General features: G+C 33.3%; 5 protein-coding genes and 2 long non-coding RNA genes across 15 annotated transcripts; 2 read left to right on the top strand and 5 right to left on the bottom strand.

Annotated features, from left to right (window-relative positions):
• The first annotated feature begins 31,069 nt into the window (after positions 1-31,069).
• LOC115705507 (uncharacterized) lies at positions 31,070-35,744 on the top strand. 2 transcript variants are annotated; one of them, XM_030632851.2, is made up of 7 exons: positions 31,072-32,833; positions 33,651-34,084; positions 34,184-34,345; positions 34,755-34,830; positions 35,063-35,215; positions 35,348-35,500; positions 35,604-35,744. In XM_030632851.2, exons 1-6 carry the CDS (start codon positions 31,229-31,231, stop codon positions 35,492-35,494), a joined length of 2,577 nt encoding a protein of 858 aa, XP_030488711.2. In that variant the 5' UTR covers positions 31,072-31,228; the 3' UTR covers positions 35,495-35,500; positions 35,604-35,744. The 2 variants fall into 2 exon arrangements, with proteins under 2 accessions (XP_030488710.2, XP_030488711.2); XM_030632850.2 differs by having other exon boundaries at positions 31,070-32,833; positions 35,348-35,744.
• Positions 35,745-41,569: 5,825 nt separating this feature from the next.
• On the top strand, positions 41,570-42,304 carry LOC133031790 (uncharacterized). Its single transcript, XR_009684869.1, has 2 exons — positions 41,570-41,642; positions 41,738-42,304. It is a non-coding gene; the product is annotated as an uncharacterized LOC133031790 (long non-coding RNA).
• Positions 42,305-42,415: 111 nt separating this feature from the next.
• Positions 42,416-43,048, bottom strand: LOC133031789 (uncharacterized). Its single transcript, XR_009684859.1, has 2 exons — positions 43,000-43,048; positions 42,416-42,920 (listed from the first exon to the last, which is right to left on the bottom strand). It is a non-coding gene; the product is annotated as an uncharacterized LOC133031789 (long non-coding RNA).
• Positions 43,049-47,420, bottom strand: LOC133031049 (uncharacterized). Its single transcript, XM_061104283.1, has 7 exons — positions 46,812-47,420; positions 45,255-46,121; positions 44,812-45,132; positions 44,335-44,715; positions 43,886-44,229; positions 43,658-43,784; positions 43,049-43,513 (listed from the first exon to the last, which is right to left on the bottom strand). Exons 1-7 carry the CDS (start codon positions 47,073-47,075, stop codon positions 43,049-43,051), a joined length of 2,769 nt encoding a protein of 922 aa, XP_060960266.1. The 5' UTR covers positions 47,076-47,420.
• An 868-nt stretch (positions 47,421-48,288) lies between these two features.
• Positions 48,289-51,956, bottom strand: LOC115706642 (GCN5-related N-acetyltransferase 6, chloroplastic). Of its 5 annotated transcripts, XM_030634354.2 has the most exons (11): positions 51,576-51,914; positions 50,500-50,569; positions 50,356-50,467; positions 50,018-50,234; positions 49,852-49,904; positions 49,518-49,554; positions 49,357-49,428; positions 49,118-49,222; positions 48,881-49,034; positions 48,722-48,798; positions 48,289-48,610 (listed from the first exon to the last, which is right to left on the bottom strand). In XM_030634354.2, the coding sequence occupies exons 3-11, from the start codon at positions 50,451-50,453 to the stop codon at positions 48,545-48,547; spliced, it is 879 nt and encodes a 292-aa protein (XP_030490214.1). In that variant the 5' UTR covers positions 50,454-50,467; positions 50,500-50,569; positions 51,576-51,914; the 3' UTR covers positions 48,289-48,544. The 5 variants fall into 5 exon arrangements, with proteins under 5 accessions (XP_030490214.1, XP_030490213.1, XP_060961435.1 ...); XM_030634353.2 differs by having other exon boundaries at positions 50,356-50,569; positions 51,576-51,956; XM_061105452.1 differs by lacking the exon at positions 50,500-50,569 and having other exon boundaries at positions 50,356-50,498.
• A 2,452-nt stretch (positions 51,957-54,408) lies between these two features.
• Positions 54,409-55,818, bottom strand: LOC115703651 (uncharacterized). Its single transcript, XM_030630891.2, has one exon. It carries the CDS (start codon positions 55,249-55,251, stop codon positions 54,616-54,618), a length of 636 nt encoding a protein of 211 aa, XP_030486751.1. The 5' UTR covers positions 55,252-55,818; the 3' UTR covers positions 54,409-54,615.
• A 240-nt stretch (positions 55,819-56,058) lies between these two features.
• LOC115708310 (uncharacterized) lies at positions 56,059-59,073 on the bottom strand. Of its 4 annotated transcripts, none has more exons than XM_030636542.2 (6): positions 58,918-59,073; positions 58,450-58,584; positions 57,482-57,634; positions 56,842-57,017; positions 56,576-56,728; positions 56,059-56,459 (listed from the first exon to the last, which is right to left on the bottom strand). In XM_030636542.2, the coding sequence occupies exons 2-6, from the start codon at positions 58,579-58,581 to the stop codon at positions 56,456-56,458; spliced, it is 618 nt and encodes a 205-aa protein (XP_030492402.2). In that variant the 5' UTR covers positions 58,582-58,584; positions 58,918-59,073; the 3' UTR covers positions 56,059-56,455. The 4 variants fall into 4 exon arrangements, with proteins under 4 accessions (XP_030492402.2, XP_060961412.1, XP_060961416.1 ...); XM_061105429.1 differs by lacking the exon at positions 58,918-59,073 and adding an exon at positions 58,702-58,875; XM_061105433.1 differs by lacking the exon at positions 58,918-59,073 and adding an exon at positions 58,675-58,854.
• Between the last annotated feature and the right edge of the window lie 13,016 nt (positions 59,074-72,089).

Below are 72,089 nucleotides of genomic sequence, written 5' to 3'. Positions count from 1 at the left end.
TTTTTTTTTAAATTTAAGGTCAGATTTTATAAGATATTTATAAAATCTTTTAAGATATTTTTTAAAAATATCTTATCTTTTAAGATATTTTTAATTATATCTTATCTTTTAAGATTTTTTTTTAAATCTTTTTAGATATTTTGACCTTATTTAAAATAAGATATTTATAATCATGTAATTTTAAATAGATGTAAGATATTTTGCTAACTTTTAAATTTTGTTATTTTATTTATTTAAATTAAATTTAAAATCTGAAAAGATATTTCATTTATCTTTTCTAATTTTTATTTTTAAAATAACATTTAATTTTTAAAAGTAGTTAGCAAATTTTTGAAATGATATTTAGGTTGGTTGAAACCTAATTTTTCAAAATTGTAGGTTTAATTTTAAATTTAATTTTTTTAATTTTCGAATTTTTTCAAATTTTTTTAAAATTTTTCGATTTTTTTTTTATTATTTAATTAATTATTTTCGAAATTAAATATTTAATTTAAAATTAAATAAATCCTACATCCAACTATCCAGCTAACCTTGTTGCAGGAGTATGTGTTTTAGCTTATGTGTAAGTTTTCAAAACCTATTATTACTTGATTGCAAATAGCCATGGTTACTTTTTGCCGCATCTAATGATCCGATGGCTCCTTCGGGTCAAGATAATAATTTGTAACAGGTATAATTTACAATCTTCTTTCATCTGTGTATGACCTAGCAACATGATAGGACCCATCCAAAGTGTACTTGTGTGAGCCTATGTGTTTAATTTGATTATACATACATATAGGTTGTTGTTGCTAAAATAAATTATCATAATTCTTGATAGAATTTATTTAGGCCCATTTAGTTATTGGGCCTATTCAATTAATAACAGTTGTTCTTATTAAGGTTAAATTCCTCTCTTTTGGGCCTTGTGTGAGAGTTGGGAGCCATAGAAGTGGGTACGACATACTGAACTCAAAGACCCTCACACAAACTACCCCAATTGTGAAGGCCCATTTGCCTGATTTGAATGACTGTACTAGGTTAATTACACTAGTTTAACGTAATTAAAATTGATTAGCAACATAATTAATTTCATTTATTTTGAAATTAATTTAGAAAATCATAGTTTAAAGAATTTTATATTCTAAGCTAAACTATATGTATTTTCTTGTATTTAATTAAATATAGAATTATAACTATCTAGATTCTTTCTGGAACTTAATTTAAATTTTTCATTAAATATTCCTATTTAAGTTGATATTTAGTTATCTTCAACTAACCAACTTAAATCTGAATATCTTTTGAATTCAAAATTTCAAAATTAAGTTGAGGAATTTTAGGCATTGGTTATTAAGATTCTTTAGATATTTTTTAAGTTAATATCTTTTCGAATATTAACTTAAAATGGAATATTTTCAAATTAAGTGGTTACAACTTAATTTTTGATATTTAATTAAATTTAAATTTGAAAAATATTTAAGTTCTAGATTTTTTCTAATACAACTTAAATTAGATATTTTTTCAAATTTTGTGGAAAAGATACTTAGTCAAATAAGATATTTTCTAGATAGTTATTTCTAGACTACTTATTATTTCTAATATTAAATAGAAAAATATTATAAATTGTGAAATTAATTATTTAATTAATTTTGGTACAATTTATTTTAAGTATATTTTTCCTAGTATTAAACTAGAAATTAATAATAAAGCCTTCTCTACACTTAATTATTTATTTCTTGAATTTAATACATTTAATTAATTTGAAAATTAAATATCTAAGTTGATTTTCATCATCATACTTAAATATTTCCTTTTCATGACATTTAATTAAATAGAAAATTATTTTTAGTTGAAATTTATTTTTTCAACTAAATTTAAATAATTTTCAAAATATATTTTTTCTTTATTTTATTAATCAATTTTCGAAATTGTATTTCTTAAATGCTAGAATTTCGAATTTTATCTTGAAAAATAGATTAAGTTGTAAATTAATTATTTATTTTAATTAATTATTGGATCAACTTAAATCAATGATTTTTTCATTTATTGATTAATTTAAAATAAATTGAATTAAAGTATATTATTAGAAATTGAATTAATTAGTCAAAGGAAAATCTAGATAGGTGATATTTTTGCTTGAAGTATTTTTCTAGTGTATTTAATTAAATAGAAAATTAATATTTAAGTTGATTTTCATCATCATACTTAAATATTTGAAATTTTTCTTATATATTTAATTAAATAGGAAAATTATATTTTTTGTTGTAAATTAATTTTATTAATTAATTTTGGGCCAACATTAAATTAGAATAATTTTTCCAGGATTAATTTTTTATTTTAATATGCATTTTTCGAAAATTGTATTCTTATATACTTTAATTTTTCGAAATGCAATATATATTTATAGAAAATTAAATTTGAGTTGTAAATTAATTTAAATTAATTTTGTAACAACTTAAATTGAATATTTTTCTAAATATTTATTGGAAATTATTACTAAGATGGAAATAATTCATGTTATTTTCATATCCATCTAAGTAAAATTTATAAATATTAAATTAAAATTTATATTTAGAATTTTTCATTCTAAATTGGAAATTTTAAATAAATATATATTTAAAATAAATAAATTAAATAAAGAGAATCAAAGAAAATACAACTCACTTTAAATAATGAGCTTGATTATTATTAAGACATTCGATCTCCATTGTGGGTTTTACACCGCGTTTGTTTTAGTGAGTAATCCTCCCTAATGGAGGAACGTTCATTAGCAATTTCGCACCGTTTAACCTCGCATGATAAGTAGTTTGTAAGTGTTTTGTATGGTATGGATCACCCTAATGGTGGCGACCATACTTGACTTGCAAATTATGAAACAATGGTGGAAGCTCATAAGATAGAATTGCCTTGACTCTCGCCTAAACGGGACAACGCTGAATTCCAATCTTGATCGAATAAAAGGTTGCTAGAATGGTTATCATTTTAGATGAGCTGACAACTCTATTCAATGGATGATGCTTTGACTCTCGCCTAAACGGGACACTGTATCAGTTTGTTGAAAAACCTTGGAAATTATTTAGGATTGTATGTTTTAGTATTTTCACTTGTCATTCCTAATTGCTATATGCTTATAATTTCTGAATTGTGTATGAATTTATATTGAACCATGTTATTTGCTGTTATTAAGTTGTAGTTTAATTTCGAATCTTCATTGTTGGTTTAACATGTTTGTTTTTCTAATGAGATAAATCCCTAATGGATTTTCACCATTAGACATACATAATAGTGTAAGATCTCGAAAGATAAGTATTGTATATGCGACATCTAACTGTTCATCAATTGATGACACCTTAGACTAGTATTTTTACAATATGAAACAAGAAGATTTCATAAATAAGATTACTTTGTCTTTCGCTAATCGAAGCATCGTTGGATTCTTATTTTAAACGAAATTATCCTAATTCCTCTTAGCTTATTCATTTCGAATTAGCTTTATAACATATCATTGGATGAATGGTCTATAAATCATTTCATGTCATTCTATATTTTCTCTTAAGAAATTAAATGACGCATATGATTATAATCCCGAAATTCTATTCCCAATTGATATAAATCATCAATCTTAGAAATCTCCTACTTGTATGGGCAAATCTGACTTAGAGTTTGTAAATAGTAGTGGTGGTCCAAGAAAGAATTACTCATTATATTTGGTATAAATTTAAGTCTTTGACTTTAATTTTAGATTCCAAATAGAAATTTTCTTATATTTCTAATTCCAGAATACAATACAGTTACACTTTCTCAAGTGTTTAATATCCATCTTCTATTAATGGATTAAAACTGTATGGAATATGAGTTAGGTATTCTGTGACCAGGATCCACTTGCACTATTCTAAAAATTCTTTTATAAACCTATGTCATCAAAAGACACTACCACATTTTTTTTAATCTATGGCATTTGTATCTTGTTCATAGTGGATTTGAAAAGATCAATCTCTGCAAAGAGTTAATATGCCTATATCCACTGAAAGTAGTTCATCTCATTCGCAGATGGATGTACATTCAGGGGTGGATATGAGTTTTTCGTTGTATTCTTAAAACGATCACTCTAGATTATACCTTATGCAAAGAAATTTGAAATGTTTGAAAAATTTCATTAATTTCTAGCAATGGTTAAAACCATTAAGGTAAGTGGTTAAAGATCTTGCGAACTGATAGGGGTGGAGAAATAGTTAGTAGATATGCAGTTCAAAGATCATTAAATTGATTTTTGAATTATATCCAAACTTACCTCCCCAGAAATTTCGATTTGCATGTTGATGATTAGTTACTAGTCGTTGCCTAATTCCTTCTATGGTAATACAATTTCAGAATGATGTAATGGTTGTATACTTAATGTAAATCATTACTAGATTCATGGATGACCTAATCAAAATCATAAGAAAAGCTAGAACTGTTAACCATGGTTTGTTAGCTATTCTAAATGATTAGGGGTGGAGCATCCCATAGTCAATAGATAAGAAAGTGTTTGTTCAAACAAATACTACTTTTCTAAGATAATGACTAAGTCTGAAAACAAGTAGCAAATAAAGGAGATATTTTTTTCTTGATTCCAAAAGTGTTCTATCATCTTATATAACATATGATGATCCCACTGCCTCTGTTGTCTTGTCACAACCGAAGAGATCAATACCATTTAGTTTTCTTCGACATAATTCACGGTACCTTGTCGTAGTGGGAGAGTTTCTAGGAACTCACCTTCTTATGACTTGGGAGACACTAGTGATTAAAATTCATTGTGAGTTTAAACAAGTAATGGATTGTCAAGATAAGAAATTAAGAAGAAAGCCAATAGAAATATGGTTTAATCCATTCACATGGAGTAACCTAAAGTTTTCTATTACAAGGACATAAAAGGAAATTTTCGTTTATAAGTCCATTCAATGGACTTAACAAAACTTCCTGTTCCTAGTATTATAGGTTTGAGTTTATCTAAACCTATGGCTTGTGGTATACCTGGTCATTACTTACTCTAATGCAAGCAACTTACTTTAGTAAGATGCTGAAGCATTTTCTTTCTAATGGCAATCTATAGAAGCTTCACAACTTCTTAGGCATAGATTTTATTTATCTAAGGAAAAGTCTCAACTATTCCAGAAAAGATAAAGCCATGAAAGAATTTCTTATATCAACAGTGAGAGGTCTTAGATATGCTTTTGCATGCCTTAGACCAGACACCTGCTGTTGAGTGGGAGTAATGAGTAGGTATCAGATTAATCCAGGAGAAGAACATTGGAAGACAATCAAGTAAATCTTAAGATAAAGAAGATGAACTATATGTTAGTTTATAAGGGTGTGTTTAAAACTCTTAGACTACACCATATCAGATTTCGAAATTTGCCTTTGTGCTAGTAAATCTTTCTGATAAGATGGTTATTACTCTGGGGGTGGAATAGTGATTTTGGAGAAGTGTAAAAACCTATCTGAAGTCTCTAGGTCTACCAGAAAGGGACTGAATGTTAAAGCTGCAGGAAAGGTACTTATTCAGTCTAAGAAAAGTTCTATAAATCTTTGGCACCATTCCAAATTGCCTAAACTACTAGTGTTAATTTCCTGATTAACCAAAAGTAGTTGCCAAAAGTATAGAATCCAGTATCCCAAGAGAGTAGACATATAGAGAGGAATTTCACATTATCAATAATTTTGTGATTAAGGAAGAGTAATGGTGGAGAAAAGGTTGTGTTTAATTCAACCTTTCAGATCCTATTACGAGGAGTTTACTACTACTACACTTGATTTGTATATCAAGGTGTTGAGATTATTTGAAACGCACTTTTTGTTTTATATTAGTGCAAGTGGGAGTTTGTTGGGTTTTATGCCCTAAATAAAACTCATTTCAATATAATCAGATTTACTTATTAATATAGATCAGAAATAACATTTAATGTTGCATGGTTCACATGATTTATTTCATGATTATATGTACATAATGTATAAATTCATCTGAAACCCTTTTCACATATTTGATCCTGTTTATTGTGCCGTCAACACATTGGAAAGTAAACATGACTATGTGAATAAAGTTTCCTAGATTTATCAGACATAGGGTTTTACTGATATGATAATCTACAACAGAGTTTACTTGCATTTGGAGAAATGCTATGTTCTTTCCAGAGCATTGGTTAAAGTAAAGCTCAGGTTGGATGCATGGAGTATGCATCGGAAGGGACCGATATTGAACTTTGACTTAGATTTATTAAACTTACCGTAATATCTATTCAAGTCAATATCGCCTAGTTGATCCTAGATCAAATGTTCTTAATCCTGTTATGATTAGGCTCAATCTTGAAAGGCTATTCGTGTTCTTTGATTTGTTAGTTAAGCCTACTTTTAGGTCGTGGTGATACGTACATTTTGGGAACACTGTGAAAGGCACCGAGTGGGAGCGCTAACATAAACATGGAATCTATAGCTTCTATCTGGCGAATAGTAAGCAAAGGATGATCTCCTTCGAGCTTGACCAAACGAACATAAATGGTGGAGTACTCATTTCACATAAGCTGAAATATCATTTATACGGGTCAAGTGTTTTAAGGATAAAATACATTGTAGGGTGTAACAGTAATCTAATCCCTTTACAAAGGTAGATCATTCATATAGAGGATCAGTGATCACATTAGGATTATAACAATGGATAACTAATGATGTGTCTATATGGTGGAACATATAGAGCATTCTATATACTGAGAGTGCAATTCTAAGTTATATGCGTGGATTCAACGAAGAATTAATAAGTTAGTGAATTTTAGTGCTAAATTCTTGATCTACTTATTGGAAGCTCGGTTATATAGACCCATGGTCCCCCCACTAGTTGAGATAATATTGCTTGTAAGACTCATGTAATTGGTTTTGATTAATCAGTTATAATTCTCAAATTAGACTATGTCTATTTGTGAAATTTTCACTAAGTAAGGGCGAAATTGTAAAGAAAGAGTTTATAGGGGCATATTTGTTAATTATGATACTTTGTATGGTTCAATTAATAAATATGATAAATGACAATATTATTTAATAATTATTTATAGTTATTAAATAGTTAGAATTGGCATTTAAATGGTTGAATTAGAAAATTGGCATTTTTGAGAAAATCAGATGCAGAAAAGATAAAACTGCAAAATTGCAAAAAGTGAGGCCCAAATCCACTAAGCATGGCCAACCACTTTTATAGGCAATTTAAACTGATATTTTCATTATTTTAATGCCAAATAATTCAAACCTAACCCTAGTGGAATGCTATAAATAGATAGTGAAGGCTTCAAAAAAATTACACTTAAATTTTCTACTTTTTCATTCAGAAAAAACTAAGCCTTCTCTCTCCCTATCTTTGGCTGAACCCACTCTCTCTCTCTTCCTCATTGAGATTTCGAAATCCTTAGTGATTAGAGTAGTGCCCACACACATCAAGTGATACCTCAATCATAGTGAGGAAGATCGTGAAGAAAGATCATCGGCAAAGGAGATTCAGCATCAAAGATTCACAGAAAGAGATCCAGGTTCAGATATTGATAATGCTCTGCTACAGAAAGGAATCAAGGGCTAGATATCTGAACGGAAGGAGTCATTATATTCCGCTGCACCCAATGGAAGATTTCCTAAACTTTATATGTGTTTATTTCATCGTTTTAGAAAGTTCATGTAATTGGTTTTGATTAATCAATTATAATTCTCAAATTAGACTATGTCTATTTGTGAAATTTTCACTAAGTAAGGGCGAAATTGTAAAGAAAGAGTTTATAGGGGCATATTTGTTAATTATGATACTTTGTATGGTTCAATTAATAAATATGATAAATGACAATATTATTTAATAATTATTTATAGTTATTAAATAGTTAGAATTGGCATTTAAATGTTTGAATTAGGAAATTGGCATTTTTGAGAAAATCAGATACAAAAGGTGTTAAAATTGCAAAATTGCAAAGCCCAAGGCCCAATCCACTTATGCTATGGCCGGCCACCTTTGTAGCTATTTTAAATTGATTTTTTCATTATTTTAATGTCATATAATTCAAATCTAACCCTAGTGGAATGCTATAAATAGATAGTGAAGGCTTCAGGAAAATTACACTTTTTCACACTTTTTCTGATTCAGAAAAACTGAGCCTCTCTCTCTCCCTATCTTTAGCTACCACTTCTTCTTTCTTATTCCTTTGAATTTCGAAATCCTTAGTGATCAGAGTAGTGCCCACACACATCAAGCAATACCTCAATCATAGTGAGGAAGATCGTGAAGAAAGATCATCAGCAAAGGAGATTCAGCATCAAAGATTCAGAGAAAGAGATCCAGGTTCAGATATTGATAATGCTCTGCTACAGAAAGGAATCAAGGGCTAGATATCTGAACGGAAGGAGTCATTATATTCCGCTGCACCCAATGTAAGGTTTCTTTAACTTTATATGTGTTTAATTTATCGTTTTAGAAAGTTCATATTTAGGGTGTTAATAAACATACTTGTGAGTAGATCTAAGATCCTGGTAAAATAATTCCAACACTTAACACCTAAAATGGACGGAAGTGTTAAATTGCTAACAGAATACGAGTATTGGGGGTTTCACCGCCCAAATTTGGGTTTTGGGGGTTAAGTGAAACCAAAATGAAAGTTTTGGGAGTTTTGCCGCCATTTACCCTAACCATTAAACCTTTTTCTCTCCATCACTAAAGAAATAGTTCTTGCTCATGTGTTGAAATTTAATCGAGAACTTTATATACACTATTATCCTACTAGCCCGCACTAGTCCTTGTGTGTGGTGGAAGGTCTGGAAGATTAAGATGTATGTTTTGTCACCACCGTTCTGAAGATAGAACATATAAAAAGAATTAAGGATACGCTGATAGGCTTTAAGATGTAAATGTTCTTTTTCATATTTTTACTTTTAGTTTAATGTATATACATATCATGATCTTGGGCATATGGTACAATAAAAATCAGTATCAACTCTTCCGCTGCATACCTAATTTAGTACCATAAAACCAACACAGGTACCAGGTGTGGTAGTAGTGTTTCGTGTAGTAAGGGTTTTTCCTTGGCACTTGTTCTCACGTGGCCATCTGGCCGACGGGGAATCTCTTCAACCAACTCAAAAAGACCCCTAAAGGAGGTAGTCCTGCGACCAGAGTGACAAGATTCTCTATCTATTGAGACAAGTTAGCTATCTGTTGTTCATGCTCAACTCGTTGACTCTCGATGTTCTGCCAGTTCTCCACAAACCAGTTTTGGAACTGCTCATGTTGCTTGTCGAGGGAGTCTCGGAGTTGTTGTTGTAAGTCAACCACAGTTTGGCTAAGTAGTTCAACCAGAAGATCGACCTCCTCGGGGTCTTCTAGTTCCACATGTGGTTCCCTAAGTGGAACATGCTTGATGGTTTCAGTACTAGAACCAGTTGTCAGCCTTGGGGACGAGTTGTGGAGCTGGTTTTGAGGCCCCCACCTGGCATGTGAGATGTTGGTGTAGTCCCATCACCAGCTTTAGTGACTGGCGTGCCCTCGATCTGCTAGCCAGTTATTCGAGATCCTCTTTCAACACTCGAGAATTGTGTTGCAACCATCTTGTAAGTGATTCGTTTGAGTTGTGACACTCAAAGAAAGTACCACAATGTTGACACAAAAATCTGGACACAGATATCTGTTGGATATATTTTACCAGGATCTAGATTTACTAACAAGTATGTTTCATTAACATCCTAATATGAATTCTAAAACAATGAAATAAACACATATAAAGTTTAGTAAACCTTACATTGGTTGCAGCGGAATATAATGACTATTTCCGTTCAGATCTCTAGCCCTTGATTCCTTTCTATAGCAGAGCATCACCAAGATCTGAACCTGGATCTCTTTCTCTCATTCCTTTGATGCTGATTCTCCTTCTTGTTGTTTGGAATCTCCTACAATATTACACACTATGATTGAGATACCAATTGATGTGTGTGGGAACTCACTCATCCACTCAAGGTTCGAAAATTGAAGAGGAAAAAGAGAAGAAGAAGTGGCGGCTAGGGTAAATAGAAAGAGGCTCAGTTTTCATCTGACAAAGTTCACAAAAGTTAAGTGTGAAATAAAAACATATAAAGTTTAGTAAACCTTACATTGGTTGCAGCGGAATATAATGACTATTTCCGTTCAGATCTCTAGCCCTTGATTCCTTTCTATAGCAGAGCATCACCAAGATCTGAACCTGGATCTCTTTCTCTCATTCCTTTGATGCTGATTCTCCTTCTTGTTGTTTGGAATCTCCTACAGTATTACACACTATGATTGAGATACCAATTGATGTGTGTGGGAACTCACTCATCCACTCAAGGTTCGAAAATTGAAGAGGAAAAAGAGAAGAAGAAGTGGCGGCTAGGGTAAATAGAAAGAGGCTCAGTTTTCATCTGACAAAGTTCACAAAAGTTAAGTGTGAATGAGAGCCATCACTATCTATTTATAGGTAACCACCTAGGTTTAAGTTAGAATTATTTAGCATTAAAATATGAAAAAATAAATGGTAAAATACACTAAGTGTGGCCGGCCATGGATTGTGGACTGGGCCCACTTTGTAATTTTTCTATTTTGTCATTTTTCCATCCCATATTCTCAAAAATGCCAATTTTCCAATTTAACCACTTAAATGCCAATTCTAATTATTTAATAACTAAAAATTAATTATTAAATAATATTGTCATTTAATATATTTATTAATTAGACATATAAAGTCTCTTAATTAATAAATAAACCTAGAATCTCTTTTCTTTACAATTTTGCCCTTGCTTAGTGAAAATTCATAAACTAGACATAGTCTAACTTTAGAATTATAATTGATTAATCAAAATCAATTAACTGAGTCTTACAAGCATTATGGTCTCAACTAGTATGGGACCATGGGTCTATATATCCGAGCTTCCAATAAGCAGATCAAGAATTTATATCTTAAATTCACTGACTTATTAATTCTTCGTTGAATCCACGCATAGAACTTAGAATTGCACTCTCAGTATATAGAACGCTCTATATGTTCCACCATAAAGACACGTCATTAGTTATCCATTGTTATAATCCTAATTTGATTAATGATCCTCTATATAGATGATCTACACTGTAAAGGGATTAGATTACCGTAACACCCTACAATGTATTTTATCCTTAAAACACTTAACCCCGTATAAATGATATTTCAGCTAAGTGAAATGAGTACTCCATCATTTATTTTCGTTTGGTCAAGCTCGAAGGAAATCATCCTTTACTTTCTATTTGTTAGATAGAAGCTATAGATTCCATATTTATGTTAGCGCTCCCACTCAATTGCACTATCATGTTCCCAAAATGTACGTATAACCCTGACCCAAAAGTAGGCTTAACTAACAAATCAAAGAACATGTATAATACTCTTGAGATCGAACCTAAACATATCAGGATTAAAATCATTTGATCTAGGATCAACTGGTGACATTGAATTGAATAGATATTACGGTAAATTTAATATATCTAATCAAAGTTCAATATCGGCCCCTTCCGATGTATACTCCATACATCCGATGCTGATAAACTTTGCCAATACCCTGGAAAGGACATAACACTTATCCAAGGTGTAAGAATACCTATCGCTGATTATCATGTCAGTCTAAATCCAGTGATCTAACAAATCAGGGAATAAACTTTCGAACATATAATCAAGATTTTATTCCACTGTGTTGACAACACTATAATTGTAAAGACCGCTTAGTTTAATTTGGAAATTAGCTGTTAATCACGTTTAATTATGAAAATTATTTATAGCTATTTAAGTAATTATTATATTGTTATTATTGAATTCAGAGATGCATTTTTATGTCATGTAGTAGTTTTCATAATTTTGCATTCCGGTGCCCGGTATCATGGAACTCGGTGTTTGGCTCAGTAAAATCACAACTTAGTATGTTAGTAGTTTGGGACGGTTTATTAGACATTGGGAATGTCGGGAATGGCCGGGAATTTAGAATTTCCCAAAAATACCCCTTTAGTGTTATTTATGTGGTTTTAGTGTGGAGGGGCAAAATGGTCTTTTTGCCCCATTATTATTTTGTCTTCTAGTGATTTTAATAGTGGAAATATATGTTTACCTGGTATTATATGTTGGCTGAAATGATTAAGTAAAACCCCTTATTTTATTTTACAAAATTTCAATATTTCAAAGTTAGAAAAATTTGGAAAAACTCTCTCTCTTTTCCTCTTCTCTTTTCGGCCCTCTTGGAGCAGCAAGAAGCTGGCCATTTTCTTGGGATTTTCTTGTGATTTCATCTCTCATTAAGGTTCAATTCAAGCTAGGTTAGCTCCTCTTCTTTTCTCCTTAAAGATTGTTGAATTTTGATGAAAATAGTGTAATGCATGCATGATAAATTGAGGTTGTTGCTGCTGTGATTTTGTTGTTAATTTCTGAGATTTAAACATGTTTATTAGAGGTTAATTAAGCTACTTGTGGTGCTTGATAGTTAGGTTGTTTAAAGTTATGAATTTTCCATGCTAAAGTTTGGTTTTCAAAGAGAAATTGTGTGAATTTGTGGCTGTAGTGTTTGCATGAATTAGGGTTAGTTTTCTGCAGTGTTATTATGCTTGAATATGAGTTTGAATCATGGTTTGGATGCATGTTAGTTGTTTTTAACCAAGTTTGAGTTTAGAACTCAAAGCTTGGGCTTTAATGGTGATTTTCATTTCTGTACATTCTGGGTGGATTTGATGCTTTAGAAATGTTCTAGGGGATGTTTAGAACAGGTCTGGAAGTTTTGGTATGGTTTGGAGTTTATTTGAGCAAAGTGTGAAATTGTGAATTTCTGCCTGCGAGGAACCAAAATTCTGGTTGTGCATCCGGAATTCCGGATGGGGTTCTAAAATTTCCCGAAACCGGAATTCCGGTTGGGCAACCGGTCTACCGGTTAGGAGAAATTCAGGAACCTTAGTTTTCCTCGATTTTATGTTTTTGGGGTATTGCCATGTTTTTTATCGATAGGGAAACTTTTATGTAACGCCCTAATGCTAAGGCACGCTACAGTGCTTTTTCAATTACAGTGCAGTCTTCGCTAATCGAAGAGTTTTCTTGAAAACGTGTCAAATTAAAACTTTTATATAAATTAATAAACTTTATAATATATTAAAATATTTACAAGTGCCGGGATCCCGTTTTCAAACTTTTAAAAGTAATATTTCAAAATACACACTTTCCAGGTCGCACAGCGACTATCAAAATACAATTCCCAGATGTCCCGAGACCGAACACTCCAGGTCGCGCTGCTTTGACATGTACAATCTCATCCGAGCTCAGGTTCATTCCAGTTCAGTTTATCGCCTTTCCTTTACCTACACATGAAAATAGAACTGTGAGTCAACAGACTCAGTAAGAAAAGCATATAACATATCATACAACTTTCGACTTGTAACTAGGCGCCCATACACCTATTTACAAGGCTTATCAACTGATTAAGAACGTTCTTAATGGTTGGTACTATTGACCATGATATCACCCACTACCAGCACTATGATCGCACTGCGGGACCGGCACTATGTTCGTGCCGCCATGATAGCATCAATAGCACCCAAGAGTACAATTGGCCATAATATCACTCTTAACCAGTACTGTGCCTGTACTGCCGAACCGACACAATTGTTGTGCCGCTATGATAGCGCCAATATATACTCTCTGGGGTAAATATCACTCTTAACCAGTACGATGCTTGTACTGCCGAACCGACACAATTGTTGTGCCGCTATGATATCACCCAAATCATACACAATCATACATACATCACGCATATATCTCATATAACACGCTATATACAGTTCTTACCTGTTCTCCGAATTCAAATGTGCTGGCCGACCTGAACGGAAATTCTCGTACTAGATGGATGCCCTAATCACATTAATTATAACACAGATGAGTGACTCGCTAAATCACTTTCCGGGGACTTAAACTTGAAACTAAAAGTTTCCCTATCGATAAATAACATGGCAATACCCTAAATATCTCAAAATTGGGAAAAACTAGGGTTCGAAAAACTCTCCCAACCGGCAGACCGGTCCCAAACGGAAGTCCAAAAATTGGACACCAACCGGTCGACCGGTTGGTACAGGTCCCCCAGAACCGGTCGACCGGTTCTGTGCTGGGAACACAAAAACCAACCCCCTTAACTCAAATCAATCCCAAACTTCATCAAACTTTCCAGTATACCTGTACAATGTATTCACATCATTTTCCAACCAACAATTCCCAGAAAAAACCACTAAATCAAATTATGCCATTAAAGACCTAAACTTGAGTTTCAAAACTCAAGTTTGCTTGATTCCCATACCATAGCTCAAAATTGATATCCAGGGCTTAAAATCAACTCAAAATAAACTTACAATTCAACTCCTAAGCAAACCTAAACCTAACAGCCACTACTTCACAAGTTCATGACCTCAAACTCAAGAAAAAGCTTAAAAAACATAAACTAATGGTTTAAGGTTACCTCAACTTCAAGAATGATCAAATCCTTAGCTTCAATTCAGCAGAACTCCAAGATTTGAGGGTGATTCCCTCTGGTTTTACCCCAGCCGAAAGAGAAAGAGAGGGAGCTTCAAGGTAATGCCTTAATTTTCTATTTTCATTGATTTTCTTCAATTAAGAAAAATGCATTTCCTATGCATTGACTCAGCCCACAAAGAGGGCAGCTGTCACACCCTCATACAGCCACATAAACCTCAAAAGAAAAAGACTAAAATGCCCCTAATGCTACATTCTAGGCTATTTTCAACTTAGGGGTAAAATTGTCAAATTTTATAACCCCGCTCAAACCCGATAATTTATTTTCTCTAAAATATTTCCCGCTAAGAAATAAAATTCTAAACTTACCCATGTGATCAATCTAGCCATCCATCGCATTTTCCGTTGTCGCCGAGCAAAAATACAAAAATTGCATATTTCACATATTAATCAAATAATACCCCTAGAGTTTAATAAAATCTCCGAATTTGAGAAATTACAACTCTAATATTTATTTTAAATATTGGGGTCCAAAATAATCAAATTCATAAATAATAATAAAATAATAGAAATTAGTGCTAATTGCCTTTTCTAATCCAATTTATTAAGGCGGTCATTACATTTTAGTTCCTAGTTTAAGTCCCCGGGAAGTGATTTAGCGTATCACTTATAGTGTTGTGATTTTTATAGTTTAAGAGCCTGTAATCCGCCGCGCAGATAGTTCCAGTCAGGTTGACCGGCACACCTGAATTCAGAATCCAGGTAAGATTAGTATAACAGTATGCATATGTAGATTACATGTTTAGCGTGCATGTAGGAAGCCTGTTAGATTACATTAGATATATATGTTGGCTTCGAACCATCCAACTGTGTCACGTCGGTACAGGCTGGAGTATGACCAGCAGCCGGAGTATGACCGGTTCGACCGATCAGGCTGACACTTAGGTTGGTGGTTCCGTACTATTTGACGTATCACGTTGGTACAGGCTGGAGTATAACCAGCAGCCGGAGTATGACCGGTTCGACCGATCAGGCTGATACTGTAACACGTCGGTACAGGCTGGAGTATGAAAAGCAGCCGGAGTATGACCGGTTCGACCGATCAGGCTGTTACTTGTCAATAGTACCGTCCCTATGAACGTTCAGAACTCTGTACCGTGTTGGACACGGCAGTTAGGGGACTCAGTATCGTGTTGGACACGGCAGTTAGGGTTATGATCAGGGGTATGGGCGTCTGATCATGATCGGGGTTTATGTATGAATATTATTGTGCTTTTCTTACTAAGTCTGTCGACTCACAGTGCTATGTTTATGTGTAGGTAAAGGCAAGGCTAGAGCTGATGGACCGTGAACGAGCCTATGAAGATTGTACATGTCGGGGCAGTTAGGCCTAGAGCGTACGATCATCGGGACAGCGAGGCTATTTTTGTAATTAGTCGCTAGGCGACAAGTATTTTGTATAAACAGTAAACTTTTGTAAATGGTTTTGTAATCGGGATCCCGAGTCTTTTGTATAAATATTTTACAAGTTTAATTAAAAAGCAAAATTTTAATTAATCACGTTTTCCATAAACCTCGTTGATTAGCAACGAGCTGCACAACATGTTTAAAAATCACGTAATACGCCTATGCTAGTTAGGGTGTTACAATAATCATTGACAAATTCATATGTTCTGGACTTAAATAGAATTTATACATTATGTACATATAATCATGAAATAAATCATGTGAACCATGCAACATTAAAATGTTATTTCTGATCTATATTAACTAATAAATCTGATTATATTGAAATGGGTTTTATTTAGGGCATAAAACCCAACAATATCTAGGTCACACCTACTCGCTAGATTGGCAAGAATGAATTATATGTTAAGTAAAAATATAAAGAGACATAACAATTTATAGTAGTTCACTCCCGGTATCGCAACAGTAATGGAGCTACGTCTACTTTGAGTTTTATATCTCGCGAGATGGATTATAGAAAAATGGATAAGTCTGGATACTATAATTTCTAGAGAGAGAAACTAGAGAAAAATACTCTAACTTTATGGCTACTTTCTAAACATAAAAAATGAGCTTGTGTAGCTCTCCTTTTATAAAGAATGAGGTCATATTAAAAGGACAATAAAATAGTCCAAACAACATGGAAAAGTACATTTAGGATATTTTTGACAGTAGATGATGATCTAATGGTGAAATTGACTCTAGAGGTTGTTCGTCAATTTTCGGAGCTTGAGTCGCATTTGTGGGACCCGCTCTAGGTAAGTTATAGCTTAAATTTATAACTTCCTTGGGATAAAATTTGGAGTCAATAACTTCAGAATTGTGATTTAAATGTGAGTCATGGCTTGATAGAGCATTGAAATAGCTTCGAAATGTAAGTTGAATCGTGTCAATCAGATCAATATTGAGTGAGTTATGGCCATTTTATTGAAAGTTGTTCTAGGCCCAGTGCCCAAGTTGACATCCCAGCGCCTAGGTTAACATCCCAGCGCTCATCTTAACATCTCAACGCCTAAGTTGACATCCAACACCCAGGTTAACATCATGTCAACCTGGGGACTAGGTGAGTGGGAAAACATGTTGAGGATGTATTTTTTGATGCCAAAGTGATATTTTGACATCACTTAGTCTATTTCTGTGTTCTAGTAAAGTTCGTCATTAGTTCTCGAAGATGTTGCTATTTTGCTGAATTAAGAGACTTGAAATTACTCGGTTTCCGAGCAAATCACCTTGTCGGAAAAGTGAAAATATGAAGTTATGAATTTGAATCTTCTAACTTCATAGCTCTCAATTACTATCAAAAATTAGATGAATGGTCGAGATGGAATCAAAATTGAATAACCAGAACCCAGCGCACCCACCAGGCCATATGTAAACCTGGGCGCTAGGTGCTTATTTCGAAGCTTCCGGGATGTCATTTTGATACTTCCAAGCTTATGGAACTTGAGGACGAAGTTTCTTACCCTATTTTTGACTATTTCAGAGAGAATGCTCAGAGCAAAATTAGCGTTTGAGTGATCAAAACTAATGCACCATGTCAACCTAGGTGCCCGTCTCAGTTTTGAAGCCTTTGCAATTGTGGTTTTCTCCTCAAGTTTACTTGTATCTTTGTTATTTCTAAGGACAAAAAAATGTTCATAACACTTTTTCAAAAAACTGATTGGAAACAGTCCAAGTTGACAATATGTCAACTTGGGCACTGGGTCCAGTTTATGGCCACCTACAAATTCTGCTTGGTCTTCAAAAATAGTCGAATCTTAATGAAAATAAAGAATATGCCTGAAAGACTTTTCAAAAAAAACTCATTGGAATTGGTTCAGGTTGACAAAAATGTTAACTTGGGCGCTGAGTCAGCACTAGGTGTCAACATGGGCTCTAGTCCCTTGTTCTGGCACTCAGGTTGGGTTGTTTCTTCCCCAAAGCACTTGTTTTCCCATTTTTGACGAAGACTGTTAGAATATTAGATGTATAGTGGTTGTAAAAATTAGGAGAAGTTGTATTTAGTAGTTTTTTATTTAGTCTCCTAACTTTGTATATAAATACAGTAGAACCTCTATTTAAGAATACTCTATTCAAGAATAACCTCTAATTTATTATAAAAAAATCAAGTACCGATTTGGGCCAGTTATAAATAAGAATAACCTCTAAATTGTAATTAGTTATACATTTTCTAAGTCCCGTATTAACAAAGTATACCTCTATATAAGAATAATTATATCTTAATAAAATATATATATGTATTTTGTAAATTTATTTATGTAAAATTAATAATTTTATTTTAACTTATATAACACATGTGTGAAATTATATTTACTCTAAAATATTTCTATTATGATATAGTATTAATGATTATTTATTGTTATTATTGTTACATTGATATTTTTTGTTTTTTAATTTTTTTTTTCTAGTGTAACTCTATCAAGTTATAACCTCCCAATTAGAATATAATTTACTTGGTCCCAAGTGTATTTTTGAATAGAGGTTCTACTGTATACACTATCACTATTTATTCTTTTATTTCTTATAATCATCTCTCTTTTTATTCTTGCTCTTTGATTGCTTCTCTTGATTCTTTCACTATTCCTAAAACTTTTCATGAAGCAGTGTCTCATATTGGTTGGCTTGGTACAATGATAGAAGAGATGAACACTTTAATTGTAAATGGTACTTGGGACTTGGTTAGTTTACCTTCAGGATAATGGGCCATAAGGTGTAAATGGGTGTTTATAGTTAAATTCAATCAAGATGGAATAATTGCTCACTTAAAAATCTGTCTTGTTGCTAAGGGTTATGCTTAAACCTATAGAGTGGACTATTGTGATACTTTTTCTCTTGTTGCTAAACTCACATATGCTAGACTGTTCATTTCCATGGCAACTACTCATCATTGGCCTTTGCATCAGGTTGATACTAAAAATACTTTTCTTCATGGAGATCTTGAGGAAGAAGTGTGTATGGAGAACCTTCATGGGTTTGTTGCTTAAAGGGAGTTAGGGCGAGTTTATTTTCTTTGTAAATGTTTATGGGATTGAAACAAAGTCCTTGTGCTTTGTTTGGTAAATTTAGTCAGACTGTTGAGAAATTTGGTTTGTTAAAAAGTAAGTCAAATCATTTTGTGTTCTATATATAAAAGATCAATTACTCGTATTATTTTATAAGTGGCATATGTTGATGACATCATTATTACTAGAAGCGATAATGAAGACATCTCATCCCTTAAGTCTTTCATTTATACCCAGTTTCACACGAAAAATTTAGGGGTGCTTAAGTATTTCTTGAGTGTTGAAGTTACTCAAAGTAAACAAGGTATTTTTCTGTCTCAAATAAAATATGTACTTGATTTCTTAACTGAAACAAGAAAATTAGGAGCAAAACCTTGTAATGCTCTAATTAATCGAGTTGTGCATCTTACATGTGATGAGGAACCATTTGAAAATCCTAAAAAATTTCACAAATCAGTTGGAAAGGTAAATTATCTAACTGTGACTCGTCTAGATATTGCACTCCTAGTTAGTGTCGTTAGTCAGTTTATGTCTTCTCCAACAATTTATTATTGGGCAACATTAGAGCAAAATATTGAGCGCTTCTATGATGCAGATTGGGTAGGCTCGACAATCCACTTGATCTCTTAGAAGAGTAAGAAACAAAATATTGTATCTAGATCTAGTGCTGAATCAGAATATAGAACTAAGGCATAGTCTGTGTGTGAGATAATATGAATTTATCAGCTTTTGACTGAATTTTGGTTTAAGACTTCTATTCTAGCAAAATTGTGGTGTGATAATTAAGTTGCTCTTCATATTGCCTCAAATCTCGTGTTCTACGAGCGAACTAAGAATATTGAGATTGTTGTCATTTTGTTCGTGAGAAAATTCAACAAGGCCTGATATCCACAGGATATGTGAAGACCAGAGAACAATTAGGAGATATTTTTACAAAGGCTTTGAATATGGTGCAGGTTGATTATCTTTGAACAAGCTGGGCATGATTAACATCTATGCTCTAGCTTGAGGGGGAGTATTAAAATATTAGCTGTAAAAATAAGTGTAAATTGTATTTAGTAGTTTCTTATTTAGTCTCATAACTTTGTATATAAATATATACTATTCTATGGAATATAATATATAATTCAATCCCCATATTTTACAAAGACAAAAAAGATGCATATGTCGGATTTTCGATTTGATGCTTCTGGGCACTGGGTGCTCAAAAATGAAAGTTCTCCAAATCTAACTCTGATGCATCAAATATGTTTTTTTTTTCTTATATATCCAGATCACGTTCTAGTGCAAAGTTTGACCCATTTGCACTACGACAATCTCAAAAACTGAAACCCTAGTAGGAGTTGTCAACTTGGGCGCTGGGTGAAATCCTAAGTGCCCAAGTTGATTTTTGAGGTGCTGATTCGTATATTTTTAGCTCGTAAGACCTGGTCTTGATTGCTTCATATTTTTATGGTACTAAATACTAAAATATAGTGAGTTGGAAACAACTTATCGAAATTTGAACACCCATTTCGGAGTTCCCAGAGTCAACTTGGGTGCATGGCTAAGGACCCTACCTAGGTCGACTACTATGACTGGAGACTACTCAACTCCGAAATGTTATGTTTCTTGCCACATGTCAAAAATTGATGTTCACGTTACCAGGAAAAGTTTCTAAATTAACAGTGATAATGGTGGCTAAGTCCTAAAAGCTTTCACCGTGGGGAAGAAGGAGCTGGAATCATTGATATCAAAGGCGATGCATTGAGTTGGATAGATAAACACCAATGAGATCAGGTTCTACTGGAAACAGACATCTGATTTTATGTCCAAGTTTTTGAGAGTAATTTGCATATGCCCAGAATTTAGTTTTTGGTTCATGACTATAAGAGTCTTTTAAATAATTTATAATATTTCTTTACATTCCGTTGAACGATATGCAAACAAAGCTGTCCACTAGTTGGCGCTGAGCTTATATTTCTCTCCCGATGGTATTTTTCAAGCTTCTTATCTATTACCTTTTTTTTTTTTTTTTAAATAAAGCGTATATATATTAGAAGGAAACAAATAGTCAGACCTCACGGTTATTACAGAAAATATTACTCGGAATAGTAGAGACTTTTACCATACCAGAAATATTGTTGGCAAACACCCACTTGGCCACATTATGGGCCGCAAAATTACAGTTTCTAGAAATATAAGAAAAATTACAGCAAGTGAAAGAATTAGAGAGATGTTTGCATTGTCTTGCGTAGTTCTCAAGCTGCCAAAAGGATTCGTCACCCTTTAGGTTCTTGATCACCATCTTAGAATCACTCTCCACCATAACAAAAGGGTGATGCATAGTGGCCGCCGCTTCCCCAATAAGAGAATCAATGAAGTGAAGCTTGTTAGTCGCCACCCAAAAAATCGATTCCGTATGATCTCTGGCAATTGCCACCACACACATGCATTCCGCCCCGACTCTGACATCGCAGTTGATCTTGACTTAATCCTCAGGCGGGGGGGGACCAATCCCGAGTATCAGCAACCTGTCGAGACTTGAGCAAACTGGATCCATAATCAGCGTAACAATAATTTATAGAATCAATGTAATGTTTCAAGCTACCCATATTGTTATTATGAACCTTGTCGTTTCGAGCCCTCCAAATCGTGTCAACCACGATAGAAGCATAAAGGAATAAATCATCTGTATCCACTCCTCTGGTCCTAAGGTTCCACAGAAAACTAACCCAGTCCCACATACGGGCCCCAGATTCCACAACAGGCATAACTCCCCAAGGGGAAGATCTCCAAAGGTGAGACGCCAGATCGCAATAGAGAAATAAATGCTCCATAGTTTCGTCACCATTACCACAAAAGGGGCAGGTGGTTTCATTAATACCCATTCTCATAGAAAGGATAGCCCTAACGGGTAGCGCATTCGAGAGGATACTCCACCAAAGGACTTTGTGACGCTCCAGAACTTTTGAACTCCACAGCTTGTTCCAAAGGTTCGGAGCTACATTACACAACGGAGCTCGTCTCATAGCTTGGATAAGATAGGCCGATTTGGTAGAGAATCGACCATTAGAGTTCTTTGTCCAGATCCATCTATCCCTACCCTGACCACTCGGTTTACCGCCCCTCAAGATACTATTAACTGTTTCCCTGTGAAAAAGATCATTGAGCTTCCGGATGTCCCAATTCCCGTCAGGTAAAAGCAGATCCGACACAAATTCAGGTGTTCCCTGGTAGTTGTGCTTGGGCTTAGGGTAAAAATCCCTGCCATGTATGACCCATGGGTCATTCCAAACGCTTGTATCGCTCCCATTAGCTATCAGTTTGCAAGCCCCTTCCTTTAGAATCTCTTTTGTACGCACCACATTCCTCCAAAACCAGGAGTCAGAACTCTTAACATCACAATCAAAGAATTGTCTACCCCGCAGTTATTTCGCTCTAAGCACCTTACAACATAAAGACTGGTTCTCATTGAGAAGATCCCAACCCCACTTGGCTAAAAGGGCTTGGTTCATTTCCAAAGATTTGCGAAATCCAAGACCGCCCTGAGACTTGGGTAGACACAGGTGGTCCCAAGCCTTAAGACAGATCCCTCTGTTACCTTGTTCACAACCCCACCAAAAGTCTCTAACCATCCCGTCAATTCTTGAAGCCAGTTTTTTTGAGAGTTTCGTCGTTTGCATGGTATAAACAGGCAATGCCAGGCCAACAGATTTGATCAACGTGGCACGACCTGCCTTAGAAAGTGATTTTAACTTCCACCCATGCAACTTCTTAACCAGATTATCCAGGATGAAGTTGAAATCAGCATCCTTCTGACGGGATCTAAACAAGGGAAGTCCCAGATAATTTATGTTTCCCATCCCACAATTGAGCCCCAAAGCCTGTTTAATACTCCTCTTCATCCCGATACTTGTATTACCAGAGAAGAAAATGGATGTTTTGAGCTTGTTAATACTTTGGCCCGACCAATTACAGAATTTCTCTAAGCACTGCCACATCCCCTTGGCTTCAATCAAATTAGCCCTGCCCACCAGAATAAGATCATCGGCAAAGAAAAGGTGGGACAAAGATGGGCCATTTCTGCTCAACTTAATACCTTTTATAGTTCCACATTTTAGAGCATTCTCAAGGATGCGTGAAAGAATTTCCGCCGCCCAGATAAAAATGTAAGGGGAGAGGGGATCCCCTTGCCGAATGCCACATTCAGGGTTAAACCCACTAATCTTCCTACCATTGAGCAGGAGGTTGAAAGATGTCGTTGTAAGGCATTGTCGGACCCAATGGCGAAACTTCTCAGGAGCCCTGAAGCTGCATAGGACATGATCAATAAAAGACCAGCTTAACTTATCATACGCTTTAACTAAGTCAATTTTGATAGCAAAAAAACCCTCCTTCCCTTTCTTTTTCTTGAAAGAATGGATAATCTCTTGGATTAAGACATTATTATCCTGGATGCTCCTGCCCGGGACAAAAGCAGCTTGGGTAGGACAGATCAGTCTCGGGAGGATCACTCTAACTCTGTTAGCAATAACTTTGGAGATCACCTTATATATGACATTACAAAGGGCAATCGGTCTAAACTGAGACACTTTCTTTGGGTTAGGGACTTTAGGAATGAGTGTCACATTAGTAGTGTTGAAGCCTCTATGTAAATTTCCAGTGAGGAAGAAATCTGTCACAGCATCACAGGAATCTTTTCCTACCGAGTTCCAATAATGTTTGAAGAAGAGAACAGACATTCCATCCGGCCCTGGAGCCTTCATACTACCCATCGAGAACAGTGTTTGTCTTATTTCTTCATAACAAGGGATAGCCTCCAGCCCTGCTTGTTCCGAGGGGGAGAGGTGGTCCGAAATCAGGTGATCTAATCTTTCCAACGGCCCTTGGGGCGGGTTTTTAAAAATATTCCCTAGAAAATCAGTGAATTCTTTTCCAATTGCATCTCGATCAGTTAACCAAACCCCATCCGAACTCAGTATGCTCTCCACTGAGTTCCTTCTATTCCGAATTGTAGCCGAGAGGAAGAAGAACTTAGAACATTTATCACCATCCTTTATCCACGAAACCCGGGATCTTTGCTGCCAGTAAATTGACTTCCGTCTTAGGGCCTCATTAAGATTATTCCTTATCTCCATCTCCTGAGCCCAGGCTCTAGTACCCGTAGGCATACTTTGGATAGCTTGTAACTGGTCTTGTAGCTTGGAAATGCACGTATCTAACTTGCTGTATTGCTCCCGGTTCCAATTGAGCAGAGCAAGGCGCGATGCACCCACTCTCTTATAAACTCTGGCCGGGGCCCAATCATGAGAAACAGATCCCCACGCATGTTCCACAATTAAGGAGCTACGGGGGTCCCTAGTCCACCAGGCCTCAAAGCGAAAAGGACGCCTGCTTCTGGCTTCTTGGACAACAGACTTAATAAAGAGAGGCCTATGATCAGAATTGCAGGTGGCAAGAGATTGAACTACCACCCTAGGAAAGAGTCTTAGCCAATCATCATTGCCAAGAGCTTTATCCAGGGCTGACTTGATGTGCCTGCTACCATCTCTATGGTTGTCCCAGGTCATGCAATCCCCTTTAATTGGTAAGTCAACCAGAGCATGATCATTGATGAGGTTTGAGATAAAGGGGGTAAATTGGTCCTTTCCCCGGGATCCTACTCTCTCCGAGTCACTCAGCACAAAATTCACATCCCCAAGGATTAACCAAGGTCCTCCGAATTTACGACCAAGCTCCATCAAGTTAGACCAAAAGAGCCTCTTTTCATGATAATAAGGGGGCCATACACACAAGAAAGTAACCAAGGATTCCTAGGGGGGTCCGAGTAAACAATACCGGAAATCTGATTTTTTGAGATCATAATAGTTTCAAACATAAACCCCTCTTTCCAAGCCAAAATAATACCCCCCGCAAGCCCCACAGCCGGAAAAATAATATTATGGTAAAAATAGAGATATTTAAGAGTACGTACCAAACTTGTAGCTTCCACTTTTAATTCGGAAATGAAAATGAAATCAGGATCGCACGACCGAATCAGGGCTTTTAATTCCAGAACTGTAGAGGTCTGCCCAAACCCTCTACAGTTCCAAGCCACACCTCTCATGGCTCCTGTGGAGGAGGAACATCGTCCTCCTCCACAGGGGTCAAATTCACCTCATTAGCACCGACCGCCGAGCCCACAACATCAATTTGAACCAAATTTGTTGGCGGAATTGAGATATCCGCCAAACGGGCCTTGGCTTTCCAAACCGTCAGTCTAGAGGATTGTCCCAGAGACACTGACATGTCAACTTGCAGGGATACATTTGCGGAGATCATAGAACTCCCCTGCTTGGTCACTTCATCACTATCCAGAGGCTCATCTTGTTGAAAATTAATCTCTTGGCCACCTCCCAAGGTTCTAATCTCATACAAGTCCAACTTTCCAAAATGATTAAGCTCTAATAGCAATAAAAAAGAATAAGGAAGAATTAAAAGAAAAAAGTTAAACAAGGCCTTATCTTCATTGGTAGAGTAAACAGCCTTCTGCCCAATATTTAGGAAATCATATTGGCCCAATTCATTAAGAGGAGTGCACGGCCCACCATCCGCCTGAGCACTAACAACCAAAGGCCCACCAATAATAGGCCCTTTACCAACCCGATCCGTAGCCAACCCACCTTCCACAAAGCAATTCTCCACAAGAGGCAAATTCCCAAGTCTATTTGGACCATTTCCAACAACATTCGGCCCATTAGTAATATTGACCGGCCCAAAGATTCCTTTACCACATCCACCATTCAAAATTGTTTGTGCACACGAGGAACGGTCACCTGGGTTTTCCTCTAAAATAGGAAAAATTTCAAGAAGCTTTCCCTCCTCCTTAACGTCAAAAGGAAACTTATTACCCAACAGAGCAATAGTCATTTCACAGTTTGTAGGTTTGTACTTGGACTGCCAGGCAGCACGTAGGGAAAAGCCTAGACCAGCTGGCTTTCGAGAAGTCACCATCTTCGCCCTTCTCGATTCGCGGCCAGGCCCAATCCTCACCGCCGGAGGCGATCGGAGCATAGCCACAGATGGAGAAATGGTCGAGAAATTCAGTCGAAGAGCAATGAGAGCTCCAGAAAAATATCCTGGGAGGATGATGCAGATGGTATCCACGGTCCGTAAAGAGGAAATGGGGTGTCAACACTAATCACCAGCGTGGCCGGAGAACAACCATTTTCGATGCACGACACTCCAGGAATCGCACTGCAGTTTCCACTTCGACTAAAGCTGCAGTATACTGCAGAGATGAAGCAAAGGGACGATGTGAAGAAAAAAACAGGGACTGAACTCAAGCCAAAATCTAGAACACAACAGTCTCCACAATCCCCGGCCATAGCAAGACCATGGAAAATCCTATTGGATATCCAAACGCGATCAACATCAGGCCCATATTTAAGTGCAAATGTCCGTCCTCCGCATCATTTAATCCTCGCTGCCTCCCATTTAAAGCTTTGTTGAAGGCCGACCGTCAATGGCACAAAACGATTTGTCTTTCATTACTGAATCTCCTTCCCATCTCTCTCTCTCTCTCTCTCTCTCTCTCTCTCTCTCTCTCTCTCTCTCTCTCTCTCTCTCTCTCTCATATGGGTCTAGATATGAGTGTATTTTCATATTCCTGTGATCTATTACCTTAATTATGTACAAACTTTTCTTATTATCTTTCAATTAAAAATAAAAAAAGAAAAAGAAAAAAAAGGAAGAACAAGAAGAAAGAAACATAAAATCATTTTATTTTGAAAAGGAAAGGGTTACGATTATATCACATGGCGGGAAAAATAAAAGCGTACCGCGCAAGCTCTTTATTCCTTTTTTATATGCGTTTTATTTAATACTAGGCGGCAACTACGTGCAAAGCACGTTGTGTCTTTTTTTTTTTTTAGTTTTTTTGGCAATTTTTTTTTATTTAAAATATTTGATTTATTAATAAAAATATTATTTATAAGTTTTATTAAATATTTTATAAAATAAGATGTTTGTTCATTTAAAAATATTACATAGAATAAGTATTTTATTATAATTGTTAAAATATTACCTATATGTAAATTATAATCTAAGATGGAGATTTAGTAATAGTAATTTTTTTCTTGTAATGCTTTTTCAATAGAGTATACATTAAAATTCTTGTATCTTTGAGTCTTCATCTTTTCTTGATCAACATATATTTATAGTTTGTAATACTTAGTTGACAATTTATTAGAAATACTTTCAATATATTTAATCTTTTTTTTTAGAAATAAATTATAAAAATTAGTATTAGTCTTCAATTATTAATGATTTTACTATATAAATAAATAAGTGTAGCTTGAAATGCTATTTCTTTAGAATAATCTATTATTTTCGTTGCATTAGATCTTAAAAGTTATTTTATTTCGTGACCAAACATAATCATAGATACGATTCTAGTATTGTCATTTATTTGAGCATATAATCTTGCATTAAAAATATAGTTATTTTTACACTTGGATGGACTTGTATGTACAAATGACTTATAACCAACTATCACTTTTGCTTTCTAGTCATATATTGTTGGATCGATATTATTGATTGTGGTCTCTATATTGTTTAATTTTTGAGATTAATAAAATTAAAGGTATATTGTTACAAATATAAATATTTCATAATAGTATAATTTAAAAATAGGCTAATTAGGATTTTTACCCCCGAACTTTGACATGTATCAAATCATGCCCCTTGAACTTTTAAGGTCATTAAAAATACCACTGAACTATTGAGATTGTTGAATTTAAGGATGTTAAAGTTCGAGGGATATGATTTGGTAGATATCAAAGTCTGGGGAGCATGGTTTAGTACATAAATAATTACTGAAATAATAGAATTAAATGAAATTAGACAAAAGTCCTTAAATCTAACAATCTCAATGGTTCAGGTGGAATTTTTAATGGCGAAAAAAATGTAGGGGCATGATTTGATACATGTCAAAGTTCGGAGTAAAAATCTAATTAGCCTTAAAAAATTTAAATGCATATTATGATATAATTAAAATATTAAACTTTAAGAAATAGTAATATTGTGTTATAAATAGTAAAATACAATTATAAGATATATAATTATAAAATTAAAAAAGTGTTTCTTTAAATAAATATAAATCTTGTTTTACTTATATATTTGGATGTTCCATCTTTTAATTTTATTTTTCTCTAACTTTCAAATTTTTTTAATATAAATTAATTATTTTTTATATAAATTTAACAATGAACTTTTGCATATATTTCCACATGATGGTGTTGACATTATTATTTTTAAAAATTTCCCTAAAAATAATAATTAAATAAAAGTTGACAAATTTAAACGTTTTTTTTTAATTTATTTTATTCTTTTAATTGCAAGGACAAAATACCGTGCACAATCTTTGATACATTTAATTATTATTTATTATTCATTTATTTATGAGAAAAATATAATAATAATAATAATAATAATAATAATAATAATAATAATAATAATAATAATAATAATAATAATAATAAAAGAAAATATCTCAAAAAAAAAATATCCCAAACAACCTTTGATAATAACCATTCTAACGATCCTCTCTTTCCCATAAAACTACTTTTCTTCTTCCTACATACCTAGTTTTATATTAATATATAAAAGGAATGGATTCAATAAACATATTTTATGATATTATTCTTAGACCATCAAATTAAATAGAATTTATGCCCAAATAAAAAAAAATTACCCCTGGATTCAATAAACATATTTTATGACATTATTTTTAGACCATCATATTAAATAGAATCTATGGGCCCAAATAAAAAAAATAATAATTATCCCCATAAATGTATCTTTCTCCCTCATCTCATTTGCATCAGTTTTATTCCTCACCAGTACTTTATCTATTAGATTTCATTTATTTTAAATAACTGAATTGGTAGCGTGAATTGATGGTGGACGACGTTAATTGAAGAGTTTTAAATACAAAAATCCGATTAGGCGAGGGAATAGATATAGTTGACAAAGCTTTTAATTTTTGTTTACTTGTTTGTTTTAATTTGGGCCATGGTCTAAAAATAGTGTTAAAATTAACGTCACATTGAACCCATCCCATATATATAAAACTTCCTTTCCATCCTCCACTACATTTATTGTATGATACTTTTAAGCTTTTATGATTTATGATTTTATATCTAACCATCATCAGATTTTTGTACATAGAAAGTTATTGAATCATTGAATCCTCATCAGATTTAATGAAGAGTTTTTAGCAGATACCCATTCCATTTAACGCTTATATATACATAGAGAGTTATTGAATCATTTGTGATTTGTGCGAATAGGTGTTTGTGAATGATTCTAGACGGAAACTACGGGCAAGGCACGTTGTATTTTTTTTTTTTTTTTTTTTTTTATTTGAGTGTTCTTACTCTCTTGATCAACATAAATTTATAGCATCAAACAATTTGTTAACAATTTATTAGAAATACTTTCAATATATTTAATATTTTCTGGAGAAATAAATTATAAAAGTTGGTAGTGTTGTCATTTATTTGAACATATATTCATCTACTAAATGGTTGCATTTTAATTGTAAATGTATTTTTTCTATTTAAAATATATGATATAAGAATATAAATATTATATATAAGTTTTATTATATATATTTACATAAAATATTATATTACATTTTAAGTTCTATTTCTTTAAATAAGATATTTTATTATTTTTGTAAATTGTGGTATTTTTCAAATTTATCACTTTTGTTATGTGTCCATAAAAATGTTATTATTAAAAACTTACAAAATTGCAATCTTTATTCCAGGCCCAATAATACAAGAGTCTAAGAGCCAAGTCCAACAATAGTTACACAAAACTCTTCTCTCTTCACCCACAGAATGGTTCGGCCCATGAAGAAGTGAGACAAAAACTCACACAATGAACCAACAATGGTTCGGCCCGAATAGAAGAGATCAACCCAATAAAGAAATGAAACCCTAATTTGAATCCCTAATATAATAAGCAAGTATATGCAGGGTAAGAACTAAGTCTCAGCCGCACCTAATCTCCTCTCTCAAGAAGAAGGGCACGCCACAAATGCATATAAGGTCTCTCATCATTTTCTTGTACTTTTTCTTTTTTCTTGGAGTAAGGCATATTATTATTATTATTATTATTATTATTATTATTATTATTAGTATTTTCCTTCTTTTCCTTTCCTGTTCTAATCCGAAAAACACCCAAAAAGAAAATACCCAGAAAAGTTTGTATTTCTCTCCATTTTATATAATACGAAACTTAACTAACTTTTCGATTGTTTGTCTGCCATGAAATTAAACTGCTTAGTGAAATATGATGATAATAGATATAGTAATATATATCTAACGAATAAAAAAAAGAAATTTGTATTAGTAAAATTTGTATGATTTAATTTGTTTTAATTTATTGTGATAAGATTCAAACCTTTTTCGCTGGTGTAATAAATAATTCTTTCTGAAAAATTCTAAATGAGGGAGTGTAAGATGTTGTTAGCTTTTATATTTACATTTATTTTATGAATTGAATGGTTGTGTCTTTTGGCAATTTATGTTTTACTTTTTGATTAGTTGCAATGTTTTGATCTATTTTGGAAGGTTGTTTTTTAGCTTGTATTGTTGGGAGGCTTATAACTGGCTTCTTCACCAATTAGATTGTGTTTGGTTTTCGTTTTATGCACACTGCAAGTAGGGAGTGACAACGTGCAGTAGATTATTGGGTTCCGGCTTTCGGTGGACTGCGGTTTTTGGTAAACAATAAAGAAATTGATCTGAAATGGTGGCAGCATACTAAGAAAATTATGGTTTTTTTTTTGGTTAACTATTTAGAAAATGATTGTCTATTTATGACCTGTATGAATGTACGAATGGGTATCTTCTGAATGGTTGTTTGGTATGTATAATCTTTGTAAATGGAATGGGTTCACTTGTGAATTGAATGGGTGGCTGTTAAAGTTAACTTTTTTTTGGTATACTCTGTTAAATAAACAACAATCTGTTAAGTGCACAACAAAATCAGTTAGATAGGCATTTTATATATTAGGTAAGATATATATAATTAAGGGAGCCGAAACGGGGGCGGAAAACCTAACCGTTGTCTCTTCATTCCAACTCTCCGTCGTATTCGGTAATCGCTATAGCACACTCGCCTGATTGATTCCCGAGTTAACTCAATTTCTCGCTATATAAATTCCCACACAACCCAATGAGGGTTTTAAGGTCTCGGATAATCGTTTCAACCGAAACCACACCCAAATCCAAAACCCAAAAGACTAGACAACAAAACCACAACTTGGAGCCTTCTACTCCAGCCCAGAACAAGGAGCCCTCTGCGCTTTCTTCCTCTCGCTCCCCCAATTCTCACCCACCTTCCGATTCCCCTGCAGTCTCAATGGGCCCAGAATCGGATTCGGTGTTGTCATCTGGGTTAATGCGGAGGCATACCCGACGACTCTCTTCCAAGGTGGTGGAGCCCGATGAGGCCTCGGGTCGGAATAGGAGTGGTGGTGGCTCGAAAGAAGATGAGGAAGAAGCGGTTGATCACGGGGTTTTGGGTATGGATGTGAATAATGAGGGGGGTTTTACGTTGATTGATGAGAATTTAAGGGTTGTTGAGGATGGAGGTGAAGATAGAGGAGGCGGTGAGGGTTTTGGTGAAGTTGGGTTGGGTTCGGATACGGGAAATTCTGGGAAGAGAAAGTTGGGTATTGATATTAATTCTCTGCCTTTGGGTTGTGAAGAAGACGGTGAAGGAAGTAAAGGGGTTTTGAATTTGCGGTCAGGAAAGAAAGTTGGGAAGAGAAGAGCAGAAGGAGTTGATGAAGAAAATGAAGTTCAAGATATGGGTGATTTTGGTAAAGAAACACCAGAAGGAGGAGAGAAACGAAAGAGTAAGTTGGCCGATCATGGTGATTTGTCGAATTGTCTTGATTTAATTGTGCTGGATTCGGAAGAGGAAACGGAGAGTTTAGATGTGAATGTAGTTGAGGGTGGCAGTGTTGGAGGAAATAGGAAGGGCAAGAGAAAAATGAGTTTTGGAAGTGAAGATGAAAATGTGGAGGAAGCTCCTACTGCCATTAGTAATGATACTCATAATAGGAGAAGGAGATTCTGCATTAACAAAAAAGGGAAGGGAAAGTGGATTGAATATACAGTGGACAATGAGGTCTTGTATGGACCGCGGAAGGTTGAAAAGTTTGAGTCTATTTTAATGCTGGCCAATGCAGTTGCACTTGTTCAAGAAGAGGATAGGATTAGGAATTACAGAGAAGATAGAGCAAATATGTACAGGGAACGGTTCAGAGAAATAGCCAAGGAAAATGCTACTCGATTTGCTTATTTTAATCGCGAAGAGGAAGAAGAAATGCCTGCTAAAGATTTTAATGAATCGGATACTGAAGATTGGCCTGGTCCGTTTTCCACTGCCATGAAGATTATTAGAGATCGAGAGAGAACAAGTCTGCGAAGATCTTCTTCTGTTGGGAGCAAACGTGCTCAACTTATATGGACGCCCAAGAACAGTAAAGGTAAAGAACATGAGTGTTTGAGGCCCCGGGTTCCTACGCTTACCGAATTATCTACAATGTGTCTTGCTGACAATGCTGATTCAATCACCTCTCTTGAATTTATCCCGGACGGGTTGAAGCACCGGCTTAGTAAGTTGCTAAGTGATTCTCGAAGGATGGATGGTCAATTTTTTAGATTGCTTGTTCAAGGGTCGCCTACTGAGGTTCGTTTATGGGATTGTTCTTGGCTAACAGAGGAAGTGTTTACAGATTCTTTGGAGAACTTTGATCCGAGCAATTTAGCAGTATGTTTTCTGTTTTGTTATGAATATTTCAATCTACCAAGTTACTTCGCTTATACTTAACTGATCATGTGTCCTTACAAAAATCAAAAGTAACAATTGTCAATAGTCATCACATGGATTAAATGGCAATGTGTGTGAGCCTAACTTTTTCTCACACATATTGGCTCAGCTCCTCTGCCACCGGAGGATCAACATTGCACTGATTCATGTCTTGTTATATGATTCTTTTGATCATTAATTCTTCTAGTTCTGTCATTCTTGAAGTTGAACATGATTGAATGAAATATGCTTTTTATTTAATCGTCATTGTATGTTTAGTATATACAGTATATTGAAATTAAGCGTTTTGTAGTTGATTCTCTTGCAAAAGTCTTATGATGAGTTTTTACTTTTATTTTTTACATGGAGCCTTAAAATAGTCTAAACTTAGAAGATACTTAAATTTAATGAGTTTTCCCCTAAAAAAGGAGTTTGATCTGTTTTGGATTGAAGGCAATTTAGTATATTGCCATGTCTTATTCTCAAATAGTAGCATAATAATGCTATTTTTATACAGAAGCAGGGTACAGTTATTTGAATGTTAGCACTTGATTGTAATTCCTACTAATATCTGTTACTCTTGTGTTTACCTACATTGTTCTTGGTTTGTTTGACATGCTGTATATTTGTTCTTGCAAATACTTGTTCACGAAAATAGTTTCAAGATTCTTTGGACTACATTTTCTAGTATCATCAGCAGGATGTTGAAAATTAAAGTCTGTTGGTTTGTTTATTTGTTTGAATTTTTTTTAAGCTGGATTTTTGTGTCTTGAATCAGGTGCTTCAACTTGATCAGTGTGGACGCTGTCTGCCAGATTATATTTTGGTTGACACCTTAGCCAAGTCAGCAAATTATTTGCCTGCACTAGTTACTTTATCAATTCGTGGGGCATGCCGGCTTACAGATGTTGGACTAAAGTTTCTTATTTCCTCTACACCGGCACTTAGATCTCTTAATATCAGCCAGTGCTCCCTTCTCACCTCTTCTAGTATTGACACTATAGCCATTTCGTTGGGTTCAGTTTTGAGGGAATTGTATCTTGATGATTGCCAGGGCATAGATGCTATGCTTATGCTGCCAGCAGTGAAGAACCTTGAACAATTAGAGGTTTTATCTTTAGCAGGCATGGAAAGCGTTTGCGATACATTTATCATGGAATTTATTAGAAGTCGGGGTGATAATATAAAAGAGCTCATTTTAACTAATTGTGGGTAAGTTGCTTTACATATTTCTTTCATATTGCTCATAATTCTCTTCACTTTCATTTAAGTTTTCTTGTTTTTGGTTATGATGTTCTTGGTTTGGTGCAGAAAGTTGACAGATTCTTCAGTGAAGATCATTTCTGAAACATGCTCTGGGTTACTTGCAATCGACCTTGGGAACGTGTGCAAACTGACAAGTTCTTCATTAGTCTATCTTGCAAATGGTTGTCAGAACATTCGAAGATTGAGACTCTGTCGCAATTCTTTCAGGTTGTTAGTAAATCTAAATAATTATACTGGTTTATATAGAATTCTGTAGCTAATTAACACTTAAGCGTGACTAACTGTGCATCATTGGATGGCTGACTGGGAAACCCCAGTCCTGTTGTATGTTTCTTAACATTTTAAAGAATTTTGAGGACCTATAAGATTTATCCACTTCGCTCGCACATTAGTACTTCAAGGACAAATTCTGGTGTTCAATGTTTAATGCATCCATTGAATTGTTGTATCATGTATGATGTATGAAAGTTGGATTTTTAAATCTTGGATATTATTTCCCAGAACTTGTCTTTCTTTTCCTGCTTACAAGATCTTATCTCATTGTAACTAACTTGTGGACACTGTTGATCTTCTCTTCCTAACTGACTAATAAAATATATTTGTTAAATGAAAACAGTGATAAAAGTATAGCTGCCTTCCTAGAATCATCTGGACTGTGTCTGGAGGAACTGTCTTTGAATAACATCAGGAAGGTATTTATAATTTTTTTCTCTCTTTCTCTTCCAACGCATATACACATACATGCAAGAGTTGGCTATGCATATATTTATATTGCATGAATCAAATTCATGGCTGCTCATTACTAAACTTTTTGGTTTTTGCTTCAATTTTTTTTCAAGTTCTTAAATTAATCTGCCCTTTTACATTTTGCAAATATTTGAAAAGAAATCTTGAAATTCGCTCAATCCTTGAGTGCACTTGTAGGTCGGCTGCCAGACAGCCTTATCGATTGGCCGCTTAAGAAAGCTGAATAGTCTGGATTTGTCGTGGTGCCGGAATTTGTCAGATAATGAATTGGGTTTCATTGTGGATAGTTGTCCATCTCTGAGGGTGCTTAAACTCTTTGGATGTACTCAGGTAAGCCTGTGAAACAGAATTACCTGTTATATGCTCATGGACCAGTTTTCTCTTCCCAGATTTTCTATTCAACAGATTGTGATAATTCTAGATTAAATTTATTGGTTGGGTTATGTTTTCTTTTCTATGTAGATTACAAATATTTTTCTCGATGGTCACTCAAATCCAGATGTACAGATCATTGGCTTGAAAATGTCTCCTGTTCTTGATAATGTTTGCTGGGCACATCCATATGATGCTCCACTGCGTTATACTAGTGCACCTTCATCTTATCTCTAACTGGAGGTATGATATCAATGACTTGGAAAGATGGAATTCAACTGAAAATAGTTTAATCGGATGAGCTTATGGGTAAATCTTTTGGTTTTTTTTTGTTTTTAACTCATAGAATACCCTGCACAAATCGACTCCTTTTGCAAATAGAATACAATTTGAAAGTGTCCAACCTTACATTGTACAAGAACTCGGAACATCAGATGTTTTTTGTTGGTTCTGGTGGAAATGGGAAGAATAGCAAATTTTTGGACAATTCACCAATATCATGTTTGACAAGGATATTTTTTTTTACGTATCTCTTGTTATTGTTATTTGGCACTACAGTAACTACAAGTTCTTTCTTTCTCATAAACGAATGATTTAAATTTGGTAGATCATGGCTACAAATACCACCAACCAAACAGCCTTGACTTAGAGGTAAGGGCTTGAATGGGGGTTCCTTTGAAAGTCTTAAATATAAAGTGTCCATCACCATCATCATGTCACTGGTTGGAGTTGTTTCTTCTTAGGGGTGCACAAAATGTAGGGTGACTTATTCAACCCAAGCAGTGTTGATCTTATTGCATTACTATTTTAGACTCTACGGACAAATGTTAAAACCGGATTTGCATGGGTTGGCCAAGGATTGAGAATTATTGGTTTGATCCAACCCATAATATATGATATATTACTTATATATAATTATTTTAACAGGTTTTTCTCAAATATTATGTTTATTAATGTAATAATAAATAGTTATGTTAAAAATATATTTTTTAATTAATCTTTTCAAAATTAAAATTCATTTTTTGTATACAAATATCAACATGCAATAACCCAATCCTTCTATTCTTGTAAAATGTAAGGTTGAATTGTACGGTTAAAAAGATAATTACATAAACAAGTTTCTTTAAATATATTTTTACGGCATTTATAAAAAATAACAAAAAAATTATAAGAAAGTAACATAAAAATAGTATATAAATAATAATAACAAGAGTATCACATAAAAATATACTAAAAAAATTATATTTTATAAAATTTTGTAGTTTTTGTAATTTCTTTTTTTAAAAATTATCCTTGAAAATTTGAATGACTCAATTCTTCGAAATTATAGTTGTTGAGTCTGGTGTACAAACAGGTTCACTTGACTCGTATTAAATAAAAGGGAAATTTACAAAAATACAAGAATTTGAGTTAACTATTATAAAAATACTGTCACACGAAATTTTTTTCAAAAATACTGTGTTTTTATAAAACACTAGTTGTACACAAAACAGAACAACTCAAAACAATAGTAGAACAACTAAAAAATACCAGTAGAACACCAATAAAAACTTAACACAGTATACTGCAGTTTGAAACTTATAAAAAAAATACAGTACAAAAGTAAAAAATACCGCCTGGCAATATATTTGTAAAAATATAGTAAAAGTTAGTATACCATGTAAATTTCTCAAATAAAACTTGATATAATCCTAATATCAATATTAGTCGTGTCGGGCGTGGCCATATTTCGAAGATAGGCCCAGCACGGCCCATGAGCACGGATTGTTCGTGCCAAGCTTAGGCTAACACATTTTTGTTAGAGGAAATTACACTCTATACCCTGTTTATATTGTCTTCTTTCATTTTTACCCTCTTTTTTAATGTCTATCATTTTTACCTCTTTTTTTAAACATTGTACCAATTTCGCCCCTGTCACTTCAAGATACTCTCCATGTGACTCTCTTATGTTAGGGTATTTTGGGTACAATAGATATAAAAAGAGGTATGTTTCAAATAAATATAAAATTAGAGGCAAATTTGGTTAAGGGAAATTTTATTTACACCCAAAAATTGTTAAGTACACCCCATTTTAATAATTTTTATTTTATTTAAAATTTATATTTTTAATTTTACTAAGTATTTTCAATTTTTTTCTTTCAATTTATATTCTTAAAAAATATACCTATTAAACAAAATTAAATTACATTTTAAAAATTATGACGAAAAAATTAAAATAAAAAATTTTATGAAATTTTCTTTAAAAAAAATAAAAAAAATATATACATGAGTTAGAAAAAATTATGAAAATGAAATCAAAATAAGTATTGAAATTAACATAAAATAATGTGAGGAAAAAATTAAAAAAAAAATATTAAGAGTAGTTTTTAAAAATTATTTAAGTTTATATTTTTTGTAATAATGGGGTGTATTTATAATTTTATGGGGTACAAATAAAAGTTCCCTTTGGTTAATTGATTAATAAAAGAGGCATTTTTCAACTTACCACTTTTTGTTAAATGGACTAGCTTGTTTTTTTTTTTATTTGGGCTTATGGCAAAAATTGGTATTTTCTTTAACCTATTTTTCAAGCTAGTTATTAATTTTTGAAACATTAACGATAATATTTTTGAAATAATTCAAATTTTCTAAAAGAATATCTATAAATTACTAATGGAGTATTACTGAACTTGTTATTTTCATATTTATTATTTGATTAATGGAGTTGTTATTTTTTAATATTTATTGGAAGATCGGTCGAAGTCATTAGTAGGTAGACTTTATTAGATGTTCATTTAATTTGGACATTTAGTTTACTACATACTGGTTTGATAATTGTTACTGGTGGTTTATAGATCCTTAGAACATCACCAATAGAAATACAAAATGGTGATTTATTGCCAAAATATAGCCCCTTGTAAAATATTTGTTTCAATAATGTGTCAATTTTTGTCACTTAGCAAAAGTTGATCCAAATTTAATATTTTACTATTAAATTTAGTTATTACATTAATTTTTTTTCATTTATTTTTATTATTTCATATAATAAAATTAATAATAAAGTTATTATTATTTTTTTTATTTAATAGAGCATTTATTAAATATTAAATTTTATATAAAGTTTTATAATTGTGCATTTGAAGCACAATACTAAAAATTAATGCAAATATATCACAAATTATTTTTTTATAAAATATTGTACATGTTTTTTTACAAATTCCATCTTAGTTGAGCTTGTTTTTGGAGTTTTTTTAAATTAATTTCGCTCTATGAGCTATATGTTCATGCAATAAATTTTGTCAAATTTGTCTATTAATGAATATTTCAATTTTCTCTCTTTAAAAAAAATAACTGCCAAACATTACTAGTGGGAATAAATAAGGGAAAAAAACAGGAATATTCTAAAAATGGTAAAATATTACAACAATACTGTGGGCCGGCCCAATCAACATTTGTACAGCCCAAAATGAAAATATTACAAAAATACCACTTGCCCTTACCTTCAGCCGCACGTCACAAACGGAGAGGATGAATGAAGCTCCATCGATGCAGTCGGCCACGCAACCAGAATGAAACCAGATCGAACGTAAAACAACTGTAAATCCCGTCGAATTTCAATAGGAAACGAACAAATCCAACGATCTAAACAGAAATTTTTTTAAAAAAAAGAGCAGGACAACCGTGGAGAAACTGAATTTCAACATTTGATTTCGGTTTTTATAGTGCAATATCACTCAAACGATCGTCGAAAATTCAGATTGAAGCAATGTAAATCTGTATTGAACAGATCTGGAGCTCCCCCTCAAATCCAAAAAAAAGGTATGAACTGAATTTTTTTTTCAACAATGATACACAGCATTTTTAGTTGCAATCTGGTTGATTCAATGGTGTGCAACAGGCAATACATATGGTAAAAACCAATAAACAAGAACTGATTATGATTAAGGAAACAAGGGATACTAATAACTTCGTTTCATTTTTTTTTTTTTGCGTTGGCTTACAGTTGCATTATCGTTTGAAAATGGTTTCGAAATCATGAAGAAGTGTTATATGACAAGTACCAAGAGCTAGCATATATACAAGGTAAGATATATGTTAATGGTAGCAAATTAGTTTTATAATAGTTGTAAATCGATCTGATTCGAATAAACATGATGAAAAATGACAATGCGTAATAACTATGTAATTTTGGGGATATAATCGTGGTTTTTCAGTTGGTTTATAGTTGCATAATCATTTAATAATAGTTTCATTACGTTTTTTGCAGGAATTTATTGTGGAAAAGATAGAGTACAGAACAGTTTGAGAAATGGTTAGTTTCCCAAAATTTAAATGAAGTTTCTTAATAGTTTTATTATCGTTTCTTTGTAGTTTATTAACTACCAAAAAAATGGCAAAATCAGGAATCTGGACAGGAAATACAATGCTTGAACAAAGGAACAGAGATAGTAGTAAGTTTGTACTCTATTTCATAACATAATAAAACCAGTTTTAAAATTCGTTGCCTCGGACTAATAACAATTGCAAAAACACAGGAAAGGAAAGACATTCCATTCCTAGTCTTCTACAATGGAAAATTCGATGATCGAATGAATTATGAAAATTATGAAGCCAGTGGACACTACATTTCTGTCAATTGTAACTATGAAGATTTGCAACAGAAACTCAAAGATGCCCTGGAATGCAACCAAGAAAACACTGTTTTGCAACTGAAATATCAAGTGAAGGAAGGATACCAACCATTGAGGATAAAGGATGATCAAAGCCTGCATTTCTACATACAACTCAAACTGAAAGACCCCGACTTCACAACATACCCAATGTGTGTGAATGTCATCAACAACCCAACAACAACCATCGATGCAACATTCTTTGGAAATGACAATTCATTAATTACACATAGAAGCGCCTTCCAACCAATCGAATACAATGCAGCAACAACAGAAGACTCAACAAATCAACAACATATAATTGAAGCAAGAGTACCGGAATTTGGGGAAGAAAGTTTTGACTTCATGGACTATGCAAAACTAGTGGCAGAGGAAATGGTTGAGCAACTGGAAAACAACAGAAAAAAGGAACCAGAAATCACAGATTATGACGAACTACTAATCACAGATCCGCATCATCCAGAAATAGAAGAAGCACAAATATACAAAGACAAAGAAACACTGAGCGTGCTTGGTTTCTATGCAATTAGGAACAACTTCCAATTCAGAGTTAAAAAATCATGTGCAAAAACATACAAGATTTGTTGTTTGGATCCAAAATGCAAGTGGGCACTAACAGCATCCAGAAACGGGCCAACAAAGTCATTCATCATTCGAAAGTACGACAGAAAGGTGATACACACTTGTGATCTAAACATCGTATTTGCCGACAAGAGACAAGCTACAACGAAATTGATTGGAAACTACATCAAGCCACGGTTCACCAAAATAAAAACAACTCAAACGCCACAAGACATCGCAGGAGAAATGAAACACAAGTATGGGGTCGAATGAACTACATGAAAGCATGGAGAAGCAAAGAGCACGCGCAAGAAGAATTACGAGGAAAAGCCAACGAATCATACGGGTTGCTGCCCGGTTTTGCACATGTTGCAAAAAACTAATCCCGAACAATAGTGCACATGGAAACAGAGGATGACAACAGCTTCAAGTACTTGTTTGTCGCACTGGATGCATCAATAAAAGGATGGAAGAAATGCAAACCTATAATAGTTGTTGACGGAACTTTCCTTAAATCAACATATGGAGGTACACTGCTCTCTGCTTGTACACAGGATGCAAATGGGCACATTTTTCCACTAGCTTTTTCTCGTTGTGGATTCAGAAAACAACAACTCATGGCAATGGTTTTTCACAAATGTGAGAGAAACATATGGGAGTAGAGAGGACCAGTGCTTGATCTCAGATAGACATGAGAGCATAAGTAAGGCGGCTTGTCAAGTATTTCCGAAATCACACATTGCTATTGTGTATACCACCTGTTAAGCAACCTAAAAGCAACCTTCAAGAAGAATGCAAGCAAGCTGGATAAACCATTCTTCGCTGCAGCCAGAGCATACACAGAGAGGAAATTTGAATACCATATGAGCGAGTTGGACTGCTTGGACATCCGTGTCAGACCATATTTACAACAAGTTGGATACCACAAATGGTCAAGATACCACTGCAAAAACAACAGGTATTCAACTATGACTTCAAACATTGCTGAATCTCTAAATGCAGCAAACTTGGCAGCTAGAGAGCTACCAATCACAACACTGATGGAGTCATTGAGAGCATTGATTCAACAATGGACATACACAAACGGGGAAAAAAGCACGAGAAAACAACAACATTTTTAACACCTACAAGAAAAGAAATTAGTCGACAACTTTGTGGAATCATTGACAGAAAATGTAATGACATGTTAAATTTTTTAGTTGCATTTCAGTTTCTTTATAGTTTGTTTTTCGTTGTCATACATATTAACAGTTTCACACTTAATCCGCAGGTAAAACCAATAAACGAGACCATGTTCGAAGTCATTGAACTAACCAGATCATGGGTCATCAACCTCAAGGAGAAAACATGCAGTTGCAACAGATTCCAACTTGATGAGTTACCGTGTGCTCATGCGCTTGCTGTTATAAAAGAGATGAACTTGAATGTTTACAACTACTGTTCGGGTTATTACACCACGCGAACATGGCTTGAAACATACAGCGGCTCAACATATCCGGTACACAATCACACAACTTGGGATGTGCCACAAAACATAAAAGATATCATTGTTCTGCCACCAAACCAAAAAATAAGATCTGGAAGACCAAGGAAACGAAGGTTTTTATCTGAATGGGATACAAAAAAACATAACAGGTGCGGCAAATGTGGACAACACGGACACAATCGAAAGACATGCAACAATCAAGCAATAAAATAGATACATATGAAATATTTGAATTGTTAAATTTTGTGTGCAAATTCAAACAGGTTGATCTGTGATGCTCTAAATACATGGGATTTCATTTTTATGAAATTTGAAACAGTTTTTTAATAGTTTCAAAATCGTTTTGTTACAGTTGCGACCCTTTGTAAAATATTAAGTACCGGAATGACTTATTCTTTACAGTTTTAAAGGCAGTCAGTCAATAATTGATAAAACATAACTTGAATAAGGAAAAACAGTTAATGGAATACGAAGAATAAATATACATTCATAGCACTATTTAGGAAAAATGAAAACATAGTTTGTATTTAGTTGGTTAATAGTTTCTCCATAGTTGTGCGACCGTATATAAGAACTTGAACAATTAAAAAAACACACAACTTTGGGAAATACAAACCTATACAATAAAGATATTATAAGGAGTGAATGTCAAATATCCTAAAAGTTTTAAACCAGCTACATAGTTTTAAACACACAACAACACTAAAACTTGTCAAGTAAATAGATTCAACAAATAACATAATAGAGCCACCAAATTAAAAGTTCCTATTTCTTCAATTTAGATGCCTTAGAAGACTTGGATTGCTTCTCATCCTCGCTGTCAATACTTTCGTCAATTTTCCTTTGTCCGTACGAGTAGAAAAGTGCAGCAAGTCGGGTTCGATAAACTTCGATGTCAAAGTCTGCAGGGACATCCTTTCCGTGTATAAAGAATTCAGCAAAGGCAGCAACGTATGCTCCACAATCACTGTTAAAAAACATAGAGAAAAAATAAACAGATTAGAAACTAAAAAACAACATAAAAGAAACTTAAAAGAAACACTCACTTCTTCTGCTGAGACGCAAGACCACTAAGCTCCACGATTCTGAATGGAGTCAGTAGGTCGAAACCGAGGCAGGAACTTGTGCTCTATTCTTCCAGAACCCAAGTAAATCGAAAAACAAAGGCAGCAACACGGAATAAGCCTTCATCGCATTCCTAGCTGCGGCATTCATCTTCGCGGTTCTCAAAGAATTGTACAGAAATAACGTCCTTTCGTGCACGTCAAGACGCCCAAAAACCCAATGACTTTCCCTTCTTAAATTGATGATGAAAAGCACGTGATCGGCTTCATACCAAGGCTTGGAACAGGGAATGCGCATACCTCGGATGTAATGCGCAATTGGGTGGGCAGCGTGAATGTGTGACATCTTAGTCTTCATTGACTTGGCCTTGTTAAATTTGTGGTACAATGCTTGGATGGAATCATCAAAAAGACAATCAGTGGTTGCGAAATTCAACGTCACAGCGGAAGAATACTTACCTTTTTTCCGAAGGTAATAGAATATGGTGTTCATATGCTGAGAAAAAAAAACAACACAGAAACACAAATGAAAAGGTTTAACAACTGTAAAAAAACAGAAATGTAGTATCAAAACTAAAAAACATTTATAAAGAAACTAAAAACAAACTACCATAAGTACAATATAAATTGGAAACTTTACCGAGTCGTTCATAAACATGTCGCATGTGGCCAAATGGTAAAACCAAGTTTTATCCTCAACATAATCAACACCTAGCCTAAAACCCGGGGTAAATTTCTTTGCGCCGTCTTCATAACAATTATAATGCCTACAACAACAAAAAAACAAAGAAAAAAAAACAGCATTAAAACAGGAATAAAACTGGAAAAAAAAAATAATACAAAAACAGATTTAATAAAAAATAGTCACCTGGGATGTTTAAGCAATCCTTCACCAATCCAAGAGTCAAATTTTGCCTCAATCTCGGTAGATACGGGATCAGCAAAAGCATCATTAAGAGCATAAAGGCCCTTCACATAAGTCACCATTTTGAAATCCCTATCATCCCCAGCTGATTGAGAACCTGAGGACATAAGCTCCATTGGAGTGCTCCCGACATCAGCAGACCCGAAATCAACAAATGGAGATTTCAAGGCCGGAGCACGCTTCCTCTTATCCAACAGAGGTGTATCAGAGACAGTATCCTCAGTTTCTTCATCAGTATGAATGGCATCTGACTTTTCACCAACAACATCTGGATTGGGTGCGGGGACCTAAAAAATAAAGAATGCATTAAAACAGTTGCAAAACATAATAGAAACTAATGAGCAACCAAAAAGAAACCTAGTTTTTTTGAAAACAATTAAAAGTAAACTTACATTGATTTTAGCAACAGCCTCCAAGCCAGCCAACACAACTTGATCATCATCTATTACAAGCTGGCTCAACCCATCAAAGAAATCGTCCCCCTTCAATCGAGACTCATCGCCCTTCGGCTTCTCAACATCCTTAACATTTTTATCACTCCCTCCAACATCCCCAGAAGGATTCACATCAGCAGAAGGGACAGCAGTAACAGCCTTGTCAGCATCATCAGCATCCCCACCAACTTTAACCAACTCACCACCATCGTCGGAGTCGGAATCAATATTTTCTGGATCAGGCAATTGCTTGTCATCATCCTCGGCATCATCATCATCATCATCATCATCAGGATCATCATCAGAATCTTGAGTTACTAATTCATCCGATGACTTTCCCTGTATCAGCCAACATAAATGAAACTTAAATAAAACAGTAAAGAAACTATACAAAAAAAAATAAAAAAACCTAAACAATAAAATAAGAATAAATACCTCGTCAGAAGGACGACGATGAATGGCATTAACCTTCTCTTGGATATCCTTAATTACAGTCATTACAGATTTGAAATTAAAATCAACAAAACACCTCAACGAAATGAAGTCCTCGGCCAATGATGATTGATTCGAACTGAGCATCTCCAGCTTAGATTTCATCCAATCAATATCTGCTGAATCAGACTTCTTTGAAGATGAGCCACCCTCGAAGGATTGCTTCACTACACCACGTTCATCAATAGATTCATCGAGAAATAGACCGTCAAGTTGAAGCTGCTGCCTCTCTTCATCAGTAGGACGCATGTTTTTTATCTTCAACTGAACAGCATAATTAAACATAATATGAAAAAAAATTAAAACAATTGGAAAAACCAAAAAACAACTACATATATTAAACTGAAAAGAAACAGGAAAAAAACAGTAAAGAAACTGTAAAGTACCTTCTCCAAAGGTAAATCAAAAATCTTGCCCTTCAAGTCTCGAAGGGTTGGATTTTTGGTGACGATGGTGTTGCTCCAGTTCAGAATCCTGGGAATAGAAGATGAAACTCTCTTACAGAAAGAGTTCACCATTGCAGGACAGCATTCATAAAACCAAACAGTAAAAACCCAAGGACATCCCAATGCCCTATACCAGCCATCATATTGGCCTCCCTTCTCTGCCTTTCTATTTTTCATAATGATCCCATGCTCAATCCTACCTTTGAATGAGTCAATTGTCAATTCAAATGATTCCCTACCCCAACAATACTCATCCCACCGACCGCTATCAACTACATCTAGAACAAACCTAGACACTTCTTTGTCAGGAGTATTGCTAAGAAGAAAACACTGAATGAAATACAAAACAGCCATTTTCAAACCAATAGACTCATCCAAACCCCACCGACTACCCAAAAAAGCATCCTCGATGGCTTTGTTGTCAATAGTTTTTACACCACGGAAACATGTTTCTACCAATTGATTTGTTTCCTGTGAAAACAACAACTTGTTGCAATCACCGAAACAATCTAAACCAGAAATAAGGTAAAATTCTTCGGCACTAAACCGTATGCAACGGCCAGCAACCTTAGCCCAAAACTCCTTAGGATTAGGCTGTAAAACTTCCCTTAGTAGTAAACTATGAACGACTTGTGGGTGAAAAACAAACTCAGGCATATCCAGAAAATGCCCAAACTGAGTTTGACGAAACAAAGAAAGCAAATTAACAGATAAAGTGTTTTTAATATTATTTATCACAGAATACACACTGGTGCACACACACTTAGATCTGTAAAAATCAGAAGGACTAAATTTACAGTCCCAAACCTGCAACATAACAAAAAAGGGCCAATATAAATTAAAAATCCTGAGTTAAACAGTATGAAAACTGTAATACAACTACAAACAAACTAAAAACAAACTATTAATTGTGAATGACTACACAGAAAATAACAGCAAAGACCTTAAATCGTTTGGAAACATAAAAAAAACAGTAAACAACTAACCCTAAAAGAAATCGAAAAATGCAGTATAAAAAGAACAACAAAACTATATTAAAACAACAAACAAACTAAAAAACATATACAACTATAGGAAAATATAGAGCAAAGATTTGAAAATCGTTTTGAAATCTAAAATATAACAGCAAACAACAAAAACTTATGAAAATCGAAAACACATCAAAACATACCAGTAACAAACTATTTAAAAACTGAAAAGAAACTAACGAAGAATGATTGAGAACACCAAAAACGAAAACAAAACACATAACCTGTAAGCACAAAAAAACACTAAAAATAAAGAAAACAAAACAAAATTAAATAACAACACCCAGACCAGAATCAAATGGAAAGATCAAAAGCAACAATAAATAACTAAAAAATTTAAAAACATGAAACAAAATGCACAAATGAAACCCTAAAATCACACAAAGCAAAATGAACATGAAACGCCAAAAATCTGGGTAAAGCAGAAATGGAAGAAAAGGGGGAAACGAAAATAAAACTAAAAACCAACCTCAGTCCGATCTGCAGAATGTGTAACAGGTTTCTGAAATTTTTTCCCAGAAATTTCTGGAAGCGAGGACTCCTCCAAGTTCAGCTTCGATTTCTTCGAAGAAGTGGGTTTCACACGCTTCGGCATGGGAGCTTCAAAATCAGAATCAAAATCATCAATGATTGGGCGTTTACCCTTGGATTTGTTGGCCAAAGATTTCTTGCCCATTTTTGATTTCTTTTTGAGAACTGGAGAAGGGGATGAAGATGACCGAGTGATTGCCATGGTATAAATAAGATTGAAAAAAAATGAAACAGAGAGGGAAAAACAGTTGCTAAATCGTGGGCTAAGAGGAAGTTGAAAATTCGTGGATGAACCAAAAATAAGAGGGAAAAACGTGATAAATTGTGAGTGGTTAATGGAGGTTACTTGAATTCAAAATGAACTTAGAGAACAGAAATGAAGAATAGAAAATGAAATCAAAACAAAATGAAAAAAGAGAGGGAAGAGAGTATGATTTGATTGATGATGCATGGGGATAGAACACGTGTATGCATGGTATGATGAGTAAGTGGTAAATGTGTAATAAAAATAAGTTTGTAAGTATAAATGTAGTAATAGGCGTGTGAGGGTAATAATGTAATAAAGTGAGTAAAAAGGATTTTTCATGTAAAAATTTCAATAAATAAAGGATTATTTCAAAAAAAAAAAAAAAAAACAAAAACAACAAAAAAAAAAATTATAAAAATGCGATTGTACCAAAATTTTAAATATATTTTATAGTTTTTAAATAAAATTTTATGTGATTTTTGTTGTTTGAATTTTTTTTTTTTTATGTGATTTTTTTTTTTGTTATTTTTATGAACAAAGTAAAAATATATAAAAAAATCTTTAGACGTATAAATGTATAAAAAATTTGTCAAAAATAATAGTTATGTAAATTTCTATACAAATAACAATCTTTTAGGCCCAAGACACTAGTAAACAGAAGAAATTGCATTGTATGCCCACTTTAATTTTTATCTTTATTTCTATATTCTTTAAGATATATACACTTTTATAGATGATGTCTCTATTAATTATATCTCTTAAGTTAATGTAAATCATGTGCTACACTTAAGTAAAAAGTAAAAGTATATTAGGCAACCTACTCACAAAAATGAGTTGATTTTAATAAAATATAATACAAAAGTATTTTTATTAATAAATACAAAAAAAGAAATATTTTTCAATTTATCCCGATAAACATAGTAACCAAACCTAGCTTGATCTATATACAAAGTGTAGTTTAGCTTGTGAGTGGACATTGGCATTTGTAGATCTAGGACAGTTGATTAAACAAGATTACATTTGATTTTTTACAAAGTTGAAAAATAAAACAAAAATTTTAAGTCTTATTGTTATGATTTGTTGGCATAATAAAAAGAAGCCACTTTGTTATATGACTTTTGCATCAAATATGATCTTGTAAATGCTAAGGACAATTGCTCGAGAGATGGAAAGGATATAAATGACAGCTTCTCTATTTTTCTTTTCTTCCTGTTTTCCATTTCAACTTGCAGAAATTACATAAAAGAAAAAAAAATTAAAATATAGAAGAATATTGTTCAAAGCCTATTGAACAAGATATTACAAATTGAAGGTAATGACCAAAAACATTCCTTCTCGCTTTGGATAGCAGCCTATAGATATTCTACAAGTCACCTAGAATATGTTTCTTTACACCAAGAGATAAATTTTGAGTCGAATGGTTTTCAGGATTTGAAGCAAAGCAAGAACGTTCCCTCCTCTAATAATTGAGAGCTTGCCATTTGAACCAACTGATAAGAGAGTTAAGAACTGAGCATTAGTTCAGTTCTCTTGAGATGAATTCAAGACCATGATTGAAGACGAGCACAAATCAATTAACAATGACAATTTGAATATTTTACCTCGAAACCCATCTTGCGGTACAGCTCTTGCGCAGCTTTGTTATCTCTATACACATGCACATAAACCTGTTCAACACCTGTCACGCAAAATGTTAATCAGATGAACCCTTCTAGTACAGAAAAAGATGAACAAAATTCTTGTTTAAACTTTCATCTTACCATCTGAAATAGCTGATTCAACAGCAAAATACAGCATATTACTTGCAATACCCTGGCGACGTGCTGATTTGGCAACACACAAGTTTGCAATATAACCATATCTATTTTGGGATGTACGGTTTATGCTGCAGAAGAGAGGAGCTTTCACCCGTTCCTGAGTGTCATTAGTTTTAGTTTTAAAGTACACTTTTAATTCCAAGAGATGGACAATGATACAAATATAGAATGCTTTTATACCCCTGGAAAGGTTTCTCCATGCAACAAGTACCGAATGCTCAAATCGAGAGTTCCAACCACACTTTTCAGTACTGTGCGTTTCACATTCTTCGTTTCCTTTTTTACCTGATAAATTAGACAAAATACTGAGTAAGGTCTCATACGGATTACAATCGATCATCAAAACTTCCTTGCCATGTAAATGAGTGAGAAACTTAGTTGTGCTTTATAATTTTTTTACTCATGTATAGATGTCATACCGCAACAATGCATGCACATCTTTCATTTGGCCTATGCTGCCATTTGTTTCGCTTTTTAATGGCATTAAACTCCTATAACATGAAACATTATTCAACAATACTGTTATATTTACCAAGTGATTGAATTATACTTAATAATGAAAAGAAATGAAGAATCCTACCTGCTCTGCAAATTTCCTTTTGTGGTTATCGACATATCTGTGTTAACCAAGTGTAGGCTAGAATTAGCTTGGTGATATACAAGTAATGGAATGCAACCAAACATTTGAAAGGTCCAGCCACAGGTTTCCTAAAACTAGTCGAACCTGAAACTAATAAGAGTTTGAATCTATCCCCTCTCCTTTTTTTTAGAACAACCTAAATGGGTCTACCAAATAACTATGACAGGAATTCATACAATCTTTAGTCAAAGTATACTGAAAAACCAAGGCCATGTACAGATATAAGTGATGAAATCCAAACTTTAAATTAATATTATGGAGAAAGAGGGCGCACCTGTCACTTGATCTATCCTCCCAGTGACTTTCTGCACGAAGCCATGCTGCAGTCTACCACAAGTTTAAAACCAAACAAGCACCTCAAATTAAATTATGAACAAAAATAACCCACACCCAAATATTCACTGGCAAACTATTTATCCCTCTGCTATATCATTTCCTACCCAGAATTCTTCATCAAGAATGGCGTCTCTTGCAACAAAATGTCCAAATTCAAGTTTTTTTTCTTGAATTAAATCTCTTTCTGATGGTTGCAGCCGGTTAAATTGCAGATCAGATGATTTTAATAATTCACGTTGAGTAATAGGTGACGATAATGATGGAATCTGTACAGAAATTTCTTCAATCTTCTTTTTTTCAGAAGATTTGGCATCCATTGTCCTGTTAATTCACCCAGGATATATATGTAGATAAGAAAATGAAAATACAAAAGAAAACACACAACAAAATTAACAGAAACAAAGACAATCCATATCAGAAATAACATAAACTAGAGACTCACATGGTAATGGCATAGGTTCTGTGAAATCTTCTATGTGATTTGATTCTGCCATGGGAGAAACTCAATAACTGAAGCCTGTGAATCGAAATTGTCGACATTTGAGCAGTTCTTCCTCCAGAATCTCTCCTGGAGGAAGAATTCTTCTGCAAAAACGAGATTTTATTTATTGAGAATGGTGTAAACCAATCCCAGCATGTGAAATTTCCTTTGATGCCTGCAAGTAGGGTAGCTGGCGATTAAAACTAATAGAAGATTGGGAAAAAAAATGATACCAGAGTACGAAGTTATGGATATAACAGCAGTTATAATAACGCTATGATTGACAAGTGGTTGACCACAAATGGAGGATAAGACAAAAGATCCACAAGGACATTATGAGCTTATTTATAGTAAAAAGAAGCCTCTGAAGAGATTGAACCAGATCATTCATGGGTCTGTCCTGTTTCTACTTTCCCATGTTAGATGGGACCCGCAGTATGGTACCCCACATCAATGGTGACGCAGTAAATCTAAGCTGGTTTCTGGACCTCTATTTGTATTGAAAGGTCGAAAGAGTTTAAAACTCAAGAGTCTTACATTCATATTATCCAAATTCCAAATCATAGTTGGGTGTTCACCAAAAATGTGTGTGTTTGACAGCATAGCAACGTTAAAGATTTGTCTTTTGTGTGTTGATTGGCTGGGACAGACCAGCCGGTGCACCAATCATGTGGTTGTAAGCAGTAAACGTATCATATTCATATATTTGTAAACAAAAGATGTAAATCTCTCTATTAGAGATATATCTCCTTTTATCCATTCCATTGAAATCCGTACTGTACAAATGAGAATTATCCAATTTACTTATTAAATTAATTGAATTAATCCATCCAAAAATAGGTTGTGTTCCATTTGTAATTTCAAGATTCAACCAAAGAATATCATTTACTTTTAAATTCGTTACTCTGCAAATCATATATATTTACAAACAAAGAAACCCAATACCAAAATAATTAATTAATTAATTAATTAATTACAAAAGTTGTTCAATTTTTATTTTATTTGGCTCTACAAGCCAAATTCCGAGTGGATTCAGCCGAATAAACACGCCTCATTATTCTTGCAACTAATTAAAAATCCATAAAACAAAAAAATCATTTGACTGAAATCCCAACTTTTTGACACATAAAGGAGAAAAAGAAGAATACTGAAATGGTGTTGGAGTGAGAAAACTAACTTACCAGTAGCTTGAAGAGCAAGCAGACATATGGAGGGAAAGAAACTATATATGGCGTTGCAGAAAAACAGGGAATGGGTTTTGATTTAGGGTTAAGAGTTCATAAAGTGCTCTGATCAATATAGCCTAACCTTCAGACATTCCAAGCTAATTACTCTGAAAGTTTAAGAAAAATAGACGAAATTGATTTCAACGGTTGCAGAGCGGTGGCGACGATGGACCGTTATGACGGCGTTGGGTTATGTTTGAATTCAAGGGACTTTGTTGAGACTATGAGGAAGGTAGTGGTGGTGGGATTTGTCTCTTTAATCTATTTGGGAAAGTGTGATCTTGTGAGTGAGAGTGCACAGTTAGCTGTCGTGTGGTATAGTATATGATCTCTTCGCCCACGGTTAGGTACGTACGTACTGCTTCAGATAAGTAATGATAAAAGATAGATGTCATCTTATTTTGTTCCAAAAAAAGATTATCCTAAATAATGTCAATATTATTGAGTAAAGATTTAATCTCGATTCTCTAATCTAATTCTATCCAATAATAGCTAAAATAAATATTATTTATTTTGTTTATATAAAAAATTAAGGTAAAAAATGAGAAGGGTGTTTTTTTTTATCATTTAAATAACCAAATAGGGTGTGTCAAAAGTGCAGCTCAAAAAATATTAATCACTCTAAATTTGGAGCAATTTTTTCTCTGTCCCACTTTAATTAAAATGCTCCAAGCTCTCCAATTATATCCCTTATTTTTTTTTTCTTTTGAAACAATATATCCCCTTATTAATGTGAATATATTTAAGGATTATTTTATTTTATCCTTAATTCATGTGACATTTTTTTTTTTGTTAAATAATAATAAAGTCACTTGAATAAATCAATTTTTACCCCAATATATTATTGATGCTAACGTAAGCTATACTGATACATTTAATATTTAAAAAATATTAAAGATACACCAATCTAATTTTCTTTTTAAGGAGCAATAAAAAAATAGGTTACTAAAGTTATTAATACAATTAGTTTTAAGTGAATAATATAACATAATATTAAATCAGTCTTTTTTTTTTCTTGATAGAATTATATTATTATTAACCAAAATCTGATTTTATTAAAGTGTCTTTATTATTATTATTATTTTAAAAAAATGGCATGAGAAGAACATTTAATAATAATAATAAAAAAAGTCGGAAAGGTAAAATAAAATAGTTCTTAAATATGTTAAATCTATTAAATAAGGAGATATACATTTAATTGTTTTAATTAGATGAGGACAGGCAGAGAAAAATTGAGAGAAGATTTGGTCCTTCTAAATTTGGCCGCATTCTCCGAGACATTTATGAAGCTTGGCTTGCTTTTAAAATTATGACCACAGCTTGAACGAGACAATAATGCCATTGCACACTCTTTTGTTCGATTAGCTTTATTCTCTGGAAAATCCAAGTTTGGTGGTGAAGATTGCCCTCTTGTTTATGGCCTTTGATTAATTATTTGTTATTTTATTGTTATTATTGGCTTTTTGCTTGATTAATGAAGTTATATTCACTTTCAAAACAGAAAAAAAAGAAAAAACAAATATGTTATTATATATTATCTTTTCGGTACAAAAATGATACATATTCAAAATTGCAAATATTTTATTTTATTGCAGAAATATTGGAAATATTTTAGATTGGGCATATTTAAAAAGATATTTTGTGAAGTAAGTCCTTAAAAAGCATATGGATTGTTATAGTAAAGTAGGAGCTTCCTAATCACTTTATTAATTTTTCCACACTTATCTCATAAGTATGATAGACACTCTTGAGTGCGGATTAATATATAGTACTATCTATTCAACAAAAAAAAAAATCAATTAATCTCAGTTTTTTATACTAAAATATAATTGATGTGTCAGTTCAAATCTTGTGCTTAAAAGTTAAAGTTAACCAATCTAGTTCTTTTCAAAAAAGAAAAAATAATTCTTTTTCGGGTAAATACCATTTTGGACCCTCTGTTTTACAAAAGTTACTAATTAGACCTTCTGTTTTGTTAAATGACAAAATGGACCCTGTATTTTCTAAAATAGTACAAATAAGACCCTGAATTGATTTTTTGTCAAAATAAAGTTTAATTATAATCTGATTTAAAAGTGATATGACAAAACTGTTTACATTTTTTATATCTGTTCGTATTAAGCAGTGTCTTCAAGTTGGTTGTATTAAAAAAAAAATTGTCAAAAATTAAGCTCAGGGTCCTATTTTTACTATTTTAGAAAATACAGGGTCCATTTTGCCATTTAACCAAATACAGGGTCTAATCTGTAATTTTTGCAAAACACAGGGTCCAAAATTATATTTACCCTTCTTTTCAGACAGTAACACATACAGTTGCAAAAATAATTTTTTAACATTGTGATTAATTTTAAGAAGTTTGCTATAATTACTTAATTTTTTTAAAAGATAGTATGTTTGCCAAGAGCCAATTTGAAAATAATAAGGATAAAGAGTATTTCTAATAATTTAATATGCTCCTTCCTAAATTTAAGAATTATTTTCATGACTTTTTTTTCATCTCGAGATAAAAAGAAAAGGGTCTCATATTGAATAAGAGATTGTTTTAAGACAAAACACAAATTAGTGCCCATTTCTTCTCGAGAAAAGAAAAGGGTCTCATATTGAATAAACAGTCTTTGGTTCCACTTATCTCACTGAGTAGTTTCCATGAGAAGGCCTCTGTCATCACTATATAATCTCCTCTAGTGCCATGATCTCCATATATATTAACATATTCCACCAATAATAATAATAGCAGTAACTTAGTAGTTCTCTCTAGCAAACTTGTACTAGTGTCGTCGTGTAAAGAAAATTCTGTTTCATATCAATTATCAGAAAATGAATTAAATTAAAACACTCTTAATAACAATACAACATTCACTACTTATGGCCACACCCATAGTGACCGAACCCAAGACAAAAACCAATAACAAAAACACAAGCCAAAAGCCAAAAAGATGGGAGTTTGAAGTTCAAACACATTTTATACAAGACCTCATTTTTTTTGTTCAATTCATCAGCCTTCAAAATCAGTTTTGACCCACTGACAATACTTGCTCTTCATCCTATCCTCCAACTCCATGGCCTTAATCTCCTTAATCTTCTCTGCATTAGCCATGGACTCCTCTTGAACCTGTGCAATCCTTCGGCTACGCTTTTTGGCTGCTGCTTCTCTCTCAGCCTCCAAACCCTCATACTCCCTCACCCAACAGCTATGCACAGCACAGCTGAGCAGAAACACCGCCACCTGAAGAAGAAACATGGCAGTTAACACCCCACACTCCAGCCTCATAAGGAGCTTGGCCTCTTTGGGGTCCCGGCTCGAACGGAGGAGCAAAAGGGTCGAATTCTCCTTGGCGAACGAGACTAGGATACCGAGCAATTGTCCGATCAGCGAGGCTAGGAGAAGGGAAACGTGGGTGATGTAGCAGAAGTGAGCTAGCTGAGAGTAGAAGCCAACCAATGAGGAGAGTAGGGAGATTGAGGAGACCATGAGAAAAGCCATTCCGAAGGAAGTTGGGGGTGTTCGAATGAGGATTATGGGAGCTACTGAGGTGGCGGAGAGGATGAAGAGAGTGAAGTTGAGGCAGGAGAGGAGGAGGTTTGGGAAGGAGAATGAGCTTCTGAGGTGATGAGCTTTGGATGAGGCCATAGATTATTGTGTTTGTTTGAACTTGGAGTTTGGTTTGGTTTAAGGAGTAGAGGGAGAGTTTTGAATTTTTATAGTAAGGTGTGTAATTCAACCGTTGTGGGGATGGATTTTTACAACGGCTACGTGGGTAAAAGGTTTAAAGGTCCCACTTTTATCCTAGAATGAGTAAAATGAATGGATTATTAATAATGATAATTCCCTCCTCAGAGTTTTAAAATTTTTGAGGTCTGTTCTGTACCTCGCCTGTGCCACTTATGAGTCATGACTCGACTTCTTTTTTTGGGTGTTTTACACACGTGACTTAGCTCAATCATTTATAATATTGGAACTGTTTGTCTCTAGACATTTTGGAAGCAAAATACTATATAAAATAGTCAATTCCCAAGGCAACGTAAATGAACTCTAGAAAATCCTGACCGCTAATCTCTCATTGTGGGAACAAATGTGTATTTTTGAACAAAAAGTTACTAATGTTTATTGTTTAGTTACGCATATAATAATGAAATAAACGTACTTTAATCAGTGTGGTTCCACATCCGTTACCGTCTATGTTTTTTTAGTGAGAAATGACACCTAGATTTAACCAGAAGAAAAGAAATATAAAATATTATTAAACATGAGTTTAGATAAAGACAAAACAGACAATACTGGAATTCACTTGGTGAAAAAGAAAAGACAATACTGGAATTCAAGAAGAAAATACAATGAAGACTTTAAATAAAATACATGAATATTCAACAACTCCAAGAGTGTTGTCTTAGATTTACTTTTCTCAATCTCATTCTATCCAACTCATCATTTAAATAATTATTATAAATTCAAATTTTTATTAAATAACTCATTTAAAAAAGTAAATTCAACTTAAAAAACTATTAAAAATTCAATAAATGTTCATATCTTCCTTTCCCAATATCAAAAATTTATAATGGGTATAAAGAGAAGTTAGAGAGCGCCTCTTCGAGATGTTCTAAAAAGGCATAAATCAACATCCTAATGAAGCCAATTAGATTAAATATTTAGGTTATATTCAAAATAAATCATCATTCAGCACAGAAAATTACAGCAACAAACAGTACACACCATGTTGCTAGAGGTGCATGCAGCATCCTCATCATAAGTAGAGACCATTAGCTGAATATGAAGAAACATCGTATCCAGTGTTAAATGAGTGTTTCATCTTCCACCATGCTTTATCTCCAAACTCTCAGCTGCAAAATACAGTAAAAAAAATATATAAGTACCTGATGGAGTTGGATATCTCTAGCCCTGACAATAAACAATAAATTCACCCTGAAATTCTTCTCAAAATCAACAAAATGCATACCAGTCTTGTGAGTTCTTCTCATCAGTATAAAATATTTCATCCGAAGTATAAACCATTTTATCTGAATGGGTTAAAATGGTCTCAAATCTGTCTAATGATGCTTGGAACTTTCCTGAATTCATGTTGAACAATGGCTCACCGGTGCCCAACGCCCTATTAGTACAAGAATCTTATGTCTTAATAAGGGAAGGAGACATATACATATAAAAAGAGATAAATGTTGACATTTGGAAGAGTCAAACTCATTAAAGAGTTTTAGTACTTGCCCAGTAATTTCTGGAAGGACATAATCAGCCCTCCACCCAAATCGAAAATCCAAACCAGGGCACAAGCCAAGTGTTGTTTTATTACGAATTCGAGATATACCATCTCCACCAAAACATGTACTAAGCTTCCATTTCCAACCAGTTGCATGCATAAGAAAGTTATGGCCTATTCCAACCTGTCAATAGTAGACAAAGTTGAGCGCGGCTACTAACATTGAAGTTCAAGTCCATAAGAGTTAAGAGGTCTATAAGTGCAAGAAGAAACATCATATACTAAGATATCATCAAACATGAGTAATCAATATACTTAGGTCACGTTTGGATAGTGGGATTAAATTAAAAAAAAACATTAAAAAAACATAAAAGAATGAATTAGTATTAGTTAATCATTGGTAGGCAATAAATTAGAAAGAAACATGTTGAATGCAGAAAAGTAATTCAAGTGAAAATAAGTTATCCCATACTAGGAAGATTAATTAGATAGTTGGATTAATTTCTCAATATCTTCTCTAAGTTGATAACCTTACATTATACAAGTAGAATCATCTCTCCAAACATAACGTTAAGGTAGTAAGTTTTTTCAGCATCTTGACATATCTATGGAAGAGAGGATCAAGAAAATAAGCTGGTTCAATCATACCTGAAGATTTAGATATTTGGTTACAGGGATTTTTTTTGAAAGAAGGCGGACATCCTGTTGAAGAGGTTCGTAAACAAACTTCCACATTTTATCAGGAGACAATGGCTTCAACACAAGTTTTCCTTGAAACTCATTGGATGGAGCATTATAAAACTGAACAAAAGGAAAAACAGTATAAGTCCTCAAAATGAATGAAAATTAGTCAGCGCCAATATACTTATGTTCATACACATAAACACAAACTATCAGAAAATATAACAAATTGAACTTAATGGTAAAGATACAGAGCATTAGAACACCTGACAATCGCTTGAACTAGTATTCAAATACAGGAAATCTATGAATGAAACATGAGGAGTGTAGTTAATCCACAACTTGGATAAAGACTAAGCAAACCAAACTCAATGACCAAGATACATTAGACAAATTACAAAACAATAAGCAGCAACGAAGCACCTACTTTGCTCATAAGATCAAGTCAAGTGGTCTGCCATGGTTTGCTCCTCTCATAGAACCTACTTAGCAATTGTTAGAGTTTTATGCTCTGAGATTGTAGGTATTAAACAAATATGACAAAATAATATCATCTAGAGTTTGTATTATATCTTATTGTAGTGTATAATAATTATATCTTATATTAATATAGCCTATTTTTATAAGTATTATTAACTTGTATGTGCATATATAATAGTAAATAGAATTGAATATAATACAATATCATTTACTGATATAATATGTAATAGGGCTTACCAAACAGATCTCTAGTGTCATTTTATCAACAAGAACATTGTTCAAGAAAAAACCCACAATCATCTTAATTCAAATACCACAATTTCCACACAAAAATGAGCCAAAATAGAAATAATCTGCTAATAAGAAAAACCTACAGCGAAGACCATAATTCAAACTTTGGAATAGTCACTGTCACACTAACCGTCCGCTAAGAAAAGAAAATGATAGAATTGTACCTCCAAATTGACACCAAACCGAAAACCTTGTAACTCTTTACGAAACTTGAGAAACAGCTCCGATGGCATCAGATTAATGTTGTACATCTCATCCCAGGATGTGGGTTCTTCGCCATTAGAGCCCGACTCCATCTTCTGCAAAAATAAAAATAAGATAAGTGTCGTCTCTAGCAATACACAAATATATATATATATATAATCGAAGCATACAAAGAAACCCAATACCAAAATAATAATTAATTAATTAATTACAAAAGTTGTTCAATTTTTATTTTATTTCGCTCTACGAGCTAAATTCCAAGTGTACTCAGCCGAATAAACACGCCCCTTTTGAGAACCAGATGAATATTTTCATTATTCTTGCAACTAATTAAACAAAAGTTATTTGACTCAAATCCCAAATTTTTGACACGAAAAGGAGAAAAAGAACTATACTCAAATGGTGTTGGAGTGAGAAAACTAACTTACCAGTAGCTGTCGTGTGAGTGAGAGTACACAGTTAGCTGTCGTGTGGTATAGAATATGATCTCTTCGCCCACGGTTAGGTACTGCTGTGCTGCTGATAACGATTAACTAATGACCAAGGATAGATGTCATCTAATATATATTAAAATTTAACGAGGAATGCTACTGTCAATCTTTTGTTATAATTTTTTAGTCAACTTTTACATTCGAAAACACATGTTAAAATAATTTTTTTTAATTTTTTTTTACGGCGGTGTTCGTTATGCTTACAACATCTTCTCTGTAAATTTTTAAAAAATCTAATTGTTTACAGTGCCGAAAATACGTTTAAAGTTTTTTGAACACGCATTATAATCTGGAATATCAGAAACTCTGTTTTCGGTCTTGTAAACTATTCGAAATTTTTCAAAAATTTATATGGATGATACTGTAACTATAACGAATAACACTATGGAAAAATTTGAGAAAAAATATTTCAGCATGTGATTTTAGACATGGAGGTTGACTAAGAAATTGTAATAAGAGGTTGTAATTAGTACTCCTCAAATTTAATTTATTCAAAGTTCTTTATTATTATTATTATTATTATATTTGAAATTAAAAAAAAAAGTATGAGAAGAATATTTAACAAAGGATGTTCTCGGTAACTATCATGTCTACTCCAAGATTAGTCTTCAAGATAGTTAGCTCTCCCCTAGAAAGGAGTTCCAGTTAGCTAGTTATCCCTCCTAGAATGATAGATGACTCCAGCTGGCTCTATCCTATGCGAAAGCCTTTCAGAAAGTGTCCTTAGTCCTTAAGTCCAGGAGCTCGTATTTGTTCTTGAAGGCTCTAATACTTAACCTGAAGTGGGGACTTCGCTCAAAGAGGAGTTGGTTAAGTTAGCTATTTTTAACTAACTTAACAACCTTATTTTCTTGCAACCACTAATTTTAAGATCTTGATCCTAGGCCTATAAATACCACCTTCACTTATCATTTTACGATAGACTGGATACAAGAGATTCAAAGCTCTATTCAGATGAGATTGAGAGTTTGAGAGAGAAAAAGATCGAGAGATAGAGAGAGAGGTGCAGAGAAAAGAGAGAGATTAGATTTGAGTTTTGTAAGAAGAATATTCTTTAGATGAAGAAGATTCTTGAGTGTAAAGTGTGAGAGTTGAAACACTTTGTGAAGACTCAATAAAGAATCTCGTCTCGACTGTATTGTACATATTCTTGCTCAATCAATAAAGAAAGATTTTGGTGGTGTTTCAGAACTGGAGTACAGCCGTAGATCACATCGATCTATCAGACTTGAACCAATATATATCTTGGTGTTGATTTCTTTAATTAATTTCTGCATTTATTGTTTCTAATTTTATATACTCTATTTGCCCATGTTATACTGTCGATTGTTGTTCTCGATTTGTTAATCTTGTCATTACTAATCGTTTGATTGTTTAGAGTTTCATTGATTTGATTTTGCACTATTAGTCTTAATTTTTTCACAAATCAGAGCTTGGTAATCGATCAAGAACGTAGAATTAAGATTCAATCTGTTACAATTCTTGAAGAAATTTTGAATGTCATCAATGGCAAGATTTGAATTGGAGAAGTTCAATGGAACTGGAGACTTTGCACTATGGAGAAAAAGTCTAAAAGGAATCTTAGTACATCAGAAAGTGTCTAAAGTCCTTGAAGACGAGAAGTTATTGGCAGAAAAGAAACCAGAGGAAAAAGAATAAATGGAGGAGATGGCATACCACACGATCATTGTTGTACAAATGTTGGCGAAGTAAGTTCACATCAACAGATGGGTTCCGCAGGAGATGTGGGCCCAACTCCAAGCACTAAACCCATCTACACTCCTGGAAGGAGATTCGTCTGAAAGGGAGAGCATGTTCCAACATAGACCTGGAATGTTTCGGAATCCGCCTTTATCTGAGTCACTGGAACATATCGTAGCCCTAGAATTTATTCTTGATTTGGTTCATTTCCCAAATGGACGAGTTGTATACAATCAAAACGTTTTTCTTTTTGCGCTTCCGTTTTGGGGCCTCTTTCGGGACTGCATCTATTTTTGGCTCCTTGACCAGAGCATGTACCTCAACATCCTCGAGATCCACAACCTCAAGGTGGAACTCTTCATTGGGAGTTGTCATTGGAAGAAAAAGAAAGATCCAAGCAGTTAAATACCCTAAACCACGAAGACAACAAGGCTACCAGGGAAGGCCTCCCCTAAAATTTCTTAGAGAAGTCCCCTCTAGACCTGTTACCCGAAAGTACAGTCCTATTAAAACCATACCTCTGAGTAGCAGATTGGGAACTTAAAAAAAATTAGGAAGAAATCTAAAAAGACCCATCCAAAGCTCTAGTAGCTTTGGATGTGGAGACCTAGGGCCCAATCCAGTTCAAAACCTACATACACAAACAGGGACTATCGAGCTAACATACCCAGAAAAATAGCATGCATTGACAATTCAACAAACCTATAATTATCAGATAATCCAAACACTACTTATTCAACCCTCTTAGTATTCGCATGAAAATAATGGTTTCTCAAATCGATAATCGAATATAAATTCCTATTACAATATATAATTAAAAAGTTCAAAAATTTAGAGATACTTACTTGTAATATGACGCGGGGATAGAGGAAGACGAGGGTGATTGGCTTGGGAATCGAAAGCTTAACGAAGATTCTGTTCACATCTCGCTTGAATGTCAACTATTTCAGACGACTAGGGGTGGCTCACAACAGGATTCAGGGGTGACGCTCCTGGAATCCCTCGCTCAGATTTATAGTAAAAGTTGGATGCCAATGTCAAAGAGATTGTTCATTCACCAAAGGGTGAAGCTAGGGCTTTCTGGGGATTGTTCTATGGTAAAAAGCTTTCGTTCAAATTTGAAGGCAAAAGCTCAAAAATTCAAAAATAAGAAAATGGTGAAAGTGGTTCCCTCATGCCTATATATAGGCAAGAGTGGCAATTCACGTGCTTTGAAATCAAGGGCCAAGACCTCCCTAGAAAAATTAAAAAATTGTGATCTAATGGATAAGGAAGTGAGGGGACAACATTAGATGCCTTTATAGGAAACGAGATGTTTTTTAATCATTAATACTCACCTCGGGGCCCACATTGACCGTAAATGGTCGTCATTCCATCATTTCACACAAAATGTGTCTTCCCAAAGGGCATGGCACTCACAAATTCGGGAAGTGGAGACACGCATGTGATGCCGATTGTTCTCTACATCAATTCTTGACTTTTCAATTGATGAGTGCTGGAAAGAGAAAAATGCTTCCACTTCTTTCACGATTGTCCACATGCCTGATGACTCTAAGGTCGCCCAAAAGGAAGACTGTAAGCTTTTGCCACTCTTAAGTGTTGGAAGCTTGGGGATAAATGTTATCTGTGTTTCTAGAATAGAGACACGTGGCATAATCTGAATGTAATCACCACATAAAGTTAGACCTAAGCCTTCCCGCTCTCAGAATGCTAGTCCAGACCTCGAATGGGCCTAAGCCCAACGAAGGCCCAAAGTTTTGCCTTGGGGACATAATGTTCTTGCAAGGCCTAGAATCCTCCCTAGCCTTCTGAGACACGAAAAGAAAGAAAACCTTCAAACGAAGATAAGGGCTCACTTGGAAGTAGAAAACCTTCTAATGAAGATAAGGGTCCACTTCGAAACAAACCACGCAGGAAACTTTTGGACGCCTACCATAGGATGATAGTCGAACATCTATCAGGGTGTGAGTACTGGATGTCTACCGCGAGACGAGAGGCGCATGTTTGTCTTAAATTGACGTGTCCACCTTTCTAACACATGATCACATATTGTCCCCTGTGTCAGATCATGGTAGTGTGTGCGCCACCAATGCATTTTCATACACCCTTTTTGTCTGAATGTTCCCATGACACCTTTGTTTGCCAAATGTGACCCTTGTGCAACATGTGTCCTGTTGGGAATATTTTACCAGGATCTAGATTTACTAACAAGTATGTTTCATTAACATCCTAAATATGAATTCTCTAAAACAATGAAATAAACACATAAGGATTTAAGAAAACCTTACATTGATTGCAGCAGAATATAATGAGTCCTTCCGTTCAATATCTCTAGCCCTTGATTCCTTTCTGTAGGAGAGCATTATCAAGATTTGAACCTGGATCTCTTTCTCTCCTTCGGGTTTGGTTACCACCGTCTTACTCACTATGATTGAGTACTTGACTTGCTATGTGTGGGCATGGCACTCATCACTAGGGATGCACATGGGGCAGGGAATTGGCAGGGAGTGCTTCCCCCGTCCCCATCCCCGTTAAGAATTTTAATCCCCATCCCCGCTTATTTCCCATCGGGGATGGGGCGGGAAATCCCCTAATGGGGGCGGGGACGGGGCGGGGAATACCCTAATAGAAAAATAAAGTTTATAATAAAATTTTTAATGTACAAAAATATTAAAATATATAAGAATTAAAATATTACACATTAATTATTATTCAATAAACTAATTATTATCCAAAACACAACATAAAATTCATAAAAAAGATACTAATATACTAAAAAAGATACAAACATAAATTATATATTATAAAATATTACTAGAAATATAAGATAAAATACTAAACGGGTCCCCGTCGGGGCGGGAAGTGTGATCCTCGTCCCTGCCCCGTTTAACATTCGGGGACAAAAAATAATTCTCGTCCCCGCCCCGTTCCCCATTTAGACGAGGAATTCCTACCCCATTAGGGGCAGGTCCCCGCGGGACCCCATCCCCGTGGGGGAAATATGCATCCCTACTCATCACTCAAGGTTCGAATGGTGAAGAACAATGAAGGAGGTGAGAAAACACTAAGGATGGAACTCTCTCATCTAGGTTGAAGACAATAGTCAAGATGACATTAATTTGACAAAGTGTCAAGTGGATGAGATGAGAGCATCATGTTCCTTTTATAATGTTTCAACTAGGGCTTAAGGTTGAATTATATGGATTAAACAAATAATAAAAAAAATTGGGCAATAAATCACTATGGTCGTACACTTAAAGTAAGCCAATCTCTAGTTACAATTTTACCACTTTTCTCAACCACTTATTCTTCTTTTTAATAATACCATATTTTCCAATTCAATCCTATAAATGCCAAAATTATTTATTTAATAATTATAATTAATTACTAAATAAAATTTTCATTTATGTAATTTATTAATTAAACCATACAAAGTCTCTTAATTAACAAATTGACCCCAAAACCTCTTTTCTTCACAATTAAGCCCTTGCTTAGTGAAAATTCATAATAAGACATAGCCTAATTTTAGAATTATAATTGATTAATTAAAATCAATTAACTGAGTCTGAACTAGTGAGGGGACCATAGGCCTATATAACCGAGCTTTCAATAAGTAGATCTAGAATTTACCAAGTAAATTCTCAACTTATTAATTCCGCCTTGCTCCACTATAAATTTGGAATTGAATACACTCTCAGTTATATAGAACGCTCTATATGTACCACGATATATATACGTTATTATTATCCATTGTTACAATCCTAATAGTCAAGGATCCTCTATAGATGATCTACATTGAATAGGGACAAATTTACCGTTCTACCCTTCAATATATTTTATCCTTAAAACACTTAGCTACCTATAAATAATACTTCAGTAAACTAATATAATTACTGAAATGAGGCCTCAATCATTTATCTCTATTTAGCCAAGCTCGAAGGAGATCATCGCTTCACTTCTAAATACCTATAGAAGCTATAGATTCCATATCTGTGTTCAGCGCTCCCACTCAATTGTACTATCATGTTTCCAAAATGTACGTATCACCCAGATCAAAAGGTAGGTTTAACTATCAAATCAAAGAACACAAATAACACTCTTGAGATCGAACCTAATTATGTCAGGATTAAGATCCACAAACCTAAGATCAACTATTGATATTGACTTAGAAAGATATAACGGTAAGTTTATGATATCTTATCTAAGATCAATATCGGTCCCTTCTAATGTATACTTTATACATCTGATACTGGTAAACTTTGCCAATTAATGCCCTAGAAAGGAGATAACACTTATCCAAGGTGAAAGTATACTTATCGCTGATCATCATGCCAGTCTAAATCCAGTGAACTGACAAATCAAGGAATTAAACTTTTGAACATATAATCATGATTATATTCCACTGTGCTGACAACACTATAATCATGAACAAATACATATGTTCTCGACTTAATAGAATTTATACATTAAATATAATCATGAAATAAATCATGTGAACCATGCAACATAAAATGATTTCTGATCTTTATTAATTAATAAATCTGATTATATTAAAATATGTTTTATTTAGGGCACAAAATCTAACATGTCCTACAACAAACGATCTCCTAATCAGTACAAAACTGTCGCCCCACGAGCTAGAAATCCTTAGGCTTCATAGTCATGTATTTATGTATTCTACCCCATAAGTGGGCTTGCTTTTATAAAAAAAACTTGAGTGAGTCATGGGTATGCCCGAACTCGAACTTTAGTCTATAAAACTCCTTTTATTCTTTTATGCAAGGTCTGCCGATTTTATTCAAGGATTTCTTTTACTTAAACTACGTAAAAATCCTTTTTCTCTTTTACTTAATCATTATTTAAATTCTTGAAGCTCTCAGTTATTTAGTTTCTAAAAATATCGATATATAAATGTATTTTTAAAATTCCTCAAAACCTCCATTGATGAGTAAGCTCGATTTTAAGGAGTAAATCCAAGCCTCATCAAGATGTTGTTTAGAAGCTCATATGATGAGGCACTACCCTCCAAGCCGAAGAGGACCATGCTTCACATGTGCATGATTGGCATGCATGAGCCATGCATGCATGCACGTTGAACCAGAAGAGGAAGAAAGACACAACTCAATCGGGTTCAGGTTTTGTCAAACAACCACTGAAGGGACAGGAGGTCTCGTAGCTCAAGCAGCGTGGTCGACCGAACCTAAGGATCTCATGGTTGATGTCGAGGACAGGCAGATAGGACCGCAAGCTCCAAGAGCCTTCGAGCTCTGCCCAGCTTCGTTTGTGGTTATAGGTTCGAGCGACCTGATTTTGCTATAAACAGAGCTCTGCTTCGTGCACCTCCTTACGCCGATGACCTAGACGATTGTTAAACTATCGGTCATCCCTCTTCACAACCAGCCATGGTGGCTGGACCACCACCCCACCACCACCTTATATATGTATATTATGTTTATAATATAATCTTTTTTATTATAATTTAATTTTGAAAATTAGTTAAAAAAATATTTAAATATCTATCCTAAATATATGTATTTTTTTTAAAAAAAAATTGTTAAAATATTTTTTTCAAATAGTTATTAGTTTTCTTATTATAATATATACATACATATATATATATACTAGCAAAAATTACGTGCGAGGCACGTATACTAAATTTTATGCTAGTTTTTTTCTATGTTATTTGAAAATGATACAATTAAAAATTAAAGAAAAAATATTATTAGTTATTAGGTGAGATTATTATTATGTGTATTTAAATATTATAGTTTATAATGCTGTCAATTAAAAGTGAATACCGAATGTAATATATAGGAATAGGAATGGGAATGGGAATGGGAATAGGAATAGGAATGGAATGGAATAAAATTTAAAATGCATAAAAAAAAAATTATAAAAAAATCACTAATTTTTTTTTCTTGTTACATTGGAATGATCATTCCTTTCTTTTTAAAATGGAATAACCATTCCACCAATACTTTAAAATGCAACCAAACAAAGGAATAGAATGAAAATTATTTCCTTCCCATTCCATTCCATTTCATTACCTCCAACCAAACGCCACCTTAGTGTTTAAGAAAGCTTGATGATTTAAATATGTTCTTAAGTTAATCCAAAAATAAATTAAAGGTGATGTTCCAATACTTAAAGAAACATTACTTAAATGGGTGTAAGATAGAAAAAAAAAATTAAAAATCAATCTCTAAATTGTTGATAATTGAAGATAGCATTTGTTTAAAAATTGTAGATAAGAAAACTAATGATAGTTGGTGGATTTCAATCATCATTTGCTTCGATAGAGACAATAGTGTAATTTTTGTATTTTGCACTTTTCATTCTAGCCGGGTCCGCATATATCTGGAATGTCCATTTTTTCATTGATAAATTAAATATGGTAGTGTCGACAAAGCGGCGGTGTTCCTACAAATCGTGATGTATTTTCATTTAAAATGAATAGACATGGTGTGCATAGCTTATTTAATTAAAAAAATCAACTTATGAAAGGCATGTAAAACTATTTTATTCTTTTAAAATTACACCTTTGCGGTATATTTCATTAGTTGGGCAGCAGTACACGAAAATATTTTTTCCACAATATATGCGAACATGACAGCAGATAGGCTCTTTGTATTGTCATCAAGTTCAACATATGCTATAGCACTGTAAAATGCATAATAAGATTGTTAGTATCTTTTTTTTATTATTATTATTTTAACTTAATTTCAATAACATCATATGTTTTTTGTAATATATCGTGGTGTAAGAAATCCTTCCTGGCTGCATGATGGCTTATCACATATAATTTTTTCATTGCGATTGTATAAATCTATTTTTTTATGACATGCGTCACATAACATGTAATAAAAACTCTGGACAGTATCAATTATTTTTATTGCCGCCTCAATCCAAAAACATTTTTTCTACATCCAAATTAAATGGTGTTAATAATAGTAAGATATTGAAACAAAAGTTTTATAAAGTAAATATTGTAGTAGTCTTTACCTCATTTAGTTGCAGATTTTTCCATCAACTCTGAAATTTGGATGTTAGTCACTATTTCGCTAATTTATTTAATTGTGCTTCTAATTTATGAGCACGTGATCAAAAAAAATGCTGTAATGTACTCTCTGATTTGTTTTTTTTTTTTTTCTTTGCATCTAATGCCTCCAGTTTAATTATGATAAGTTTTGGTGGGTTTTAGTAAATGTTTTTCTTTTTCTGGTTTGCATTAATAGCTAGAACATGGAGAAATTAATAAGATTGACATTCCTTTTTGTCGCAGCATGTACAAAGCAGCATAATTATAATAATGCTTCAAGTTGCAATTTTTTTTATTTAACAGAAGACGAAATTATAAATTTTATGACTTCTTAGTTATACTCTATGTGCTAAAATATAACTTTTTCTTTTAATGAGTGTTTTTATAGGAAAATGGTAATTCTAGAAGAGAAGAAGAGAAGAAGAAGAGAAAAATCATAAATGTACAACAACAATTTTTTTTTTTTAGATTTAATGGGATTTATTTTATTTATTTTATTATATATAAATAAAAAGTGATCCATGAATTTCTCATAAATTATTTTATTTTTAATAATAAATTATTTTATTTTTAATATAAATAAAACGTGACCCATGAATTTCTCATAAATTATTTTATTTTTAATAATAAATCATTTTATGTTTAATATAAATAAAAAGTCTCCCACGAATTTCTCATAAACCAAGAATTCGGTTATATAGGCACACTTTATATAGAATAGATTATATTTTTTAAATATTTAATTTATTTATATATTATATATAAATATATAATATATTATATAGTTATAGAACTTATTATTTTGAAAAGTGGTTACTTGTCATATTTTTGAAATATGATAAAATAATATTTTGTAAAAAATTATTATAAGTCTGTAACTATATTATTAGCTATTTTATAAAATATTATTATTTTTAAAACTAAACTAATTTTTAAAAGTAGAATTATAGTTATAGGTGGTTACAATAATTTATTATTAAACATTATTAAAATATTATTTTTCAATTAATCTAAATGCACATTTTTCTTGTCTAGTTAGTTAGGATATTTTAATGTTTTAATATAAATCTTAACTATATTTTAATTTTAGAAATGAATACTTTATAATTAATTGAAATATTTATAGAATTTGATTATTTAATTATAACTAATTGAAGATAAATATAGTTTAAATTTAATTTATTTCAAATTAATTTAATTAAATTAGAAATTATGTTTCTAATTACATGGTGGTGGTACATGGAGTATGGTGTTGAATTCTTAAAGCTATATGAATGGAAACCAGGAGAGATAACAAGAAGAGTTTTTGAAGAGTAGAGATGTCCTAATGTAGTTTATTTCTTTTATTTCAAAGGTTGTAATTTGAAAAATACGCAGTTCACATTTTATTTATTTATTTTTGTTAAATACTTATTTGCTAATAGTTTATTAGTACATACATGTTGTATGCCATACATAAAATCTCACATAATTTGCTATTTGATAATCATACATCTCATTCTAAAAACATAATTATTTAAGATTGTCTTTATATGTTTTATGTGTATTTCATTCAGTGAAATGAATAAATATAAAATGCTAGGTTGCTTTAAATAGTTTAAATAATCTTGTAATTCAGACCAAGTGGCTATGTCCTAAAGCTAGTTACTATTTATTTTAACCAGCTTATTTTCTAATAATGTATTAAAATTGTTAAGTAATATGGTATTGTTATAAAATAATATAAAATAATATAAAGTAGAAGAGAGGAAAGAAGAAGAAGATGAAGAGAGAAAGAGAAAGTGAATGAGAATTTCTGAGGTGTTTATTCTAATAGGGTGAACCCCTATTTATACAAATACAAGAGTGAGATATTAAGAAACTAAGAAAAAGGGAAACTAAGGAAAAGAGGAATGTTGATTACAATTCATGGTAATAAATAAAAGATTTGGACATCCACATAATTATTAATATTTATAACACTCCCCCTTGGATGTCCATAATATAACTGCCTTATTAAAAATCTTGCTAAAAAATTTGGTCAAAGGAAAAAGAGTATAGTGTAAACTAACTCCCTCCCCCTCATTTAGGCATTTGTGGAGATCTTCTAATCGACGAATTTCGATCTTGTCTGCCGTCTTCTCAAATGTTGATGTTGGTAATAGCTTTGTGAATAAGTTTGTAAGATTGACACTTGATTGAATATGTTGAACACCAATATGCATTTTCTTGAAGCGTATAAGAAGAATTTCGTGAAATGTGTTCTAACTCTATCTCCTTCAATGTACCTCCTTTTAGTTGAACGATGCAAGCAGTATTATCCATAGAGAATTGCTTGGGTTGATACTTCTTTATTGAGTGCAATCCATATGTTTCCCGAATATGTTATGCCAATGATCTCACTCACACACATTCTCTACTTGCTTCATAAAATGCAAGTATGTTAACATGATTTATAGTTGCCTCGTTAAAAACCTTGCCAGAAAAACCCAGTGGGACAAAATCTGAGCTAGGAAAAAGAGTACAATATGTATTTCATATTCATAATTATTTGCAAGTTGCCTCGTTAAAAACCTTGCCAGGAAAACCCATTGGGACAAAACCTGAACTAAGGGAAAAAGAGTGCAACATGAATATGTCTCCCCCTCATGCACATATGATCCATAATTCTTTTGGTGATAATATATCTCATAAGATTATTGTTATCACTTTTAAAATATCACCATATATAATCTTTGATCATATATTTTCTATAACTCTTCCAGAGTATGTATGGACTTCTAAATTATAGATGAGGGGTTCGTGGAACATTAGTCTTTATCCAACTAATTGTATCATTCATGTGTGTACACAACTTTGTTCATACGAAAATTTAAAATTTCAAGTAGATATGAACATAACACATTAATGGTACTATAAATTTTCATTTGTGACAATGATGGTACTCCAAGACCATATATTTATTCCATCTTGTTTTATGATCTTAATTTCCATATCAAATGATCATATATTTATAATTCTTGATACATATGAAGTACTTCAGGACTTCAATACTAATGAACAAACTTTATACATTAATATTTCTCGAAATACAAAAGAAATAAAAGTTTGTTCTTCAATTAATCAAAAACTCTTCAAGAGTCTATCACAACGTATAATTTACGTATTTATATTGCATAGACAACCATAGGTATTTTTCAAATAATAATTTACTTACATGTCTTTATTTCATACAAAGATCTTTGTCATATAGTGCGCGCGACTTTGAATTTATATCACTTAAGACATGTATTAAATTCTTCTAGAATTTTTAGATAAGGCTTTTTTCAAATTCTCACTATATTAGGAGCTCCAAATAAATAACTTTTTGTTGCAACATTTATGTGACGCTTATAAATCCTCATAAAATATATTCCAGGCTATAATCAAATCATGATTATATTTTCTCAATATTTAAGCCTTACTTCAATCAATCTCATGTCTATGCAAACTTTGTACAACAATTCATTATGTACAAATACATATATGCAAATTTCTCATTAGAAATATTTATTTGCACACCCTACAGGTCTTACTTCACTTTATGTGAGTAAATTTGCCTGGATTGCGTCATAATATTTTGGCCAAAAATCAAAATGTATGTCGATGATTCTCGACAAATCTAATACCATGATCATTGCTATCTCATGTTAATTTATTGCATATGCAAACATTCAATATTTATTGTCGACAAAAATTTCAATAAATGATAATTTCCTCCCATATTGACATAACTTATAGAGATCTCTTTAAATTACATATTTTTCAAATATGTTTATCATTTATCGGTACCTATATAGAATCACTTCAGGGATTCAATTATGATCAAATGTGTTATGTCTAACTTCTCTTGGGAGTCTTTTCGAGTACCGTTTTCATCACGTTTATCATTTTAATACTTTATAACATTAAGGTATCTCCATGAGTACCTCTAGATTTAACAACTTCAGGGCAAATCAAATGAACATTTATTAATAATTTCTACATTGTTCATTTACGCTTCAGGCGTTTTCAACTCATTCTATCTCAACTTTGAATAATATTGATTTGCAGTTGGTATATATCATTTTGAACTATATTGTTCTTATATACTTTGTGCAAGGATCATTTTTCAAAAATTATCATCGATCCCAACTGCTTCTCTCCCCCTGATTGAGAGAATTTTTAAAAATTGTGATATCTAATAATATTAATATACCTGTAGGGATTTCAGTATATCACAATGAATCAATATTTGTTTAAACTCATATATACTATATGACATTGAACTTCAGGTTCAATAAACTTCAGTTTCAAGTTCAATCCTTATGAACTTAATTCATTTCTAAGAATGAGTCATACGTGTATAATT

This window comes from Cannabis sativa, chromosome 1 (genome assembly GCF_029168945.1).
Source record: "Cannabis sativa cultivar Pink pepper isolate KNU-18-1 chromosome 1, ASM2916894v1, whole genome shotgun sequence".
In the NCBI taxonomy this organism is placed as follows: Eukaryota; Viridiplantae; Streptophyta; class Magnoliopsida; order Rosales; family Cannabaceae; genus Cannabis; species Cannabis sativa.
The sequence above is the reverse complement of the archived record's forward strand: the minus strand, read 5'-3'. Positions and strand labels throughout refer to the sequence as shown.

Coding starts and splice junctions, on each gene's coding strand:
- LOC115705507 (XM_030632850.2), top strand. CDS start 31,229: ATGAGGGTTTTAAGGTCTCGGATAATCGTTTCAACCGAAACCACACCC. Junction 34,085..34,183: donor CTCATTTTAACTAATTGTGG/GTAAGTTGCTTT, acceptor GGTTTGGTGCAG/AAAGTTGACAGATTCTTCAG. Junction 34,346..34,754: donor CTCTGTCGCAATTCTTTCAG/GTTGTTAGTAAA, acceptor AAATGAAAACAG/TGATAAAAGTATAGCTGCCT.
- LOC133031049 (XM_061104283.1), bottom strand. CDS start 47,075: ATGGCAATCACTCGGTCATCTTCATCCCCTTCTCCAGTTCTCAAAAAG. Junction 45,133..45,254: donor TTGATTTACCTTTGGAGAAG/GTACTTTACAGT, acceptor TATGCTGTTCAG/TTGAAGATAAAAAACATGCG. Junction 44,230..44,334: donor AGGCTGTTGCTAAAATCAAT/GTAAGTTTACTT, acceptor TTTATTTTTTAG/GTCCCCGCACCCAATCCAGA.
- LOC115706642 (XM_030634353.2), bottom strand. CDS start 50,453: ATGTCGACAATTTCGATTCACAGGCTTCAGTTATTGAGTTTCTCCCAT. Junction 50,235..50,355: donor AGAACCTATGCCATTACCAT/GTGAGTCTCTAG, acceptor GTGAATTAACAG/GACAATGGATGCCAAATCTT. Junction 48,611..48,721: donor ACCGCAAGATGGGTTTCGAG/GTAAAATATTCA, acceptor CTCTCTTATCAG/TTGGTTCAAATGGCAAGCTC.
- LOC115703651 (XM_030630891.2), bottom strand. CDS start 55,251: ATGGCCTCATCCAAAGCTCATCACCTCAGAAGCTCATTCTCCTTCCCA.
- LOC115708310 (XM_030636542.2), bottom strand. CDS start 58,581: ATGGAGTCGGGCTCTAATGGCGAAGAACCCACATCCTGGGATGAGATG. Junction 57,635..58,449: donor GGTTTGGTGTCAATTTGGAG/GTACAATTCTAT, acceptor CCTTTTGTTCAG/TTTTATAATGCTCCATCCAA. Junction 57,018..57,481: donor CCAAATATCTAAATCTTCAG/GTATGATTGAAC, acceptor TACTATTGACAG/GTTGGAATAGGCCATAACTT.